This window comes from Mus caroli, unplaced genomic scaffold (genome assembly GCF_978045245.1).
Source record: "Mus caroli unplaced genomic scaffold, Mus_caroli_1 scaffold_16, whole genome shotgun sequence".
Lineage (NCBI taxonomy): Eukaryota > Metazoa > Chordata > Mammalia > Rodentia > Muridae > Mus > Mus caroli.
This window is the reverse complement of record NW_028227271.1, coordinates 25,248,530-25,315,213: the sequence shown is the minus strand read 5'-3', so window position 1 is coordinate 25,315,213 and position 66,684 is coordinate 25,248,530. Positions and strand designations below refer to the sequence as shown.

At 53.9% G+C, this 66,684-nt stretch overlaps 5 protein-coding genes and 2 long non-coding RNA genes across 11 annotated transcripts in view; 5 read left to right on the top strand and 2 right to left on the bottom strand.

The window, feature by feature from the left end:
- Window positions 1–3,044, bottom strand: part of LOC115029410 (uncharacterized) — a 15,884-nt gene extending 12,840 nt beyond the window's left edge. Inside the window, exon 1 of the long non-coding RNA XR_003834966.2 lies at window positions 2,951–3,044. This is a non-coding gene — a long non-coding RNA (uncharacterized LOC115029410). The remainder of the gene's footprint in view (window positions 1–2,950) is intronic.
- On the top strand, window positions 1,885–19,300 carry Gga1 (golgi associated, gamma adaptin ear containing, ARF binding protein 1). Its single transcript, XM_021183005.2, has 17 exons — window positions 1,885–2,319; window positions 5,729–5,813; window positions 6,808–6,883; window positions 7,979–8,077; window positions 8,863–8,986; window positions 9,805–9,905; window positions 10,413–10,493; window positions 12,906–13,043; window positions 13,234–13,315; window positions 13,814–13,921; window positions 14,457–14,609; window positions 16,140–16,204; window positions 16,616–16,788; window positions 17,163–17,350; window positions 17,880–18,049; window positions 18,252–18,362; window positions 18,456–19,300. Exons 1-17 carry the CDS (start codon window positions 2,277–2,279, stop codon window positions 18,564–18,566), a joined length of 1,908 nt encoding a protein of 635 aa, XP_021038664.1. The 5' UTR covers window positions 1,885–2,276; the 3' UTR covers window positions 18,567–19,300.
- A 4,821-nt stretch (window positions 19,301–24,121) lies between these two features.
- Window positions 24,122–36,677, top strand: Sh3bp1 (SH3 domain binding protein 1). Its single transcript, XM_021183317.2, has 18 exons — window positions 24,122–24,527; window positions 25,712–25,754; window positions 25,959–26,063; window positions 27,067–27,143; window positions 27,372–27,483; window positions 27,587–27,663; window positions 28,083–28,227; window positions 28,801–28,869; window positions 29,030–29,120; window positions 29,596–29,741; window positions 30,334–30,445; window positions 30,810–30,891; window positions 30,977–31,057; window positions 31,801–31,917; window positions 32,550–32,647; window positions 32,943–33,102; window positions 34,595–34,686; window positions 35,949–36,677. Exons 1-18 carry the CDS (start codon window positions 24,469–24,471, stop codon window positions 36,338–36,340), a joined length of 2,058 nt encoding a protein of 685 aa, XP_021038976.1. The 5' UTR covers window positions 24,122–24,468; the 3' UTR covers window positions 36,341–36,677.
- A 1,853-nt stretch (window positions 36,678–38,530) lies between these two features.
- On the top strand, window positions 38,531–44,088 carry Pdxp (pyridoxal phosphatase). Its single transcript, XM_021183612.2, has 2 exons — window positions 38,531–39,119; window positions 42,691–44,088. The coding sequence occupies exons 1-2, from the start codon at window positions 38,558–38,560 to the stop codon at window positions 43,005–43,007; spliced, it is 879 nt and encodes a 292-aa protein (XP_021039271.1). The 5' UTR covers window positions 38,531–38,557; the 3' UTR covers window positions 43,008–44,088.
- A 565-nt stretch (window positions 44,089–44,653) lies between these two features.
- LOC110310369 (uncharacterized) lies at window positions 44,654–52,404 on the bottom strand. Of its 2 annotated transcripts, none has more exons than XR_002379835.3 (4): window positions 51,491–52,404; window positions 51,134–51,393; window positions 46,117–46,223; window positions 44,654–45,043 (listed from the first exon to the last, which is right to left on the bottom strand). It is a non-coding gene; the product is annotated as an uncharacterized LOC110310369 (long non-coding RNA). The 2 variants fall into 2 exon arrangements; XR_002379834.3 differs by having other exon boundaries at window positions 44,654–45,039.
- On the top strand, window positions 51,077–54,569 carry Lgals1 (galectin 1). Its single transcript, XM_021183260.3, has 4 exons — window positions 51,077–51,249; window positions 52,419–52,498; window positions 54,006–54,177; window positions 54,371–54,569. The coding sequence occupies exons 1-4, from the start codon at window positions 51,241–51,243 to the stop codon at window positions 54,515–54,517; spliced, it is 408 nt and encodes a 135-aa protein (XP_021038919.1). The 5' UTR covers window positions 51,077–51,240; the 3' UTR covers window positions 54,518–54,569.
- A 4,853-nt stretch (window positions 54,570–59,422) lies between these two features.
- On the top strand, window positions 59,423–65,604 carry Nol12 (nucleolar protein 12). Of its 4 annotated transcripts, none has more exons than XM_085831592.1 (6): window positions 59,423–59,556; window positions 61,096–61,201; window positions 61,821–61,869; window positions 62,349–62,491; window positions 64,808–64,908; window positions 65,218–65,604. In XM_085831592.1, exons 1-6 carry the CDS (start codon window positions 59,471–59,473, stop codon window positions 65,447–65,449), a joined length of 717 nt encoding a protein of 238 aa, XP_085687718.1. In that variant the 5' UTR covers window positions 59,423–59,470; the 3' UTR covers window positions 65,450–65,604. The 4 variants fall into 4 exon arrangements, with proteins under 4 accessions (XP_085687718.1, XP_021039335.1, XP_085687719.1 ...); XM_021183676.2 differs by having other exon boundaries at window positions 65,201–65,604; XM_021183677.3 differs by lacking the exon at window positions 59,423–59,556 and adding an exon at window positions 59,621–60,029 and having other exon boundaries at window positions 65,201–65,604.
- Window positions 65,605–66,684: the final 1,080 nt, after the last annotated feature.

Genomic DNA, 66,684 nt, shown 5'->3' with positions numbered 1-66,684 from the left:
AAAGGGCGGGGAAGCAGTGTGCATTCCACACTCTCTCGCCCTGTTTCTCAGCTTCAGCTGTAATGGGCCCAGCTGCCACTGCCTTGATTTCTCCTCCCCTTGAATTGTGGGAAACCCTGTCTTCTTTAAGTTGCTTTTATCAGAGTAGTTTAAACACAGCAACAGGAAAAGAAACTCAGGGATTCACCAGATGCAATGCTTCAGGATGAGACTTCCCAGAGACAGGGAGGGACACACCACAAAGAAATACACTGTGGGGCAGCTGGAGGTTAGAGCTCAGGTGGTGATGTGTCTGCCTAACATGTTTGTATGAAATGCTAGGCTCCATCCCCCGTACCATAGTAATCGCCAGCTTGGGCTATAAAGACTCTAGATGGAGGCAGAAGTAGCTGGAGATGTCGCTCAGTTGGTAGCGTGTTGCTTAGCTTGCAAGAAGTCCTATTCTCTTGCAGGTGTGGTGATCCACGCAGAAGGTGGAGAAAGAAGGAGCAGAGATCAAGTCCATAGTGCGTTCAAGGCCTGCTTAGGCTTACAGGAGACCCTGCCTCTGTCGCTCCTCCAAAAGTGCCTGTGAGTAGCGATCTGACTTCAAATAAATCAATTTGGCAAATGCAGTTTGGGTTTTTGTTTTGAGTTTCTCTGTGTAGCCCTGGATCCTGGAACTCGCTCCATAGACCAGGTTGACTTTGAACTCGGAGATTCACCTGCCTCTTCCTCTCAAGTACCAGGTGGGGTGCGCCACTACTGCCCGGCCAGCAGTTGGGTTTTATTTTATTAACAATTTTAAAAATAAAGAAAAGAAAGCAGGCGGAGCCCCATCTTGTTACCCTCTCTCCCGTATCTTGTAGGTTGCAGGAGAGAATTAAACGTCTCACTGAGAGTTGGGTTCAGAAGAAAACCCGACTGAAATGAGGTAACTGGTTCGGCAAGGTGAATACTGATCCCTCCAAGGCCACAGGCACGCTGAACTGGATTCGCCGGTTCCTTGGTCTCAGATGCTCTTTAACTCTTCCTGGCACAGGCTCGCTGGAGAGGGCACAGTAGCCAGTTCCCCCGACGGCCGCCAGAGGCTACAGAGAGCGAACTGGCATTCCTGAGAATTAGCCAAGTCGACCGCAGAGGGTGGAAAAAGCGGGTGAAAGTACCTCGCATATTGCCTCCTCCTAAACCACCCCAAAACAAGAGCCTGACGTCACCATTCCAGTTTGGGGAAAGAGAACCTCTCATTTTGCCACCACCTCTCACACTTCCCCATCACCTTGTGAGTGTTACGTGCTTTGAGATACGATATTCCACACTGGCCTTGAACTGATAACCTCCTGCCTCTGTCTGATAAGTGCGGGCATTATCATCACCTTGTGGGATATATCTGGCCTGTCTTTCTCTCCAGGGCTGGCCACCGAATAACCCAAATGCAAGGAGTTTCTAAACTGAATGCAGAATTAAGTACCCGGTGCAAGCACTGACCCCTAAGTGACCTCAGGCAAACTCATTACCTGGCTCCCGGGTTTGAGTGTGGATTCATAGGTTAAAAAAAAAAAAAAAAAAAAAAAAAAAAAAGACTTAGCCCTTTGCTGGGAGTGGTGGCGCACTCCTTTAAGGTCTGCACATAGGGAGGCGGAAGCAGGCGGATCACAGGAATTCCATGCCCGCCTGCTCTACAGAGCGAGCTTCAGGACTGCCAGGGCAAGACAGTGAGCCCTTGTCTCAAAGGGGAAAAAAACTACTCAGAACAATGCCTGGGGCTTTAAGAGCTAAACAAACGTTAGCTTAACCTCATCACGTTGGCGGCAGCCTCCGTGCCCAGTTGCCCTTTTAAGGGACTTTGACATCTTCCCACGTAAGCGGAAGTACCCCTGAGGGCTCCGGAAGTGACTTCAGAACCCCTTCAGAAACATGGCTCCGGAGCGTTGTCCCGGAAGCGGTCACGGCTCTCTGCGTGACGCTAACTGAGTTAGAGCCGTCCCGCGGGGTTTCTATGGTGCCTCCCGCCACCCCCAGGCTCTCCTCTTCCTCTCCCGCCCGAGCGCCCAGAGCTGCGAGGCCGCCGACCGGCCCCACGGGCGACTCTGCCAGCCGCCAGGGGGAGGGGCGCCAGCGAGGCGACGCTCTGGGCGGCTCCACCCGCGACTCGATGGTGCCCAGCGTCCGGGCGCCGCGTTCCTACTCCGCGGGGTGGACGCGGCCCCTTTAACCGGCCGAGGGCGGAGCCGAGGAGTTCCCGCGAGAGCGTCCGGGGGGCGGGGGGCGGCGCCGAGGCCGGGGGCCCGTGGCGGATGGAGCCCGCGATGGAGCCGGAGACTCTGGAGGCACGAATCAGTGAGTGTCCGGGAGGGGCGCGAGCCGGACCGGAACCGGAACCGGGGGCGCAAGGCTGGCCCCTCTCTCTCTCTCTCTCCCGGTGGGGCGGGGTCCGCGCGCCCCCTCCTCACGCCCCGCCCCCCGACTCGGAGGGGCGGCGCCCCAGTCCGCCTCTCCGCTCGGACCCTGGCAGCTGCGCGCAGCCTGGCCAGGAGCGGGCGCCGCCCACCCACCCCGGTGACCCGGTGGCGCAGAGTTACCCCGGACCCCCGAAGGCCCTGCCTGTTGCACCAAAGCGCAGACCCTTGAGTCTTCCCCTAGAGGGATCCCCCCACTTCCTCAGGGCCTGAGTCTTTCAAACCCTGTGCCCGCAGCTCCTAGATCTGCTCGGTCCCCCAGCCCAGGAAAGGGGACCCCTGGCCCATCTGATCAAACTCTGTCCGCGCCTGGAGAAACTCCCAGTGCTTGAAAGGGTCCCGTCTAAGACTCCATAAGGAAATCAAGTTCTCTGTCGTTATACCCAGCCCAGCCTTGCTTTGCGTCCCAGATTGCTTTCCTAGCCCCTGCTGAGCCTCCTCCCCAGGCCTCTGGCCTTGTTTCCTGTCTCCTCCGAAACAGCTTCCTCCAACTCCGGCTTCCAAGCCCCTACCTCCATCCTCTGTTCTCCCTGTCCCACGCTGCTTGTTGAAGATCCTTGGCCTTGCCACTCCATTCCTGAACTCTGCCCCTGGGAGCTGCAGGTTGGCTCTTCTGGTCCATCTAGTGACAGGTCTGTCCCAAGGCCTTTCTGGGATGTGACCCAGAGAAGCCTCCGGGTCTATCCTCAAGCTCAACCTCCTAGCCTGAGATATAGCAAGGATCTGTGCAGGGTGGTGTGGGCCGACATGGTCAGCATCTTTGAAGCCAGCCTCGAATGAAGTTGAACTGGAAGATTGATTCCCAGAGCTCACCGATCTGGGTGTGTGTGTGGGGGGGAGAGTCAGCCTGGCAGTGGGGTTGATCGGTGGTTGGAAGGAGACTAACCATGGACCACATGAGCTACAGTACTGCACGGGTCTCAGGAGGTCGGAGGTAAAAGAGGACCATAGATATTTTTCCTATCTGTCTTAGTCAGGGTTTCTATTCCTGCACAAACATGACCAAGAAGCAAGTTGGGGAGGAAAGGATTTATTCAGCTTATATTTTCCACATTGCTATTAATCACCAAAGGATGTCAGGACTGGAACTCAAGCAGGTCAGGAGGCAGGAGCTGATGCAGAGGCCATGGAGGGATATTCTTTACTGGCTTGCTTTCCCTGGCTTACTCAGCCTGCTCTCTTAATGAACCAAGACTACCAGCCCAGAGATGGTCCCACCCACAGTGGGCCTTTCCCCCTTGATCACTAATTGAGAAAATGCCTTACAGTTGGATCTCATGGAGGCATTTCCTCAACTGAAGCTCCTTTCTCTGTGATAACTCCAGCTGTGTCAAGTTGACACAAAACTAGCCAGGACAGCATCTGAAGAGTCATGCCCAGTTGTGAAATACCTCTCTCCTTCAAGTACTTTCCTCTGCCACTTGCCAGGGGAGATGAGCCGCCCCCCCCCCCCGCGCCCCCCCCCCGTGGAGATTAGGGAAGGGTGGGGGCATGCGTGTCTCCTCCAGTTCTGAGATCTTCTTCCGTTTGCTCAGTGCTGGGGAGAGACTGACCCTGGCCAGTCAGAGTCTCCCCTTCCCTGGCTCCTGACTCGATTGCTTGGCTCCACCCTTGCTGGGGCTCACGTGCCTTTGACACTTCGAGGACTTCCTGTTCTAGCCCTTTTTCTCAGCTGTCACTGAGAGGCCAGTACCCGAACATTCTCCTTGGCTCCAGATTGCAGTCTCTCTTCCCAGTGTTCAGTCCCTTATCCATTGTGGGGGACTGGGAGGTCGGGAAAGACGCAGCCTGACCCAAGGAAGAAGAAGAGATGTTGCTGGTGTCCCTGGGGGCCTCACTGTTGACATGTGTTCCTCTCAAGGACTGGAGGGTCGCCCACAAGGTTCATGGGATAGATTGGTACCAGAAAGAATGCTGCTTCAGCCTCTTGCCATCCATCTTGCCTCTGAGCCCCCAGGAGAGAGCAGCCTGCCCCAGCTCCTTCCATCCTTCCCCGGCTCTGCCTGTCTTCATAGCGCTTCTGTGATCACTAACGAGTACTCAGAGATGCTTTGTTTGGGCCAGTGAGTTTCAGGAAAGAAGAGCTTTTGTCCACCACCGTATTTTTTATTTTTAAATGGATTTTATTTTTATGGATTGAGTGAATGGCCGCCGGACACTGAGGGTGTCTAGGCCCCCAGACATAGCATAGGTCCCCAACTGAGCAGGTGCCACATCCTGAGCCCTAGCCTCTTCCTGTCCACAGATCTCCCATAGCCCCACCTCTTGGGTTGTGGTCCTCTGCACCCGCAGCATGGGCAGAAGTGTCCCGGAACCATGAGGACACTTCTGCCTCATGGTGCACAGCCTGCGTGCTGTCCAGCTCTACAAGTAGGGAAATGGAGGTTCAAGAAGTTCTTCTTACCGCATGGCTCTTTACCCGGCCAGTGTCGGGAGCTCCACAAGGGGAGTGTCTCATATTGTTTGCTCTTCTTTGCTGTTGACCATCCCTGCATCCCAGCTTCTCCAGCCCCATCTTCCCTGCCACCAATCCCTCATGCATCCACGAGAGCGGAGAAAGGCGTGTTCTCTGCAGGAGTCACACAGCCTTGTGTAATAGTCCACTTAGGCCCTCCGTAAAGAATAGCTAGGAACATAGCCACGGCCGTGGTGGGCAGAAGTGAAGAAGCTACTGACAAAGCCCCCTTGGAAGAGGCGTTCCTGAGCCACTCCCCAGGGACAAGGTCTGGCAGAACTAGACGTGAGGCCTAGGGTACAGCCTTTCCCAGGGCCATGTCCTTACCTGAGCAGAGTGGCCCTCATCCTGGGCAGCTGCCCTGGCCCCAGGCAGATCCAAGTCTCCTGCGCTGGGTTCCTGTGCTTTCTTAGTCACTTACCTTTCCCTAAGAGCCTAGCTTCTCTTGGCCCACTGCCCAGGCCTACAGTTCCTCCGGGGCTGGACCCTGGCCTTTTTCTTACCCCTCAGTCTCCTGAGTACGGATACCAGGAGGATTGGGGCGCTGCTCTTGAGAACAGCGTGAGAGATGGTAAAGTCAGCCATAGGAGGCTGTCCCTGGGTGTAGTCTCTGAGGATGGGGACTTTGGGAGAAGGTGAGGTAAGCAGTAGCCACGTGTTCTTCTGCCCACTGATCCCACTGGAAGGTCAGTGCTCAGGCATGGGGGCTGTCCAACAGGAAGTGGAGGGAATTATGTCCCATGTGCTCGACCCCTCTTAACCGCGCCAGTTTCAGGACAGCGTTAGAGGAGGCAGGACCCCCATTCTCCCATACTGACTCCCTCTGCTCCTGCAGACAGAGCCACAAATCCCTTGAACAAGGAGCTGAACTGGGCCAGCATCAACGGTTTCTGCGAGCAGCTCAACGAAGACTTTGAGGGGTAGGTGGCTCTCTTTGGCTGACACACTCAACAAAACACACTGTGCCCCTACCATGCAGGCTGGAGACCCAGTTCCCATTCTAAGTGCAGTGACAGTTGACAAAAACAGTGGCGCTTCCTGCTGGGGACTCCAGGGGTGCCGCCCCTTGAGGGGAGCCCTTCCTGGATCTATTTTATAAATGAAAAAACTGAGGCTCAACTGTCTGCTCTTGAACCTTACCGGGACACGGGCAGTCCTACACCTGGTCAAATCTAACTGTGCCATGTGGCTGATGATGTACTGGGAGCCTTCCAGAGGGCAGACTGCACTCTCCCCAGCAGGCCCTTCCTGTAAGAAAGAACCAGATAGACCTGGAATGCTTATCCAAAATGCTTCCACAAGTGACTCCCCAGGGCTTGGTCTGGATGTCCCTAGGCTCCTTGGTGCTCCTGGGTGATAGAAAGCTCCGCACAGTGAGCCCCACCCCCACCCTCCTCTCTGGGGCAGGTCCTTCACTGAGCCTTAGTCCTCAGCTGTAATGTGGCACTGACCAAGGTACATATGGGAGGCTATGGGGGTTTTCCTGCCACAGAGGAAAGGAAGGAGCCCGGGTGCTCGTGAACCACCTCACGGCCTTAGCACTCGAGCTGTGACCTCCTGATCTTACTATGCCCTGTGCAGGCCAGGGACACAGCTGCTTTGGCTTTGGATGGTGATGAGCTTACACAGGGCCTCACTCACCCATGCTAGGCAAGTGGATCTACCAGTAAGCAGCTTCTGCAGACCCAGGTCTCGCTCTTAAAGCCAAAAGGGGCCAGGTGAACATCTCTAGGAGGCCCTTGCCTACATTGGCCACCTGGCACTGGCTGTCACCATCCCAGGCCCTGTTTGATCTGGAGACACATGGGCTTTGGCATGTGCTTCACAGGGCCAGTAGAGGGCTGATGTGTTACAGGCTAATGGAGTGACTGTCCCTCTGAGTGACTCATGTCGTGACTCTGTTCCTCTTACCAGGCCTCCACTTGCCACCCGCTTGCTGGCCCACAAGATCCAGTCTCCACAGGAATGGGAAGCCATCCAGGCCCTGACAGTAAGAAAAGATCCTGGGGTTTCATGAGTTCAAGGGAACTGTGACCAGATGATCCTGGATATAGGTCTGGGCCAACCCTCAAGGTACCTAACAGCAGTAGAGAGTTAGTTAGCCTTTTGTCACCTCTGAGGGTGATGGCAAGGATTCTTTAACTCAGATGCACAATGGACACCTTCGTAGGACACATGGGTTTATTTGTTTTTTGTTTTTGTTTTTTATTTTTTGTTTTTTTTCAAGACAGGGTTTCTCTGTGTAGTCCTGGCTGTCCTGGAACTCACTTTGTAGACCTGGCTGGCCCCGAACTCAGAAATCCGACTGCCTCTGCCTCCCAAGTGCTGGGATTAAAGGCGTGTGCCACCACCACCTGACCATAGGACACATGTTAAACACACTGAGTCAGAATGCATGTTGTGGAGTCTGTGTTTGTAAAGCTCCCAGGTTCTCTGCAGGGGCCATTCAGATCACATAGGATCTGTAGACCCTGAACTTTACAGTAAGAGAGGCTCAGGGTTGAAGTTATAGCTACACCAGGAGCAAAAGAGGTGGGACACTGTCTCTGAACCCCTGCATAGCCCATACCAGTTACCGTAGAACATGATTGTCTGAGGCTAAGTGGAAATTGCTCTAAGTAACTGTGCATGTTTCAACATGTTGATTTTTGTTTGGGGTTTCTTCCTTAAGTATGCAGGGATCTTGTGATTTCATGGGTTTAGGAAAAGCTAAAGTAGTGTCAAACTGCCAAGCAGTAATGGTGCACACCTTTAATGCCAGCATTCAGCAGGCGGAAGCAAGTGGATCTCTTGTGACTTTGAGGCCAGCCTGGTCTACAGAGTGAGTTCCAGGACAGCCAGGGCTACACAGAGAAACCCTGTCTCTAAAGACGAATCGTAAAATGACCATGTGCAAGTGATACTCGGGCCAAGCCATGGAGGCCCTGTGGTCGAGCAGCCTGAGCAGTACTGGTCACTAGACCACCTCTGACCCAGTGCCCTGGGCAGGTGACCTGGGAACCTCTGCATCTTGTGCCCTCGAGGGTCCTTCCCTCCCTCTGGGCCCTGGCAAGGATCGGAGCTACCTCAGTGCTTCCCCCCACAGGTTCTGGAGACGTGCATGAAGAGCTGCGGCAAGAGGTTCCATGACGAGGTGGGCAAGTTCCGCTTCCTCAACGAGCTCATCAAGGTTGTGTCTCCCAAGGTACGTCCTGGCCCAGGCTCCCAGTGCTGCCTTTGATGCAGGCTGCAGGAGCAAGGTCCCTAAGGGCCTCCCAGTTAGGAACCCAGCACAAATCCTTCTCAGGACTCGACTGTGTCAGGACAGCCTAGGCCTCTGAGCATGCAGGGAGAGCTGATCTCAGGGCACACACATACTGTCACTGGGCTGCTTAGGTGTTTGACATTTCTCCCTGTCTGAATCACCTAGATGTGGTTTCCTTGAACCTCAGTGTCCAAAGCCAGAAACCTTAGTCAGTTATGTTAGCAAATGGGCCACATCCTGGCTCCTGGACTTTGGTCACAGTTTGGGTACATATCTGATGCCCAGCCCCCTGTGACCTTCCTCTGAACAGAACTTGGAGTGGGCCGTGCAGCCCCGTGTCTCCCAGGAGAGAACTGTGTAGTGAGAGCCCCATTTCTCGGCCTAGTTTGCTGCTGGAGCTGATGTGTGGGGCCTCATGGCTGCACATGAGCTCTTCCCTCCTCCACCTGGAGCCCCAGGCTCCCTGCTGGGGTCTCAAGGTTCAGGTCTGCATGCTCTGAGCAGGTGCTCACATGGAGCAGCTCCACATGGCCACAATGAGGAAACTGAGTCACAGAGCCCTACACAGCCAGTAGGTGGTCAAGCTGAGACCGGAGCTCAGTTTACACCAGGCCCCTTGCAGGGCATATGAGGACTCTGGAGGCATCTGAGAGGCTGCAAGTTTAGGGCTCAAGTGAGGGGGGCCAAGCAGTGTCCGAGAAGTCCCCTTCTGTGTGTCTCTGAAGTACTTGGGCTCCCGGACATCTGAGAAGGTGAAGAATAAGATCTTGGAGCTGCTATACAGCTGGACGGTTGGCCTGCCTGAAGAGGTGAAGATTGCAGAAGCCTACCAGATGCTGAAGAAGCAGGGTAAGTGAGCCCCAGCGTGGGGGGACCAGTGACAGGCCCCACCTGCAGCTCGGACCTTCTGCCAGCAAGGTCTGCCTTTACTGTCTCAGGAACACAGAGCCAGTGGGGCCTCTCTGTGGCTGTGCCCATGGTTGAGTAGACGAAGGATGGTGATGGGTCAGGTTTACCTTCAGGGTAGCCCAGGAACAAGGGATGTAGCTCAGCTGGCAGAATGCTTGCCTAGCACGCACGGAGCTCTGCCTTCAATCCCCAGTACTCAGGCGTAGTGGGGCATACCTATAATGTACACTTAGGTACTGGGGCAGGAGGATCCAAAGTACAAGGGCCACCCTGAGCTACATAGTGAATTCAAAAGGATTACACGATACCCTTTCTCAAAAACTATGTATGGGGTTTGGAGAGAGAGCTCAGCAGTTAAGAGCACTTGCTGCTCTTCCGAAGACCCTGGGTTTGGTTTCCTACACTCAGGTGAGGAAGCCCACAACACCAGCTCTAGGGAGTGCCTGCGTTTTACCTCCACAGGCGCCTGCACTCTGATGCACAAGCCCCATGGAGACACAGACCCACAACTAAAAATAAGTCTTAAAAAAAGCAAAAGGGACTACTGTTTACAAGTTCTATATGTTGGGCTCAAACCATCTCTGTTGGAGTTCACTCACTGCAGGTCAGAAGTAGTCCCACCCATCAGTCCCAAGCCAGGGAGCTGATGAAAGTGTGAGCTCCATTAACCTGGGCACCCATTCCCAGATCCTCTCCTGCGACCTCTGGAGCTGACACTTACTGACAGCCTTCCAAACCCTGTCTTCTGTCTTCCCCAGGGATTGTGAAGTCTGACCCCAAGCTTCCAGAGGATGCCATCTTTCCCCTCCCCCCTCCACGGCCCAAGAATGTGATCTTTGAAGATGAGGAGAAGTCCAAGGTAAGGCTGAGGAGCTGCTTTCTGGCAGAGCTTTCCAGTCTCTGGAGCAGAGGCTCATGCCGAATGTGGTCTCTGTGGAGGTGGTGTGCTGTGTGGAGCCGGCCGAATGCACTGACCCATGCAGGCTTCTGCCTTCAGGAAGCACAGCTCAGAACCCAGGGCTTGGTTGAGGAGCCGGGTAGCTTTATCTTTCTGTACTAGTGGATCAGTTACAGATGCATTTGCTTGGAGAGGAGCTGTTGAAATAAGTCCCCAGCCAGCTCCCAAGGCTACTGCTGTGGTTTCTGGTGTGCCTTCCTAGAGGCTGGGGTGGGAGTGTATGCTGAGGCCACCCTTCCGCTGTGCTCCATGGGGAGTGTGTGCAGTGCCTTGGTTATCCGCATGGGCACCCATCAGGTGTCGATCAGTTCTGACCATTTCACAGAGAGGTCCCACACACAGTAACCGAGGATCTGGGTTGTACGTTCTGACCTGGTGCTGCCCACATCCATTTACTTGTCTCTGCAGATGCTGGCCCGCCTGCTGAAGAGCTCACACCCTGAGGACCTCCGGGCTGCCAATAAGCTCATCAAAGAGATGGTGCAGGAGGTGATGGCTGGCCTGGTGTACAGGGGTAGAAGGGATGGGGTGTGGAGCTAGGCCACCATGCAGGAGCTGTGCGTATGTGTACATATGATGTCCTATAGTGGCCCAGCAGGACAGCTGCCACAGTAAAGAATTGACAGGTGCTCAGAGGCTGATATTTAGAGGGAAGAGCTGCCCAGTAGCCTGTGAGAACCTGCTATCTATGCATGAGTTTCTGAGGGGCTGTTATTTGTTAGTAATGAGGCCCAAGAATTAGTGGCATGTATCTTGGAACTTCAGAGGCTGAGGCAGGAGGATCCTGAGGTTGAGACTAGTCTGGCCCATATAGCAAGACTCTGTCAGAAAAAAAAAAAAAAAAAAAAAAAAAAAAGGGAAGAAAAAAGAAATGTAAGAGCCAGCAAGATGGCTCTACAGGTATAGATATCCGCTACTAACCTGAGCTGGATCCTGGAGAACCCACATGGTGGAAGGGAAGAATCAGTTCCCACAAGTGCCCTTACTTCCAAGTGCACACCATGCACATGTACACACACACACACACACACACACAAATGTAAACATTTTAAAAAAGTACTTTGGGAACGTATTGGGGCTTGAGACCAAAACTTAGTGTAGAATGCTTGCCAGCATGCATGAGGTCCTGGTGTCTGTCCTCTGCATACCCCCAAACAAACTGAACCTTAAAATACTTTTAAATATATATGTAAGTATGTGTGTGTATGTTTAAATGTGCATACACAGAGAGCAAAACCCAGATGTTAATATGTTTGTTTGTTTATTTGGTTTTTTGAGACGGGGTTTCTCTGTGTAACCCTGGCTGTCCTGGAACTCACTCTGTGGACCAGGCTGGCCTCGAACTCAGAAATCTACCTGCCTCTACCTCCCAAGTGTTGGGATTAAAGGTGTACACCACCACTGCCCAGCTCTGTTAACATGTTTAATGTGTAAGCTAACATATGTTAGAAGTGTATACTGAAACTTAATAAGGCCAAGGCTGGCTCACCTTCAATCCCAGCACTTGGGAGGCCGAGGCAGAAGGAATTCCTGTGAGTCTAGGCTGGCCTGGTCTACAGTGAGTTCCAAGGCAGGGCTATGTAGAAAGAGACTGTCTCGGGGCTGGCGAGATGGCTCAGTGGGTAAGAGCACCCGACTGCTCTTCCGAAGGTCCAGAGTTCAAATCCCAGCAACCACATGGTGGCTCACAACCCTCCGTAACGAGATCTGACGCCCTCTTCTGGTGTGTCTGAAGACAGCTACAGTGTACTTACATATATTAAATCTTAAAAAAAAAAAAAAAATCTTTAAAAAAAAAAAAAGAAAGAGACTGTCTCAAGACAGAAAATTTAAAAAGGTGTTGAGGATGGGCAAGGTGGCTCACACCTCTAATCCCAACACTTGGGGGGCTAAGACAGGGGGATGGCCTTGACTTAAACTCCAGGCCAGCCTGAGCTACAGAATGAAACTTTGTCAGAAACCAAACCAAGATCTCTGGTTAGCACTCAAATGCACAGGCAGAGGAAGCCAAAGGTAACAACTCTCTAGGCTAAGGATTGACCGCAGGAAAAGGAAGGACCAAGGCCACATGGCCTCTGAGGCAGGAGACTGCCCACCTGTAACCCTGTGTAGCAGGATCATCAGGTGATGGGTTTTTCCTTGAAAATGATCCAGAAATGTGAATGTTTACATGAAACCTCCCAGCTCACTAATGACAGCAGCAAAGAAACTTTCCACGTTTTAATAGTGTGTGCCCCACAGAGACTGCTAGTTCATCTTCCTCGGAGGCAAGATCTAGTTGTGCTGGTTGGTGGGGCTCAGCCTGGTCCCAGCTTGACTGTCAGGGCCTTCTCTGCATCCTGTGCAGCAGGAGAGGGCGTGTCACAGCCTGGACTGTTCATTTCAGGGAGGTCTTAAAGGGCTAAGTGGTGTGAGACTGCCAAGAACAAGCCCACCTCCTGCAGCACAAGGACACTGGGGAGCAGAAAGAACGGGGTTGCCTCCTACAGATGCCTTTAAAGGCCCGGACCCACACACTGGCCAGGCAGGCACCTGCAGACAAGGAGGGACTCCATACTTGTTTCTGGGTTGTGAGTGCTGACCGAGGATGGGCAAGTCAGAAACTAGGAGGGGAGAAATGTGAGCCATGGTCACGAGTCTAGAGGCTGGTGATGTGACTGAGGGCCACCTCTAGAGACTTGAGCCTGTGCAGTGGCCTGGACTGAGGACCCTGGCAGAAGGGTAGGAAGTGGCACAGTAGCGAGACATTGCTTCCTGAAGAGTACTTGTCCTTCGTGGCAAGCTGTCAGCAGGGCTTGGCCACACAGAGCTGAACTCAAGCCCATCCAGCCCTCTTCCCATACTCGGGTGCCATCACCTCCAGAGGCCTGAGACGGCCTTTGGCCATCTGCTGCTCTATAGGACCAGAAGCGGATGGAAAAGATCTCCAAGCGGGTGAATGCCATCGAGGAGGTCAACAACAATGTGAAGTTGCTGACGGAGATGGTGATGAGCCACAGCCAGGGTGCTGCATCCAGCAGCAGTGAGGACCTCATGAAGGTGCACCTGCTCCCACCCACCCCAGCTCACGCCCAACCCACCCCATTTTACCCCCAGCCCACCCCAACTAACCCCCAGCCCACCCCCAGCCCACCCCCAACCCACCCCAGCTCACCCCGGCCCACCCCAGCTCACCCCAGCCCACTCCAGCCCACTCATAACCCTTGTCTACTCATCCTGTTCCACCCAGGAACTGTACCAGCGCTGTGAGCGCATGCGACCCACACTCTTCCGACTGGCCAGTGACACGGAAGACAATGATGAGGCCTTAGGTGAGCCCCAGGCAACTGCCAAGATGAGGCCCAGCCCTGTCCTACCTGCTCTCACTTCCAAGCCCCACTAGACACCCACATGGAAGGAACTGCCATGAGGTGCCCCCCTTTCTCCAGCTCTCATCTGAGAAGGCCACAGAGAGCAGACTGCTCTTGGAAACCCCCTGAACAGGTCCTGTGCAGGCATCTTATCTGCCCAGGAGGGAGAACTCTCCCCATCTCCTAAACAGAATGACAGCTCAGGTCACAGCCCCAGTGTGTCACATCACCCCTTCCCAGTCACTCAGGCCTCTCTGTCTCTACTCCCTGCCTGGCTCTCCCTGGACATTCTGGGTACATTTCCACCTCCAAGCCTTTACAGCAGCCTGCCTGTCTGGACCTACATTTGCAGTGGGATGCCTGACCCCTTTACATACTTTTGGGGTGGGTATGGAGGGCTCCTCTCCCCTATCCAGAGGCTCCACCACTTGTAACCCACCTCTCTCCTTCCTGTTCCAGCTGAGATCCTGCAAGCTAATGACAATCTCACCCAGGTGATCAACCTGTACAAGCAGCTGGTCCAGGGTGAGGAGGTCAACGGTGACGCCACAGCCAGCTCCATTCCTGGTAAGGAGAGAGCAGGAGTGCTCTGGGGGGCCCAGGTGCAGGGTGGAATGACCTTCAGTGTGACCACGGAGGTCAAGCCTGAAGCTGTGGGGAAGGGAGCCCAAGTTTGTCATGAAATGGAAGGAAGACACTCCTCTCATGAATCCGGACCCATATGTGTGGGGCTGGGTCACCCCCTAGGCCTAATTCCAGAAGGAAGGTCAGGGGACTGCGGCAGGGTGGTGTGGGGAGGAGGGCATCACAGAAAAGGCTAGCCGTGAGAGAGTCTTGGCAGGTCGGGAGGAGCCGAGCCTTTGGGTAGGAGAGCAGCAGCCATATCTTAAAGCTGTGTCCCAGAGTAACTCCTTAGGTCCTTGGTTGGTGTCGCCCTGTGTTGACACTAAGGTCACATTCCTGACCCTAAGCAAAGCTGGTTGATTGTGAACAAAGAAAGGGCTTGGCGGGCTGGAGTGGCTCTGAGGGGCTAGGAGGCCTGTAATGAGATGGGAGGAGGAGGAAGAGTGCCCCCAGGACCTGCCGACTCTCTTCCTCTCAGGAAGCACGTCAGCCCTGCTGGACCTCTCAGGCCTGGACCTCCCTCCCCCGGACACCACCCAGCCAGCCACGCCCACTCGCCCTGGCAACCAGAGCAGTCCTGAGCAGCTCAGTGCCTCGCTGTCCCTGCTTGATGACGAGCTCATGTCTCTGGGTAAGGAAGAGGGCAGTGCAGGGCAGCCTGCTGGCACCAGCGTTCTGCTGGCACACAGCAATGGCCCTGTGCCCCTTTGGGAAGCCAGTGGAGGCCATGGGTGAGCAGCATGGCTTCCCTATACTGGGTGAAGCCCTGGCTGGAAGAGACTGAGAACACGATCAGCGTGGCAGAAGGTAGGGCTGGCCAGCTCAGCCTGCCTGGGAGAGACGGGTGATTCCGGGGGTGGAGTTGCCCTGGTGAAGGATCAGTGGGCTCTCCCTCCCTAAGTTCTGCAGACAGGAAGGACAGGATTTACTTAGTAAGCCCCACTTCTAGTCAGCCCTGGTCCCTGCGAAGATTGAAAGTGAAGAAGGGAACCCTGATCTCTTTGGCCTTTTTTTTAAAAGATATTTTCTTTATTTAGATTTCAAACGATATTCCCTTTCCTAGTTTCCCCTCCAAAAACCCCCATTTCCTCCCCCATCCCCCTGCTCACTAACCCACCCACCCCCGCTTCCTGGCCCTGGCGTCCCCTACACTGGGGCATCGAGCCTTCCCAGGACCAAGGGCTTCCCATATATGCAGCTGGAGCCATGGGTCCCTCCATGTGTACTCTTTGGTTGGTGGTTTAGCTCCTGGGAGCTCTGGGGGTACTGGTTGGTTCATATTGTTGATCCTCCTATGGGGCTGCAGACCCCTTCAGCTCTTTGGGTCCCTTCTCTAGCTCCTCCATGTGGGGATCCTGTGCTCAGGCCAATGGTTGTCTGAGTCACTGCCTTTTTTATTTGGAGATTTTTGCTTGTTTGTTTTCTAAGACATAGTTTCTGTGTGGCCCTGGCTGTCTTGGAACTTACCTTGTAGACCAGGCTGGCCTTGAACTCAGAGATCCACCTGCCTCTGCCTCCCAAGTGCTGAGATTAAAGGTGTGTGCCACCCTGGGCCATAGGGGAGAGCTGGCAGTTGCTGCCCGCCCGCTGAAGAGCACTTGCTGAGAAACAGGGTCACTTGTCTTTTCTAAGACAAATACAGGGCGAGCTTGGCTGAGGTGTTCAGGATAGACGGGGGTCGTGCTGACTCTCCTGCCAGCCAGCAGGCCGTCCCCAGGGCCCTCAGCACCAGTTAGCTGGCCTTACTGACCTATGCCAGTGCCTTCAGAGTCTGCCTGTTCCACCTCCCCACTGTCCACCTGGGGACATGGAGGCTCACCCAGGATAACACCCTGCCCACAGATCCTCACCTGACACATGAGGTCAGACTCTCCTTCCCTCCTCACCACCTCGGCTCCTGCTCTTAGCTGCCAAGGGCCCGAGGTGAAAGTTCCAACTAGTGCCAAGCTGGCTTCTGTGGAGCCTTGCTGGAAGGAGAGGAGACTAGTGTGGGATGATGCTTTCTATTTCTGTGCTGCTGCTGCTGCTGCTCCCCTCCGAAACTGTGGATTTCATTCATGAGCCTCGAAAGGGAGGAATCCAGAGAGGCCCAGGCCGCACACTGGTGGCCATTCGCCTCATCTGCCCACCAGTCCAGCCACCTGTCCTGCTTTCTCTACAGGCCTAAGTGACCCGACACCACCTTCAGGCACCAGCTCAGATAGTGTGGGGTGGGACAACTTCCAGGTAAGAGGGCTAAAGCTGGCTCTGCCTGTGCAGCCCGGCCCCAGGGAAGGGAGGCTGGAGCCAGTAGCCTGAGAGGTGACAGGCAGGTGGGTCCTGGGACATGGCAGTACCATTCCAGTGACGAGCCCAACAGTCTTTTCTAACCTCCAGCGGAGGTGCCTGGGCCTCAGCTTAGGGTCCTGATAGGACCACAGTTCCGCCTTCAAGGTTAAGCTCTTCTTCCCTTAAATTTAAGGTCCCCGCAGTGTGGAGATCCATTTAGGCCCAGTGTTTTACCTCATGGACAGGGAGTCTATTATCCTTTCTGCTGTACCTCTCTCAGATGTCACCTGCAGGAAAGGGAGGGCCTCAGGACTCAGGTGGTGACCCTAACACTTTGGAGAGTCTCACACCCGTCTCCTTTGCCCACAGTCATCAGATGGCACTGAACCCTCAGTCCCTCCTCCAGCCCAGGCCCCCAGCATGGACTGCCGACCCCCAGCCCAGGTCCCCCCACCAACGAGCAGCGGCCTGGACGACCTGGACCTCTTGGGGAAAACCCTTATGCAGCAGGCTCTGCCTCCGGAAGCCCAGCAAGTGCGGTGGTGAGGGCTGCCACTGCCAGGGCCCTCCCTGTCCCCGCAAGCCAGCAGCTTCTGGGCCCAGCAGGGAATCACCCATCACTGTAACTCCTGGGAGTCCAGCATGTTTGATTGATCACCCACTGTGACAAGGGTGTGCTCAGGGATGGCCCCACACTACATGCATTGATAAGAATGGGCCACATCTTCTGACGTGCATGCCCCTCGAGTTCCCAGCGCCCTAGGAAAAGATAGAAGGGGGTTCAGCATGGGAGGATGCTGAGGCAAGGAGTGGGGGGGAGGCTCCCACTGCAGATGGGGGTTCTCAAAGCTACCCACAGGTATAGAGCTGGGTAGCCCACCACAAAATCACGTGCTAATACACTGTCCCCATTAAGGGAGAAGCAGCAGCCAGCCCCCCGGCTCACCCTCCGTGACCTGCAGAGTAAGAGCAGCTCGCCCAGCCCAGGAGCCGCCAGCCTCCTCCACACCACGTCCCCAGAGCCCCCTGGGCCTCCACCTCAGGCCACACCCACTGAGCTCTCCCTAACCAGCATCACTGTGCCCCTGGAGTCTATCAAACCCAGTGAGTGGGGAGGGGTGGGAAGGGCCAGGCCAGGCCAGCTCTTGTCCCCAGAGCCTGGTGACTCTGATGTTACCCTGCAGTAGGGCCTCCCCATCCTAGAGTGATGAAAGGCTGCTTTCTAATCTCTGGGTTGCACAGGAGAGGGCTTCTTAGTATTGAACCCTGACTCCTCGTTCCCAGGGAGGGCAGGGGCCAGAACTAGAAGGCTCCTTATGATTATAAAATAGAGCCTCAAAGAAAGATCCAGGAGGAAGCCCCAGGTATTACCCAGGAGCAGTAGGTAGCACTGGCTGACTGACTTAGAAACTGTGACCAAGAACCTCAAGTCTTCCCTGTCCTCCTTAGCAGTAGAATTGACTCTGACCCCAAAGAATGCATGGCCCAGACTTTGAACAGAGCCCTCAACAGAGCCTGGGAAGGGCCTGGCTGTGACTTGGCTCCAGGGTAGGCATCCTGCCTCTAAGAAGCCAGCCCCCTGGGTATGATCTGACTCTACCCATTGACCGTCCTCCTACCCTTCCTCCCACAGGCAGCATCTTGCCAGTGACCGTTTATGACCAGCATGGCTTCCGTGTCCTCTTCCATTTTGCTCGGGACCCACTGCCAGGGCGCTCTGATGTGCTGGTGGTGGTGGTCTCTATGCTGAGCACGGCGCCCCAGCCCATCCGGAACATCGTTTTCCAGTCAGCCGTCCCCAAGGTGAAGGGCAGACCGGGCAGGCCTTCCTCCCTCAAGGCAGGGGGACTTTAGACCTTGTGGGCAGCCTGCTGCCTGAGCATGGTATCTCCTTCCCTGGGAAGCTGGGCAAGGGGTGGGGAGCCAGAGAGACCCCTGAGACTCTGGGAAGGGAGCTGCTTCCGCTGTGGTGGCTGCCTGACCAGCAGTCACCTCCTGCCCCCAGGTCATGAAGGTGAGGCTGCAGCCACCTTCCGGCACAGAGCTGCCAGCGTTCAACCCCATCGTCCACCCCTCAGCCATCACCCAGGTCCTGCTCCTTGCTAACCCCCAGAAGGTGAGGGCCCAGCTCTGATGGGGCAGTGCCCCAGGGTGGCGCTAACCTCCCTTCCCCACTCTGACTGCTGTGCTTGTGCCGTTTGTGCCTCAGGAGAAGGTTCGCCTCCGCTACAAGCTCATCTTCACTATGGGCAACCAGACCTACAATGAGATGGGAGATGTGGATCAGTTCCCCCCACCAGAGACCTGGGGGAGCCTCTAGGACAGAGGGGCTGGAGAGAGGAGGGGCAGCAGGACCTGGACCTGTTCGTCCTGTGCTTCTCTCCCTCCTGTGGCCCCCAGTGACTCTTCCCCCTCCCTCTTCCCCTGCTGAGCCAAACCCAGCAGGAGGCTGCACTTGGGTCTGCCATAGCTGCTGGGATCTCCATCACCAGTGGGAGCCTGGAGCAGGGAGGGGCCGTATGCCCTGGAAGGACTCTGGGGTGAGGGAAGGAGGGGGGCTGTGAGGCCCAGCCCTGAACCCCAGCCTGAGGTGGGGTCATCCTCGCCTGTCTTTTATGCCTTATGGAAAGGCCCAGCCATAACTTGGAGGCCATGCTGGAAACTAGGACCAGCCCAGGCCTCCTCTGTGGGGACCCAGTGACGGGGTGATGCCCGCGCCCTAGCTGTGTGCACTTGGTGTGTGGTCTGGCTCGTGCTTTTCTTTTGGAATGGCCCTGTGGTCACAGAGCTGAAGGAGCTCTCTGCTCAGCCCCCGGGGCCTCCAGAGGCCTCCCTTTGCTCTCAGGCTCCCACGGGCCATGGAAACTTGAAAGCAAAGCCAGAGGACATGCCCCCTGGAGGGCCATGGAACTCCCAGAGTTCCATGCTCCATTATCACCTTCTGCTCGGGCCTCCCAGGAGCACCTCACATCTGCCCACCCTCCTGTGGTCAAGTAGGGTCAGGATGGGTGGCAGTGGGAGTATTTATGAAAATAAAGTGACTTTTTTCCTGGACTAGCTGCTCTTGTCACCCTTGTGATTAAGGGAGGTAAGGAAGGTTCGGGAGGTGGGGGCCTAGGGACTGCCCTATAGATCCATGCCCAGCTCCCACCCATCCCAGCCTCTCAACCCTGGGCCAGAAGAGGCCCTACTGGGGCCTGTGGCTGCTACTGAGTCACTCAGGAAACACTGGTCTGTGGTGCCCAGAGCTGTTGTCGCTGAGGATGAAGGGGCCACCAGGAGGTCTGGCTGCTGCAGAAGTCAAGGGGAAGGTCCCAGCTGCTTGCTTCCTCCTGTACTCTGCAGCTGGTCTTGTGCTTCTCCCTGCCCGACACGGCTCGCTCCAAAGCCCTGCGCTCTGCCTACTCTTCACCCTGCGTGGTAAAAGGCTGTTCCCAAGCAGGGTGCAGAAGCCACCCATCGAGGACAACCTGCCGGTGGGGTACGGTAAGGAGCTACCTTAGAGCCCCACACTGCAGGAAGACAGCCCCTGCAGTTAGAGGCACAGGCTGCCCACTCTCCCATGAGCCGCTGACCTGCTACAGGCTCCAGGAAGTCCCACATCTCAGGAACCACTTTCACTTTGTCTCATCTGGCAGTTCCTAAGCCGAGGTTGGCTACTAAAACCCTTTCCTTAAATCCTGTGGATAATGACCCAGCTCTCCCAGTCCCACAGGACTGACACTCTGTCAGGCCTACATTGGACAGTGACAGAATCTCAGCGTGGACTGTAAAGCAAAAAGACGGGAGGCAACGGCCCCACTCCTTCCAACCAGACCCTGCGCATGCCCCCCCTGACAGCTGATGGCCTGGCCTAGCACCCATCCTTCCTCAAAACGGCCTCTACTTCCCACCTGGGACCTCGGAAATGTGTCTCCAGTAGAATCTCGTTAGATGGCCACTGGATGGGGGAGGTCTGCCATGGGGTTGTGGGACTGTGAATTGGAGAAGTCCCATGAACTGGGTGTGCTGGTTCCAAAGTCAGTGGCTAGCCCTCCCTTTCTAGGAGCCTCCTTTGAGAAGGCCACAGGGTTGGGACCCAGGGAACCACCTCTCCTCTGGCTTTGTCCTTATCCATCTCTACATCTCCTGAGCCAGATATGGCCTGTCTCAGAACCTGGTAGGAACCTGGAAGACTCGAGCCCCAGTACGGTTCTCCGGGGAGCTGGGGGACAAGGGGGTGTCCCTGGAGTCTGCATCTGCCTTAGCATGGATACCCCGGGAAGTTCTGTCTCTGTCTTAAAAGATGTACTCCATGGCCACACCAGAGCAGTGGGACTTCCCAGACCTCAAAGCCACACTTCCACTTCTGGGACACTGACCAGGGCCAGCAGATCATTCTGCAGTAACCACAGGGCAGGCTGCTCATCTGCGATGAAACCAAGGGTGACAGAGGCCTCTGGTGCCCTGGCACACCTTCTGTGGCCTCTGCTACCCCAAAGGGCAGCTGAAGGGAGCCACCCACCCTGGCATGCTACCTGCAGTCTCCCCCTCTAGTCCTCAGAACTGCCCTGAGAGCAGGAGACTGGACCAGCTCCATCAAGATGGTAGACTGTTCTAGGCACCTGAGCCAGCTCTCCTCCAGTTTTAACACCAGTCCTGCCTTGCTCCCAGCTGGGATCAAGAGCACACATTTCCCCTGGGGCTAGCCGCAGAAGGAAAGAGTCCTGCCTCAGCCCCACCCCAGGGTTCCTGGAAAGGCCTTTTGAACTGTGGAAGTGGGGGTGGGCAAGGGAGATACCAAAGCCCAAGGAAAACACACCTTGCTGGCTGCTGTGGGCAGAAACCACTTGGAGGCTTTCTAGTATTGCCACAGTCAAGCCATGTGGCAGCGTCTCAACTGGTAGGATGAAGCCAACAGCCTCCACCCTAGCCTGCCTATGGCTGCCCTGACCACATCCGCTCAAGTCTCATTAGCAGATGCCACCCAGACTGTCATAGGGATTGCAGGCCAATCTGTGTGGAGACCAGTCAGTCCCTCAGCGGTCATCGTGAAGGCAGGAGCAAAGGCCAGCCTTGAAGGAGTTTCCAGGCAATGCCATGTACACAGCAGAAAGACAGCAGTAACGGCTCTTAGGAGTTAGGTCTGCTCTGACCTGGCCCCTACCACACAGTCAGCTGGCTGTGCACATCTGGGCCAAGAGCCTGGGTCTGTACATCTGCCAAATGGAGGCACAAATACCCACCTTAGGGAAGGATGACCTACGGGACACACCAGTAAATTCTACTGTCCTAAGGCAGCCATACATATTACAAGGGCACTAAGGTAGAGGTAGTCAAGGCTCTTCTCTCCCAGACTTTTGGTGTTTGAATAAGAACAGCAGACAACACCAGGCACTTTTCTAAGAAGTTTACATGCTAAATAATTCATGTAATCTAATTAAGTCTGTAGCTAGTGGCTGAGCAGTGAGCTATCTTATCTAAGGTCATTCAGTTTGTGTGCAGAGACATCCCCCCACCTTCCCTTCCCTTCCCTTCCCTTCCCACCCCCCAAGCCAAATGGCTGTTCTTTGGGGAATGCAGGTAATCACAGATCTGATATCATCTAAGTCAGTCTGAACAACTTAGCCCCAGAGGGCTGAGCCATGAGATAGATAAGGTGAACCTGGGTGATACTCCAGCCAGGGCAACCAACTATTAGTTTAGGGAAGGGCCCAGGGAGGGGTTGGCTCTGAGTGACCTCTGAGGTACTTCTGTGCAGTTCTAAAGTCCATGATCCTTTGAGCAAGCAGTTCTCCGTTGTATATGTCTGTAATATCTACTACTGGAGAGGCAAGAGTGTCACAAGTTCGAGACCAGTTGGGCACAATTATGGTGGAAGGAGAGAACGGACTCCCAGGTATTGTTCTCCAGCCGCCCGGAGAACAGGGGCTGGTGGCAGAGCGCTTGGCAAGCATGCACAAAGCCCTGGATTCATCTCTAGTACATGACCAAAAGACACAACCCCACCAAGACAGCCTGACCTGGACATGACCCCAGCATTTACTAATCAAAAATGTGGGATTACAACATCCTTTGAAGGAATAGCCTATGGTCCAAGCTTCAGGGCTTTCTACCTTCAATGATTCAACACCAAGGTCACTCAGCCTGGAAGTATAGCAGCTTTATCTGGTCAGATCCAGAAGGCCCCAGGTCTGGCTACAGGAACAGCAAGAGCCAAGACAGGAGGAAGGGACAGGGCAAGAGCTTGGATGGGTTGATAATACACTCTGGTCATTTCTTAGCAAAAAACCAAAAAAGAAACCTGCTATTTCAGCCAAGGGAGCTGCCCCCTCCCCAGGCTAGTTAGGGCTAGGCCGGGCTAAGCCAGGACTGCCTTGAGGTACCTTTCAGACCAGCCCTGGACTTGAAGGCAGAACCACCACAGAGATCAGACACTTCTCTGGAGGCATGAAGGTGCTAGCCTGGAGCCGGAATCGTCCTAAGGCTCACCCAGGAGAATGTACCCACTGCCAAATCAGGGAAAACTGAAACGCAACAATGTTTACACATTAGGAAGCCAGGTCTATACCACTTTAGTATCTCCCCAAGGCTGACACCTCTCTAGAATCTTTTTTTTTTTTTAAGATTTTTATTTATTTATTAAGTGTACAGTGTTCTGCCTGTATGCATGCTTGCAGGCCAGACGGGAACACCAGATCCCATGACAGATGGTTGGGAGCCACCATGTGGTTGCTGGGAGTTGAACTCAGGACCTCTGAAGAGCAGTCAGTGCTCGTAACTGCTGAGCCATCTCTCCAGCCCCTTCTCTAGCATCTTTTGCCATCTCTTCTCCAAACACTGGGCAGCAGCCTTCCTTCCCATCGGGGAAAGAAAGACAAGGAACCTTCTCTGCTTTCTCAACTCCCCATCAGAGAGCGAGGATCCCACCGATGAGAGGCTGTGGCTGTTCCTGGCCAGTGTGTTCTGGCTGCAGCAGCTGCTGGGACCCCACTGGGCTCCTCCCAACCTCGCTCGCTAGGACTTCTTAAATGGGGAAAGCGGCTGAGTGAACACCATGTGCCAGACCTGTGCTGGGTACACGGAGATGTCTGGAGCAAAGGGAATGCCTTTGAGGAGCACACCAACTCTCTACCCCCACACAGTAGGTGCTCAAGTGGTATGTCTCTGAACTGAAACTAACTGAGCAGAGAGCAAAGCTTGGTGTGGTGCACAGGGCTTCCTGTAGTCACCCTTCCCCCTCCCCAAGCCTGAAGGGTGCATACTGAAGTCAGCTTGCAGTTGCCCACGGGCTCTCTTGCCCTGTAGCTATGAACACCTACTGTATGCCCAGGCTGGTGTTCAGCGGAACATTTCAAAGAGAAAATCGGGTTTGGGGGTTCAGAGCAGCACCCATATCAAGGCCTGACAATAAGAAAGGGCAGGCGCCAGGGACATTTGCTAGAAGAAATAAGAAAGAGTTTTACAAATAGGGGAAGCGGTCGAAGCTTGGAACTCTTTAAAGTGTAGAGTGACAGGAACTCAAGGGCTGACCGGGGTATCTTGTTTACCCTGTGGCATAGACTGGTCCAGGACAGTTGTCCTACCAGGCTACTATACACAATGAATGCAGAATTTTGGGGACTGATCCAAGGACATTAGTATCTGGTAGTCCCAGGTACCCCAAGTTCTGAGCCAGTGGTCCAGCAGGCAAGGGGGATGGTCAGGGAATAGTATGGTGGAGAAGAAGTCCGCAGGCAGCATCCCCTAGTGACTGGCCTGCACAGGTCCCGAAGGCCTGTCCCTTCTAGGCAGCCTTCTTTTCCCTCTAAGAGAGCAAAGGTTGTTTATATCCAGGGCGGTGGTGGCAGGAGCAGCTTACCTGCTTCCCGCCACCCGCCGCGGTGGCGGGGCAAGCTGCGGGAAGGAAGAGCCCGCGCCAACTGCGGACCTCAGAGAGACAGACCAACGGACTCTCGGCAGGCGGGTCGGACAACCCGAGGGTCGTTGAGGCCCGGAAGCAGAGAGAGAGAGCGAGACTCCAAACTTGGAGAAAGGAGTGACCTGGGGGCCGGGGGCGGAGTCGTGAGCGGGGGAGGAGAGCGCCCGCGCCAGCGCCAGCACCAGCCAGAGGAGCGCGCCGGCCCAGGAAGCCAGAGCGCCGCCCACCCATCCGGGGCGAAGCGCGCGGGGAAGCAGGCTGGGCCGGGGGCTGCCAGCCTCAACCCCCAAGGTGACTCCTCGGCCCCCTGCCCGGACCCAAGATGATGAAGAGGCAGCTGCACCGCATGCGGCAGCTGGCCCACACGGGCAGCTCGGGACGGTGAGTGTCACCCGCTTCTAGCCGTGCTGTCGTTTCGCAGGACCTGAGCGAGCACAGGAGAGTGGGGAACTGGTCACAGAGGTCGAAGATATCTGGGCAGCGGCCCTCTGGCATGCCAGAGCCCTGACCTCGTTTCCTGGGGTCTGAAGTCACTGTGGTCGCACAGGCATAGCTGGCTTTTGCGGGCGGTGGAGGGGGAGCGGGGGAAGGCACCTCCATTCCCGGTTGGAGAGGCTGCTGCAGAGAGCAGAATGCGTCCTGAGCCAAGACGCTGCCTGGAACCTCATTTGTCCCCTCCGGACAATGGGAACAGTTAACCACCTCTAACTGGAGGGAAGGGGAGGAACGGAGCCGATCGGGGGCCCCAGACCCTGGGGGAAGGGACTGGCAGTGTTCTGGCCTGGGGAGGAGGGGCCTGCTTTGCTCTGGGTGTCCGTCCCCTCCCCCAACCCAGGGGCCTCCTGCCATTTGGTCCTGCTTCTGCTTTTCGTAGGCTCAGGTAGAGACACCCCTTGGTCTCCTCGGTTCCCAGCCCCAAAACTATGGGAGCGGAAGTTTGGGGAGTTTCTCGGAGCCTTTCTTTCTGTCCCTCTTCCCCAGCCTGAGAGTTCCCCATTCTTTGGGCCCAGAGAGGTGACCGTGTATCCAGAAACTTGATCCAGTCCTTGCAGTGACACAAACACTTATATGTACCTACGAAGCCAAGCCACTCTGCCCTGAACCCATGTCCCTATGTATCCTTGGGCAGAGTCCCCGGACCTGCCCACAGCTGCAGTCCAATGTCGTATGCCTGTGGGCCTGGCCACCCCGGAGACAAGCTTCCACACTTCCCGTTCTGGGGGCCAGCTTAGGCCTCCTCTTTCCGGGCCAGGCAAACTATTTAGGGGGATGGGGAGATGTGAAACTTTTCCTCTGTCCCGAAGTTGGGCCCTGGGTAGCTCCCTCCTGCTTTTTTCGGTATCATGGGTCCACCCTCTCCCAGGACACAGCCCTGGGTGGAGGAGGAAGCAGGCATGCATCCTCTTAACTACCATGGAATGTGCTCCAGCTATGATGTGGACCGGCCACCCAGGCTTGATGGGTCCTGGAAGCAACTTGGGTTCAGTTTCCATGTGCAGGGGTTAGAGGGAGGCAGTGGGTTTCCTAACCCAGACTGACTCATCCGAAGCCCCCTTCCCCCACAGCACCCCAGAGACTGCCGAGTTCTTGGGTGAGGACCTGCTGCAGGTACGTGCCTGGGCGGGCTGGGCTGGGAGGCAGGCCCATGCAGGCTGTCAGTATAGAGGCTGGCAGGCAGGGACAGCAGTCAGGGGCCTGGTTGTGTCATTCCCTGCTGGCCAGGGAAGGCCCAGGAGGGAAGAGAAAAGTGATTCTTGTTCTAGGGGAGACACAGTATACAGTCCCCACATGCCCCTCCCCTGTACCTCCCAGGTAGAGCAACGGCTGGAGCCAGCTAAACGAGCAGCCCACAATGTTCACAAACGGCTGCAGGCCTGTCTGCAGGGCCAGAGCGGGGCTGACATGGACAAGCGGGTGGTAAGTGGGGTCTCTGGGAGGAGAGACCTGTGTGGTGAAGGATGGGGTGGGAATGAGGCCCCCTAGGTGGGCTGCAGCTTCTGAGCTTTGCTCTGAGCTAGTAGGCCCCCAAACGGTCTAGGTGGGCGGAACACCTTGGGAGCTGGATGGAGGAGGATGCTCTGTTACTCAACGGGAGGCTATTGACTCCTGCTACTCTGTTGCTAAGATGGCTTGCTGATGCATTGTCTCCCCACTGCTGGCAACAGTGCTGGCAACAGCCCCTTGTACAGTCTACTGGTGTATAATGGGAAACGGGGACCTAAATTTACTAGCCCAAGATCACACAGGTAACGAGTGACAAAAGTGGACCCGGGGGTCCCTCTGTAAATGCAGGAAGTATGCGGATAGTTCAAACATTCACCTGGCTGGAGCTGGAGGGTTCGCTCAGCAAAGCACTTGCTCTTACACAGACCTGGCTTCAGTTCCCCACTGAACCCACACACTTCACTCTCAGTCCCAGGGCACCTTCTTCAGTCCGCTGAGGGCACCTAGCATATACCACATATACCCCTGTGAGGCAATGGGAAACCCTGGAGAACTTGAGCTAGAGATTGACCAGATTAACCACCTGTGCCATGAGATAGGGAAGGAGTTCGGGCCATCTCACCCCCTACCCCAGCCACAAGGCCAGCTAATGGCTCCCTCCCTCTGCACAGTAGTTTCCTAGGCTCCCTTGGGTTGATCATTCCTTCTTGTCTGGTCAAATAAGGGAGGGACGGAGGGAGGGAGGGATCCCAGGTCTGTGAGAGGTTGTACACATGTGCGCATGCATGGAGGGGGGATAGTGGCCACACACTGTCATCGTCATCCAGTTTCCACACTTACCTATGACTGTGGATCTATTGAGTTGACTCTTCCCTCTGCTGGGGTGTGGGTTTGGCTAGATGCTCTGGGCTCCAGTAAAGTGTAGGAAACTGGTAAACTCAGGCTCACTCAACCCCCCACCCCCCACCCCCCGTAGAAGAAGCTTCCTCTCATGGCTCTTTCTACCACGATGGCTGAGAGCTTCAAGGAACTGGATCCTGATTCCAGCATGGGGTGAGCATGGTTGGGACCTGGCTCTTCTCTAGAGGGAACAGTGAGGGGGGGGAGGGGTCAGATCAGCCAGGGTGTCTACCTCGAAAGGATGACCCAAGCTGGGAGAAATGTCCAGGTCACTAAGGCCCAAGAAAGCAGGAAACAGAGAGGCTGGGACCTTCCAAGTGTTTCTAGGTGGAGGTGAAGGGACCAAGGCAGCCTTGGCCCATTGGGAATCTCTGCCCACAGGAAGGCTTTGGAGATGACCTGCGCCATCCAGAACCAGCTGGCCCGAATCCTAGCCGAGTTTGAGATGACCCTAGAGAGGGATGTCCTGCAGCCGCTCAGCAGGCTGAGCGAGGTGACTGTGTACCCCAAACCCCAGCCCTAGCTTTCCCAAGCCTCCCCCCGCCCCCGTCCCTGCTCCCACCAGACCCCTGAACCCTCCCTGCGCCTGCCCTCAGGAGGAGCTGCCTGCCATCCTGAAGCACAAGAAAAGCCTTCAGAAGCTGGTGTCTGACTGGAACACCCTCAAAAGCAGGTGGGCACCTGAGCCTAGGTTAAGTCATAGTAGGGCTCTGCAGGCCCCACTGGGTACTTGTGGCCATGTTGGTCCTTGAGAACACTTGAGGTAAAGGCATATGTGTGTGACGGTGTGCATGTGTGCCCTTGTACCACAGGTGACCCCAAACTAGGAAAACCAGTAGTCTCCAAGATTCCTAGATGGTTCTAGGGCTCCTTCCTATTGGCTGCATTCTGGAGCTGAGTAGTTGTAATTACCAGGAACCACCACCAGAGGGAGGCCTAGAGCACTTTGGGCCTAGTCCCCGCAGAGGCCCAAGGAGTTTCTATTTTGCCTCTGTAAACCCTAGAGTCCTGTGTGATTACGTGTATGGAGGGGACACTTAGCTCTGGCCATGCAATGGGGCCAGTGACCACCCACCTTGGGACCCTCCCCAGGCTCAGCCAGGCAGCCAAGAACTCAGGAAGCAGCCAAGGCCTGGGTAGTGCCTCAGGCAGTCACACCCACACCACCACTGCCAACAAGGTAGAGATGCTGAAGGAGGAAGAGGAGGAGCTCAAGAAGAAGGTGGAACAGTGCAAGGTGAGGTGATTCGCGATGCCTGCGTAGACGATAGGCGTGGGCCCATTTCACAGATGGGAACGATTGAAGTGCCGGGCAGCACTGAGATCTAAACCCAGGCAGAATCTTCTTAGTGGGGCACCGCCCAGGACCTCTGCTGTACTTATGTGCATTAACAGCTGGGATGTGGTTGTTTACTGGATGCTCAATGTTTGATGAATGAATGAATGAATGAATGAATGAGTGATGTTTGCTGAGTGAATAGTATTTGTATGATGAATGATTTTGAGAGTTTTTGCTGGGTAAGAAGAATGAATGAGTGAATGAGTGGTGTTTGCTGAGTAATGAATGAATGATGTTCCCAGAGAGAGTAAAGCAAGAATGAGTGAAAGAATGACTGCATAGTGAGCAAGAACACACGGTACTAAGGATCCGAGGACCCAGCATAAAGAACTGGAAGCCTCAAATTTAAGAGGCCCCCTGTGGGAGGGCCCCAAGTATAGACCCTGGCCTGGGTGTGTTTCTATCCCTACCATCTGTTATCTTCTCTGGGGGATCCCCAGCCTCATGTGTCCCCTCCCTTCTGTCCCTAAGGACGAGTACCTGGCCGATCTCTACCACTTCTCCACCAAGGAGGACTCTTACGCCAACTACTTTATTCATGTGAGTCCACGGCCCAGCCTCAGCCACCTGAAACTCGGGTGGAAGCCACGGGGAAGCACCTCTGGGGACCTCCCCAAGAGATGGTGGGTGTCTGTTCTGGAGACGCTGGGGGAGTCTCCACTTCTCTCACTTCTCCTGGGGGATGGCTTTGTCCCCACAGCTCTTGGAGATTCAGGCTGACTACCACCGCAAGTCACTGACCTCACTCGACACGGCCCTAGCTGAGCTGAGGGACAACCACAGCCAAGCAGGTAAGGACATGAGTGAACCAGCCTCACACCACTGACCCTACTATGCTAAGGGCTCTGTAAAAGTTGGCTCCTTAGCTGGGCAGAGTGGCAAACATCTTTAATCTGGGCAACCGGGTGGCGGAGACAGATGGATTTCTGAGTTTGAAGACAGCCTAGTCTCCATAGAGAGTTCCTGGACTCTCTTAACCTGAGAGGCAGTAGGGAGCTGTGGTTGAATTGGGAGCCGGGAGAAGGCTGGATTAGGTCTCCGTGGGCTGGCTTTCTGCTGCTATGGAGGATGGAGTAGGAACAGAACAGGAACCTTCTAGAAGGTTGGGATCTGGACTAGGCAGAGCAGTGGAAGTGGCCTGATCCAAGATGGTTTGTATGGTACTGAATCAGGGCGGAAGGTGGGTTCCTGGAGGCGCCCTGTCTGCCCTAGCCTTACTGCCTGGAGCAGAAAGAACCAGGCTACTGATGTGTCTCATTCCCACAGACCACTCCCCCTTGACGACGGCTGCCCCCTTCTCCAGGGTATATGGGGTGTCTTTGAGAACCCACCTACAAGACCTAGGCCGTGACATTGCCCTGCCCATCGAGGCCTGCGTCCTGTTGCTGCTGTCAGAGGGCATGCAGGAGGAGGTGGGAGCTGAGGCGTGAGGGGTTCGGGGGAGAGACAGGGCCCCATGCCGTCCCCATGCTGGTACCCATAGTTCCCTTCTCTGAGAGGATTACCCTCGCATTGCTGAACCGGACTCTGCCTCACTGAATAGCATTTCAGGGACCTGGCACTGTCCCACAGATAATGAGCAGTCTTTGCTCCAAGATCCTCTTGGGCTCTGTTTGGCAAGGGGGAGAAAGTCAAAGATTAAATGAGTCCAGAATCACCCGAGGAATCCAGGGTCCTCGGACCAGTCTGTGGGCATTTCTGGAAAAAAACAATAAGCACCCTCAGGTGAAAATGACCCAGCCTTGAGTGGATTGCAGGCTCCTCACCAACGACGCTGAGCCGTCCCTCCCCTTCCACCCCTAACAAGACTACTGTCCCCACGGATCTCCCAGCCCCAACACTTCCCAGTCCTGCCCTGTGCTCAGAATTCCAGACCTTGGGAGTCGGGAGGGTCCATAGACACCATCCTGACGACTGACCACCACCGGTAGGGACACTAAGGCTCAGCAGCCTGCTCCTGCCCTGCCCTCTGTGACGCACAGCGTGTTTCTTCCTGCACCCTAGGGCCTCTTCCGTCTGGCTGCTGGGGCCTCTGTGCTGAAGCGCCTTAAGCAGACCATGGCCTCAGATCCCCACAGCCTAGAGGAATTCTGCTCAGACCCCCATGCCGTAGCAGGTACCTGATCCCCTGGGACCTCTAGGCAGACGGGGGAGGGGGGGTGGAGCCATCTAAGGTAATCTAAACGTAACTAAGGTATCTAAAGTTTGGCTTTAGGCCTGATAATGCTACCAAAGAAAGAAACACTATTGGGCACTCAGAAGTCCCTAATGGAGATCTGTGATGAACCCTCTGAAATGTATATGCATTGTCTTGAAAATAAGCTTGCTAAATATTACGGTGAAAGGGCCTATAGCCCAAAGAAACGGTCAGACTAAGACATGATGACTTAACCCTAACATGAATACGGACTAGAGGTTCCTTCTAAGTGGAGAGAGCTGGGTCCTTAGGCTGCCCAAGACCTTCCCCTGCCTTGTTTCAGGTGCCCTCAAGTCCTATCTCCGGGAGCTGCCGGAGCCCTTGATGACCTCTGACCTCTACGATGATTGGATGAGAGCAGCCAGGTGAGGAAGTGGTGGTGGTGGGGGGGGGGCGAAAGCTCTGGAAACATGGTCCTGGATTGGTGCATTGGTGACTGTCCCTCCTCAGCCTGAAGGAGCCAGGAGCCCGCCTGGAAGCCCTCCATGATGTTTGCAGCCGGCTACCCCAAGAGAACTTCAACAACCTCAGGTGAGCCCTGCCCCCACCCCCACCCCCACCAACACACAAACAAAGCTTAGGGTTTCACTTTATGCTGTGCCTGAGCACAGAACCTTAGCTGTGATGTCCTGTTCCTGTCTTTTACACTAGACCAGATACCAGAGCAGACAAACCCAATCAGGTGCAGTGGCTCATGCCTACCGTGCCAGCACTCCGGAGGCAGAGGCAGGTGGATCTCTGAGTTCAAGGCTAGCCAGATCTATAGAGCGAGTTCCAGGATAGCCAGGGCTATACAAACTCTGTCTTGAAAAAAAAAAAACAAAACAACAAAAAAGGAAGAAACCCTGGTTTTGGTCCTTAGCTGTGATCCTCAGCACGCCGTGAACTGGTGCATCCCTGCAGTCACACAGGCATGAGGATCAGAGCGAGCTTCAGGGTCATCCTTGGCTATATAGAGTTCAAGGCCAAGCTGGGCTGAGACTTTGTCTTAAAAAGCAAGCAGAAACCCCTACTGAGCCTGTGAAACCATATTACCTGGCTGCAGACCCCACCCCTGGGACCCTGGGCAGGCAGTTCTCTGGCTCAAAAAATAGATCGGGGAACTTCGCTAGTAAAAATGTAACCATGCGAGTAGTAAAAATGTAACCATGCGAGTGGTAAAAAAATGGAACAATGCCGAGTGGTATCCATCCCCCTCTGCAGCCCTAGGGTAGGGAGTTCGTGGGCCTTTAAGGACACCGTGAGCATTTGTGATGCCCCCCCCCCCCACCCAGGTACCTGATGAGGTTCCTGGCTCTGCTGGCAGAGGAGCAGGATGTAAACAAGATGACGCCCAGCAACATCGCCATTGTCCTGGGACCCAACCTGCTGTGGCCTCCTGAGAAAGAAGGGTGAGGGCCATGAGTCCAGGGAACCTGTCCCCAGCTAGTCCCCAGCTGCTGATTTGCCCAGACCTCCGTTCTCTGTCCTTGCAGTGGGCTGAGTAGGTCTTAAACCTGAAGCTCCCATGAGGAGCAGCCTGAGGGACCAGGGTAAAGTGAGGGGGCGGGGCACGTGCGTGGTGACCTGGTGCGGGTGCTCAAAACCACCACTGAAGAGCGATTGAAGCCTCACTCCCAACCTTCAGATGTGGGCCTTGGAGAGTCACTTCCTCATCTGTCAGTTAGAGAGATATAAATTCTAAGGTGGGGGGGGCGGAGGTGGTAAGGTGTTACTTTAGGAAATAGATGGGAAATGGTTTACAAACTGTGAAGTTCAATGATACACGAGAAGTCACCCCTACTTTTCAGGCCACACAGATGTACAATGATCCCATGTGCTGAATTGTAATTGTTTGGGGGCAGGGGGGAGGGGCAGTCAATCCAAGATCTGGGGAAAGAGCCCAGAATTGATTAGTGATGTCTGTCATAGGTGAAGGAATGGGAGATGGGGTATGTGAGCTACACGCGTGCCATCAACCATGCCCAGCAGGGTCACACAATGTTAGTGTGTCACTAAAACTCTTGCTTCTCTTTTGTGCCAGGGACCAGGCCCAACTGGACGCTGCCTCTGTGTCCTCCATTCAGGTGGTGGGTGTTGTCGAGGCGCTGATACAGAACGCAGACACCCTCTTCCCTGGAGGTGATGTCCTTTATTGTCATCTCAAGTCCCCACTTCCACCAGCTCCTGGACTACAGCCCAGCCTCAGTCCTTGATTGCCCCCAAAACTCTCCATGTGGCTTAGAGGAAACTGTTTTTTTCTATACTGAGCCTCAGTTTCTCATCTGTGAAATGGGAACGGTTCTGTCTTACCCATGGAAAAAGGAAGCAAAGAGAAGTCCCATCCTTTCAGGGAAAGAGAGTAGCCCTGACTCTGGCCAGGCCAGGCAGGCTTGGCCAAGGCTCTGAACTTGACCCCTGTTCATTCCACCTCTAGATATCAACTTCAATATATCAGGCATCTTCTCTGGCCTGGCCCCCCAGGAGAAGGTCAGTAACCAACAGGTCTCAGAGGAGTTGCCACCTGTTACTGTGCCTGCCCCAGCCACCACCCCAGCTCCCACCCCAGCTCCAGCCTCAATGGCTGTCAGAGAAAGGTAAGAGCTTAAACATCGTGAATAATCTACTCCTGGCCTGGGGCGTTCTCTCTGAGGATTTAGGAATGCAATCTGCGCTATTTGTCCTGTAGATCAGGTCCCACAGGTTGGAGTAGGCGGGAGGAGCCTGCTCTCAGACTTAAACTTGTTCCTTTCTGTATTGTACAGCTATTTCTACAGCACCTACTATGTGCCCCAGGCATTGTTCATTTCCTGGGAATTTAGGGAATTGGGAGGGGACAGTTGGGATTTACAACTATCCTGTCTCTAATCCTGTAAGTCTGAAAGGTTTTGTGGCAGACGGGTGTTTCTCAGTGGCCCACAGCCATGGCTGTCTGTGGACTTCCTCAGATGAGGTGGGTATATGCTACCCTCAACCCCTGCCTTGGGTGAGGCAGGGAGAATGGCCATGTCCCATCTACATTCCTGTGATGTCAGGATGCGCTGTGCTGGAGGGTTAAGCATTATATGGGCAGCGTAGAGGGCTCTACCAGTCGGGGAGGAAAAGAAGGCCTCTCTGGGGAAATGGCCAAATGGAAGTTTAGGAAGCCAGACTCTCTCAACGGCTGCTCACAAACTCTCTGACTTGTGTTGGCAGAACATCTACAGATCCTATGGGGGTGTAGGGTATAGCTCAACTGGTTGCCTAGCACACGGGAAGGCTGGGTTCTAGCCCCAGCATGACAGAAAATGGGCGTGATGGCACTTATCTGCCCTGGAGAGGTGGAGGCAGAAGGATCAGGAGTTCAGGATCGTTGTTCCCTACCTCGAAAGTTCAAGGCCAGCCTAGGCTTTGTGAGAATGAGACAGTCTCAAAAAAGGAAAAAAAGATCACCTGGAAAGGCCAGACAGAGGCTTGCTTCCCACCTCTGTGGGACCGCCCCACAGGTTATATCCCAAGCCTAGGCTTTCTACTAATTTACTCCCTGTTGCTCTGATAAACACTGTGACCAAAACAACTTGGGAGGGAAAGGGTTGGCTTATACTTCACGTAGCAGTCGATCAGGGAGGCAGGGTCGCAAGCAGAGGCAGAGGCCAGAGCCCTGGAGGTCATCTCCCCTGGCTGGTCCTCAGCCAGCTTTCTTATACAACTCAGGATGGTTGTCTGGAAACAGTGTGGCCCATGATGAGCTGGTTCCTCTCACATCAATCAGCAGGGCAGTCAAGACAGTCCCACATCGATAGTATACACACACACACACACACACACACACACCGACATAGCCTCAGGCCAGTCTGATGTGGGTGATCCCTCAGTCGAGACTTCCTCTTCCCATGTGACTCTGAGTTGTGTCAAGTTAACAATTAAAGTTAACACAAGCCCCACCTGAGTATCTAGTCCAGAGACTAAGACGGAGGACACGTTCTTGGTGCAGCCATCTGGTGGTGAGAAGCAAGTCTCCTCCCACTCGATGGTTTGGAGTCACATGGGATCCTAGGAGATATCCAGGAAATGGCCAAGCTTGATTCTCGCACTTCTTTCCCTTGACAGGACAGAGGCTGACTTGCCCAAACCAACTTCTCCCAAGGTCAGCAGGAGCCCCACCGAAACAGCTGCTTCGGCGGAGGACATGACCCGTAAGAGTAAGTTGGCTGCGGGAGAGAAGAGTCGGAGAGTGGGAACTCCCTCCCTTCCTGGCTCTTCGCACCACCAGAGAGGCCGACATGAGACATAGTGAGAAGCTCTGGGCTTGCTGCCGGGCACCCGGACCCAGCTTATTCCTTGGGCGGGTGGTGCAGCCGGTCTGAGCCTCAACACACCGCTCTGTGCGGCAGAACTATGATTGCTCTGACCTTGGAGAGCTGGGACGGACGTCAGGCAGTGTGGTGTGCAGGGCTCTGGCACACAGGAAGTGCTAGAGAAAGGAAGCCAGTGGGAGCGTGGTGGGTGTTCTAGCACCCCCCCCCTCAAGAAGCGCAAGCTCTATGAAGGACAGGACCAGAACTGTATTTAAGGTAGAGGGAAGAGAGCCGCTTGGGAGGAGTCGGAGGTTCCTGAGCCCATGGCACACTCCTGCCAATCTGGCCCGGGGTGGATAGGTAAGAGGCCAGGGATTCTGATGGGGACTAGGTCACTGGGTAGCCCGTCCCCCTCCCCCCCAGTTCTGACAAGAGGCTTTAGAGCTGGGTGCATCATGCCAAGCTAAGGGAACAGCCACACAGGGGTCTGGAAGCCAGGGTAGGTACTGCCATTGTCACCTGAACTAGCAGGTGACTTCTCAGTGAGGAAATAGGTCCCCAGAGAGCAAATGAGCCACTCCAGATGCCCGAGCCCCCAGAGCCATGGAGAGTTTTGATCTCAGCTCCACCTAGCCTCCCCCGAGCCCCACCCCCACCCCCACCAACTTGCCTGAGGACCTGGGGCTTCTGAGAGGCAAGCAGGACCCATGTGTCAACAGGGACAGGAGGCATTTATGTAACTAACACATGTGTAGCCTCTCGTGCTTGAAGCCTAGACTGAGCTAGCTAGTGGCCATGTTGGGCTTATGTTCTAGGGAGAGATGCAAGAAAGATGGACAAGATAGTTGAGAGGGCAGGTTCTCTGAGGAAGGTGACTGATGGCTTAACTATGGTGGGGTCTGGGGGATCGACTGAAGCTGAGAGGATCACAGAAGAGGACTGCTAGGGAGCACTTGAACCATAGAGGGGGACCACTAGGGAACACTTCAACTGCAGAGGAGGACCACTAGGGAGTACCTCAATGTTGAGGACCCACTGTGGAAAGTGAAACCCCATTCCACCAACTCCCAGAAGGAATATACAAAGGCCCAGATGCAGGAATCTGAACATGTGATGTGCACAGACACACGAACCCTTAACTTTCCTCTGTTTTGTTGCCTCCACAGCCAAGCGCCCGGCCCCAGCCCGGCCTACCATGCCACCTCCCCAGCCCTCCAGCTCCCGCTCATCCCCTCCAGCTCCATCCCTGCCCCCTGGCTCTGTCAGCCCTGGTACTCCCCAAGCTCTGCCTCGCCGTCTGGTGGGCACCAGCCTCCGGGCCCCCACCGTGCCTCCCCCGTTACCCCCTGTTCCTCCACAGCCTGCCCGGCGTCAGAGCCGGCGTTTACCAGGCTCCCTGTGCCCAGCCTCCCCTGTCATCTCAAATATGCCTGCTCAGGTGGACCAAGGAGCAGCTACAGAGGACAGAGGAGGCCCTGAGGCAGTGGGTGGGCATCCCCCTCCACCAGCTCTGCCACCCCAGCCCCGGCCCAGGGGCCTCATTTCAGAGACAGATTAAGCAGGCCCTCCTGCCTGGCAAGTCCTCATTGTCCCTTTCTCTCCCCCTCCCTCCTCCCTCCCTTGTCCTCCCAGGATGGCCCTTGTCCAGTGCCTGGGTGCCTGCTGGGCCGGCCCCTATGGCCAGGAGGGCTCAGGCCAGCCCTCTCATTTCTAACCCTTTCCTCTTCCACTTTGAGCTTGGGGTTCCCGCCTGACTCCCCACTCTCCGGCAGGGTCTCAAGGGAGCTTCCAGAAGGAAGAACAGACTTGCCTGTTCCTAGAGGACTTTTATTTTTTTTCTCTTGCCAATGTATTTTTGTAAGGCTCGTAAATAAATTATTTTGAACAAAACTGGAGTAACTGGCCAAATGAAAGCTTCCTCTCCTGGGGATAGAGAATCTGCCCCCCATAAGGAGGAAAGGGGACCAGTGGGGTATCTACTACCTTCCTGATTTGAAGAGCCCTGTGCTTGGCGGTTTCTCGGAGCTGCTTGTCTTGAGTATGGTTCCCATATGCTAGTTTCTCACCCAGATAAGAGTGCCACCTGCAGGTGAAGTTTCCAAAGCCATGAGAAGGGACTGCGCGGGCCATGGCCAGCGAAGCCTGGGCCTGAGATGAAGTGTTTGAGATTAGCATTCGCCTGGGTCTTCCTCCCACCCAGGGTCCCTTTTGCGCAGCCTCTCGGGATCATGGGTTTCTCTTCTGAGACAGTCTAGCAGTTCCACCCAGTCTGTGTTCTGAAGACCAACGTGCCCGTGTGCGCGCGCACACACACACAAAAACACACAGCTTTCCGGGGAGCAGGGATTGATCTATCCGTGGCCTTCCCTGAGTTGCTCTGTGTAGACCCAGGCTAACGCTCCTTTCAGCTCTACACCTGAGGGTCTTTTGGGAGTGGGCTGGCAGAAGTGGGTCAGTGCATCTGGAAGCCCAGTGTAGTAACCGAGTGGAGGCAGGGGCATGCTGTCTGTGGTCTTCTAGGCTAAGAAACCCATTACAAAAGGTACAGAGAATGGAAAATAGTTGGGCCTCAAAGGCATGGTTTTTCTTCGGTCTCTTCCCTTCAGTTGCTCTGGGCTAGACAGCTACAGTTCTGCTTAGAACCAAAATATTGTGACAGGACAGATCCCCGTTCATCCCTGGTCCCCATACTTTGAACTACTGGTTATTCAAAGACTTGACAGATTAAAAGGTTCCTATCTACAAAATGGAGATCTAGGCAGCTGGGATCACCCCATCAATAAAATGGGTTACCAATTGGCCCTGGCTATCAAAATAATGCCTAGTGCCCCCCCACACATAAAACATGAAATCAGATCTCTGGGTTCCTGTCTTATAGCCATGTGTTTGATTATTTATTTATTGGTTTTTTGAGACAGTTTCTCTGAATACCCTACAGAGCAAGTATGCTCTGTAGAAGAGGCTGGCCTGTAAATCAGAGCTCTTCCTACCTCTGATTCTGAGTGATGAGATTAAAGGTGTTTGCATCGCTCGGCTAGAACGTTTTAACATTCATTTGTGTGGATGTGTGTGTGGAGGTCAGAAAACAACTGGAAGGAGTATGTTCTCTCCGCCGTGAGGTTTCTGAAGAAGGAACTCGGATCCTCAGCCTTGACAGCAAACTGCCATCATCTGCTGAACCATTCCACTGACCCTGCATCTGTGTTTTAAAAATCATTTATATAAAGCCATAGAACTGTAAAGTACACATCTTACTAAACAGAAATTATACAACAACAAAAAACCGAGTTCCCTGGGGACTCCACAGCACAGCCAGATGACCAGAGGGATCACTGACCAGGTCCAAGAGCCCAGGCCAGCCTGCGAAGTCACGGGTGATGGAGCCCTGGCTCCATCACATCCACATGTTTTTAATGAGCCTCAATGGTTCCGAGGGCAATAAGATGTGGCCCAAAGACAACATCTCTCTCGGCCTCTGTTTTTCTCCTAGCAACCAGCTGGCCTACGTTTTTAATTGGCTGGGAAGCGCACAGCGATTCGCTGCAGACCAGGCTGTCTCTCCATTGGTCGCTTCCTTCTAGTGGCGTCCGTGGTCCCGCCCCTTTCTCCGAGCTCCTTCGGGATCGGCCAGCAACTTCGACTAAATTCTAGTCGCTATTGGCTGAAGCCTGTGTTCGTAGCCCCGCCTCCGCCCCGTTCTGCCCGCCAATTGGTGAAGCTGCCCCTTGTCCACGGAGGGAGCGCAGCGCGCGCGTGCGAGCGGCCAGCCGGCTGCATGGCGCGCTGCGAGCGGCTGTGCGGCGCGGCCCTGCGCGACGTGCTGGGCCAGGCGCAGGGAGTCCTGTTCGACTGCGACGGGGTGCTGTGGAACGGTGAACGCACCGTGCCGGGCGCCCCTGAGTTGCTGCAGCGGCTGGCGCGGGCCGGCAAGAACACGCTGTTCGTGAGCAACAACAGCCGGCGCGCGCGGCCCGAGCTGGCGCTGCGCTTCGCCCGCCTGGGCTTCGCAGGGCTGCGCGCCGAGCAGCTCTTCAGCTCCGCGCTGTGTGCCGCGCGCCTCCTGCGCCAGCGTCTGTCCGGGCCGCCCGACGCATCGGGCGCGGTGTTCGTGCTGGGAGGCGAGGGGCTTCGCGCCGAGCTGCGAGCCGCGGGGCTGCGCCTGGCGGGGGACCCCGGCGACAACCCGCGCGTGCGCGCCGTGCTCGTAGGCTACGACGAGCAGTTTTCCTTCGCCAGGTTGACCGAGGCGTGCGCGCACCTGCGCGACCCCGACTGCCTGCTCGTGGCCACCGATCGCGACCCTTGGCACCCGCTCAGCGACGGAAGCCGGACCCCCGGTGAGCGCGGGACTGGGCGCGGGGATGTGTGCTAGGACCTGACGCGCTTTTCGGAATTCCTGCAGCTGCCGCCTGTCGGATAGTGGCCGAGGACCAGTTTGACACACGAGCCACCTTAGGCTCACTGTAGCTCAGGAAATTGCAGGTGGGATCCAGATTTGGAACCGGCCTCTGGGGCTTTTGTCATTGGCCCCACCCACTTTGCAGGTGGGTTTGTCGAAGCGGTCTGGAAGGATGATGCCGGTGGAGAGCTGGATACGCGCATCCAGAATCAGGGTAGTGGGGAAACTGGGGGGTAGTGGAGCTTGACCTTAGGACAGTAGGGAGACAGGAAGGTAGTGGAGCTTGACCTCAGTTCCAGTTCTGGCCCTGTTTGGTTAACCCTGTGAGTTACATAACCTCGGAACCTGGTTTCCAGTGGGGCTCTTTACCATGTCGGTCATCCCCGGGCTCCTGAACCCAGCCCGCCAGTTTATTAATAGCTTCCTGAAGCCCCTTAATGGTGCCTTCATTTCCTTTCCAGATTAGTTCAAAAATAAGAGTTTTGGCCCATTTCTCAGTTAAAGAAATCGGTACTCAAGGGAGGTGAGCTGCCAGGGAACACACAGCAAAGAGCAGGGGAACCTGACTTGGCCTTTGGTCACCCCCCCCCCCATCCATCCACCCATCCAAGAGCAAGCAGTCCAGGCTGTTCAGGCCTGTACCTCTGGCATGAGCCCCAAGAGGTGGAAGCAGCAGAGACTTATCAAATAGTGATGAATGGCTATAGACAGGTTTGGTCCCTCCAGATGAGGCATGGACATAGCTCTGCCACTCTTCTGCTAGCCTTTGGTCCAGATAGTCCTTGATACCAAATTCAGGGGTTCGGCAGGGTGGTATTGCAGGAAGTGAGGTAGTCATGGGTTCGAGATGGGGCAGTGAAATGGATGCCTGTGGAGAGGATCTGGGAAGCCTTCCGGGAGGAGGCATACCGTCAGGATGGTGTAGCCGAAAAAGGAAGTTACTGTCTGGGCCTTTCCTGGCTCTGCCTGAGACCTACCCTCACCTCATACGTGAGCCTTCTCCCCACAAATCTAGAGGAGAGGTCACAGCTGTAGCAGCCTTTTTTCCCCCATTGTGTTACTATGGAGTCTGATTTCCCAAAAAGCTTGGGTTGAAGCTCTGGGGCAAGGGCTTCTCCAGGGTCCCTTGAAGGGTGGTCTGAGGAGCTTGGGAGAGACAGGACCTAGCCCCAGATCTCTGCAGGAACTGCAGGCTTCTCCTGTCTGCTTACCCATCTCTTCAACCTGCAGGTCCCTCCTACTGCCTAGAGAGGGAGACAGAGCTTTAACAGACACCAGGCTTGTAGCCACGTTTGCGAGGGATGAGGGATGTCGCTTCCTCGCATTGATTAACAAATGCCTGGTGGCTGTGTGCTGTAAGCCAGGAGCAGGGGAAGGTAGATAAACAATCATTAAAGAAGGACACCTTATGCATTGGAGCATAACGTGGAGCCTCCCTCCCCCCCACGCCCACCTCCTGGTCATCACAGGCCTGTGAAACTGTGTGCTTGTTTGTCACAGGGCTGCCACTTGAGCTGGCAGGTAGACGTGGCCACCCTGCAGGAATATGCCATGACACACAGCAGCCTTGAGTTAGGTGTTACATTCATGGGCTCCCCTACTGAGATCATGTTGACTGTTAGGCACATAGCTGGTCTGACAGGAGATGTGGGGCCAAGAGGAACCAGCTCTGCCCAGGGAGCTGGGAAATGAACAGAAGAGCTGGGGGACAATCCTTTTGTTTACTTTTGTGTTTTTGAGGCAGGGTCTCAGCCTCCCCCCACCCCCGGGGGGGGTATTAAAGGTTCACCGCCACCTCCCAGGATGAGGCCCGGATTCTCTGCCTGGGTCCTGGTAGATGGAGCAACTCCTCCCTGCCGTCCCTGCCTGCTCTCTCTCCGGCTGCTGTAGCCCAGTGATGTACCTATGAGAGTGGAAAGAGGAGGCCCTGAGCGTTTGGGTCAGGCTGGGTTATAGTAAGAAATGTTCATGGGGAGGGAAGGCCCTGTCTTGTACCCCCAGATGGTGTTTGGAGACTGGAAAACATTGTTATGGAATTGCCACAGCCACCTCAAGAACGCAGCAAACTTAGTGGACGTGGCGAGTTTTCAGAGCATGGTACTTTTCTTGTGAATAATTCATTGGTGATGGTGGTGGTGGTGGTGTTCATTTCGAGACAGGATCTCACTGTGTAGCCCGGGGAGGCCTCTTCACTGAGCCTCCTGGGTGTGGGTCTTTATGCCGCTCTCAAATGTTAGTTCCTTTTCTGCGATAAAGCACCATGACCAAGGCAGCTTACAGAAAGAAGGGCTTATTGGGAGCTTATGGTTCCAGAGGGAGAGGAGTCAGTGGTGGGGAACAGAAGTGGTGGCCTTGGTGGCTCGGACAGCAAGTTGGAAGCTCGAATTGTGAACGACCAGCAGGAAGCTGAGAGCAAACCCTGGGGATGGTGGGAAGCTTTGAAACTTCAAAGCTTGTCTCTAGTAGTGCACTTCCTCTGGCAGAGCAACGGCTCTTACACTGTCCAAACCACCACCACCTGAGGACCATACATTCAAGTGACCAAGACTATGTGGATAATCACATTCAAACCAACACACCGAGGAAGTTCAGCTCTGGGCAGAGTTCTGTTTTGTTTTGTTTTAGGTTTTTTGGTTTTTGGAGACAGGGTTTCTCTGTGCAACCCTGGCTGTCCTGGAACTCACTTTGTTGACCAGGCTGGCCTCGAACTCAGAAATCTACCTGCCTCTGCTTCCCAAGTGCTGGGATTAAAGGCATGCGCCACCACTGCCCGGCTCTGGGCAGATTTCTTAATGTCACAGGGCCTCCGCTTTCTCATCTGTGAAATGGGCTTCTTAGTACACTTGTGTAAATGGTGCCGCTTCTCTTCGTTTAGTTGTGGGTGTTGGTGTAAAGGCAGAATGCACTGGCACGCGGTCATGCCAGTGGGCAGGAATAGGAGACGCATTGTGCCAGGAGATCGGTGCTGGCTGGGAGACAGCACCTTAACAGGCCTCTTGTTGTTAGACTCCCTGGCTTCTTCCCCAGCTCTCCTTATGTCCTGTGCTTACTGTGGCCACTGACATCTTTGAGGGTGTAGCTTTTTGTCTCTGTCTGGAGTTTTCTCCGGGGGATCGTTTTCCCCTGCGAGGCTGACTGGGTCAGAAGTGTGGACATTTCTGTGCCCTGCTGCATTCCAGGCAGCGGGCTGTGCCAGTTTTCCATGCCACAAGCGTGGCTTCTTGGAGCACTGACCACCATTGCTAAGTGCCCTTCCCAGGGAGGCTCACAGTGTCCCTTCAGGGACGATCCTGTCTTACCACAGTTGAAAGTCAGAGAGGCTGGAGGGCTTATGTACGCACAGGAGGTGAGGGCCATTGCCAGCTTCATGTTAGATTGAGAAACGAAGGCAAAGAGTGTGCCCAGAGCACCAGTGATTCTGAATTCTGTTGTCTGGGACAGGCAGTGCCCAGCCTTTAGGTCTGGCCCAGCTGCCGCCCTCTTGCTGACCTAGTATCCCTTCTCCACAGGTACTGGAAGCCTGGCTGCTGCTGTGGAGACAGCCTCGGGACGCCAGGCCCTGGTGGTGGGCAAGCCCAGCCCTTACATGTTCCAGTGCATCACGGAAGACTTCAGCGTGGACCCTGCCCGCACGCTGATGGTGGGGGACCGCCTGGAGACCGACATACTCTTTGGCCACCGCTGCGGCATGACCACCGTGCTCACGCTCACGGGCGTCTCCAGCCTCCAAGAAGCCCAGGCTTACCTGGCGGCTGGCCAGCGTGACCTTGTGCCTCACTACTATGTGGAGAGCATTGCGGACTTGATGGAGGGGCTGGAGGACTGAGCCCACCTCCCCTGTTGTTCCCTGATCCCACAGATGGAGGCGACAGGCCATGAGTCACATTTGGGACCATGAGCTTTCTGGAGTGGGTGTCTGTACCCCAGTGAAGGGAGGCTGGGATCCAGGAAGGTTTGTGGGCTTTCACACCCCCTCCTAGCCGTGGCTGGACACTCTGCTCTTCAGAAGCTGTCCCCCCACATCTTGAAGGTTCACCCTGGCCTGACCCCACCAGGTGGCCTTATTTCCTGCCCTGTCACCTCCCCTCCTTGGGCCCCGAAGCCAAATGAAGATTTTTTTTTCCCAACCTTGTAAGTTCCTCCCACCCTCTGGGATCTCTAGTGCTCTGTCCCTAGAGATTGTTGGCCAATCAGAGATCTAGGGAACTCCAGCCTGTTCCTGGCCTGACCAGGCCTCTGGGAAGAGCTGCTGGAACTGCTGGCCTATTAGTGTCTCAGAGTGGGCCTTTAGCGGAGCAAGTAGGAGCTTAAAGAATGCCTTGCATATCCTGGAACCCCAGAGCACCAGTCAGAGGCTCTGCGTCCATCAGGACAATTAACGACCCCACTGGCCTCTTAGATCCCAACTAGAACAATCTCCAAGTCCAAGAGACTTGTGGCCTTTTGACAATCCTAGCCTAACTGGATCAGCCAAGGGACCAGATGCTGGCAGCACAGGGTGATGAATGCCGGTATGTATAGCATTCGGGAGGCTGAAGCAAGAGGATTGCTGAGTCTGGTGACCGGGGTGGCAGGGTCAGACCTCATCTCAGACAGAGGGTCATCCTCCAAGTCACCCCACTCCACAGACTGCTCAGTGGGGCCCCTCTGTGGCCCTGGGGTAGTGTGGAGAGGTTCCCACTCCCACCTTAGCACCGTCCAGTGTTGATGGCTTTTTCAGCTTGGAGGGGGCCCTCCTTTTGTCCCCACCTGCAGTCAGTGTTTGCAGTGCCACCCTCACCTGCCCATCCCCAGCTATTTATTTGTTTATTTATTGTGTGCCAGTGAAGGTGGGGGTAGGGACCTTCCCACCCCCTCCACCTGTTGTAACCGGTCCTTGAACTTAATAAAATGTGAATGGAAGTGTCTCTCTTTGTGTGTGTGTGTGTGTGTGTGTGTGTGTGTGTGTGTGTGTGTTGAGAGCCCTGCCTAAGCCTGTCTCCCTGAAGCACAACCTCCTACATCCATAGCCCACAAGAAAGGATGCCTCCCGTTTCTGTGTTCTCAGCCTCAGCGCAGATACATTCTGCCCATTGAGCTTTTAGCATCTCTGAGGCCTTTCCCTGTAGGTTGGTTTCAGTCCCTTAAAAACCCCAGGAGTGGTGGCCTTTGATTTCAGTAGTGAGGAGGTAGAGGCAGGTGGATCTCTGTGAGTTTGCAACCAGCCTGGTCTACAAAGTGAGTTCCAGGACAACCAGGGCTATACAGAGAAACCCTGTTTTGAAAAAAAGAAAGGGGGGTGTTGCTGGAGCAGGGACACTTGAGGTCCTCTGGCCTCCACAGAGACCTGCATCCACATAACCCAGGACTCGTATTACTCTTAGGAAGCAGTAGGTATGTGGTGCCCTGGACAGGTATGTAGTAGCTCAGTGGTAGATCAGATGCCGCCTGTGCCTCAGGTACCAGCACCGAACTGAAAGAAGAAATGTGATGTGACTCAGACCAGAACTGACAGCTTATATTTCCTTTGAACTGTAGATAGACATTTGCCCAGAATGCTGCAGCCCTCTGGAGAGCGTAGGATGGAGGACTCGCATGAGCTTCCTAACCTCAGGCCGTCTCGCCATCTCCCTCAAGTTTTAGATAACGTGCCATTATGCACTCCTTAAAAATCTCTCAGGCTGCAATTTCTGAAAAAGGGTGATTCATCCCCGACTCCCTCCCTCTCCCGCACCTCTATCGAGGCAATTTATCAGAATAGGCGCAATCCATTTACTTCTCTGCCGCGTAGGATACATTTCACACACATCACAGGACACAGCATTCCACAGGGCGGTGACCTACAGCAGTCTTCATCCTTCAATGTGAAGTGCAGGGCCCTGTCTCAACAAAGCCACGAGAGAGGCCCAGTTAAGAGCACAGCCTACTCTTGCCCTCAGATTGGCAGCTCAAAACCACCTGTAGCAGCCGGGCATGGTGGCGCATGCCTTTAATCCCAGCACTCGGGAGGCAGAGGCAGGTGGATTTCTCTGAGTTCCAGTACAGCCAGAACTACACAAAGAAACTGTCTCAAAAACAAACAAAAACCAGTCATCTATGAAGTCCCAAGCAGAGAGTGATGTAAAACCCAGGGAAGTCCAGCATGGGCATCTTTATAATCGTGTTTACTGGAAATTCAGAGGAAGAAAAGCCCAGGGCTGGAGAGGTGGTTCAGTGGTTAAGAGCACTGACTGCTCTTCCAGAGGTCCTGAGTTCAAATCCCAGCAACCACAGGGTGGCTCACAGCCATCTGTAATGGGATCCAATGCCCCCTTCCGGTGTGTCTGAAGAGAGCAACGATGTACTTACTCATATACATAAAATAAATAAATCTGAAAGAAAGAAAAGGAAGGAAAAGCCCAATCTTCAAAGTCATTCAAAAGTAACAGAAGGCTTGAGGCTAGTCCAGTTAATATTTCCTTTGAGCTTCAACACAGTAGACATTCATTTCAGCATTGCATTAATTTTGCTTTTTAAAAAAGAAACGACCAAAGTTTATAAGCATTTGCTTGCATGTATATATTTGCATGATGTGCATGCCTGATGCCCGTGGAAGTGAGAAAACGGTACTGGACCTCCCTGGAACTGGAGTTACAGGAGGTTGTGAGCCACCCTGAGTGGGTGCTGGGGAGGAGACAGGCCTTGAGCATGTCTATGCTGATGTTTTAACTAAAGGAAAGCCAGCCCTGAAAGTGGGCGGTGGCATCCCACAGGCTGGGGACCCAGGCTGGAACAGTGAAGAAAGAATATGGGCTGGGGCTGGCATTCATCTTCATCTCTGCTTGCTTGCTGGTGCCAAGCACAGTGTGACCACCTCTCCCACATTTCTGCCACCATGTCTTCCTCACCGCAACGGACTGTTTCCCTTAGAACTGTGAGCCGAAATACTCCCTTCCTTCCTTCCTTTGGTTACTTACCAAGTAGTCACAGCAACTGGAATCAGTAGAGAAAATTGCTGTCGGAAGAGAGGCCGCTGTTGTGAGGAGCCTGTGCGTGAAGTTCAATAGGCCTTCTGAGCTGGTTTCTAGGAGTAACAATGGAAGAGCCCAGAGCTGCTGGCTAGAGAGGCTCAGATACTATAAGCAGAGCACCATGGGCCATTCCGGTGAGAGTTTGGGAGGCCAAGATGCAGAGAAGGGTGAGCAGTGAGTACCGTGCTTATGAGGTTTTCAGAGGACTCTGTGGACTCCATCAGGACCTTGTGTCATACTCTAGCCAAGGACCTAGCTGCATTCTGCCAGATATCCAGAAAAGCTGATTGAGGCTGAATTCAAAAGCAACGGACTGAGCTGTTTAGAATTTTCAAGACAGCACAACAGCCAAGTGGGGGAGGTCAAAGCTGCCCTTCTACCCTTCCTAAAAGGCTCTCCTCAGCCCCAGCTCCCTAAGAGAGCACAGCCAAGTACCCTCCCTCTCTGGTTTCCACATCCTTAAAGTGCATCAGAAGATATGGGGGAGCAGGCCAGCCATGGCATCTCTGGGGTCCCTCCCTGCTCTGACTTCAAGGACTCTGTGTTGGAGGCAGCTTGGTGGGTGCTGTGCATGGCACCCATGAGCTCCGTGGCTCCCTCCCAGGGCTGGCTGCAAGCTGTACAGACTGTCAGGGAGGGGTAGGAGTTGGAGGGCCAGGAAGGACCTTGCTGGCTGGGACCTGTATGGAAAAGCTAAGGCCAGATCCAAGGGCTGGGCTTCTGAACAGAATTCCAGAGGACTCCGATGGCTACTGTGGGAGCCTGAGGGCGAATCCTCAGGGGCCCCACCTTTGGCCTTAGGAAACAAGGAAGGAAAGAGGCATACCTCAATACCTGTAATCCTCAATTCACCCTGAAATGATCGACATACTGCTACCTTCTAGAATGTGGACATTATTCAGAATAACCAACGCCCAGGGCTACACCCTGCCCCCCAAATCCATGCTCGTCTCTGTTCCCCATCCTGCCTCTGTTTGGGATCTGACCACAGTGGCTATTCACCAGCTGGGCAGAGACTGATATGCTCAAATGAGATAGGCTTTGAAAGCAAGGCGCCGGGCACTGGGCCTGATAGATAAGTGGGTGCCACCACCAGGAGGCCCTGAGCACTTTGTGGGTGTGGGGTAAGGAAAGGACCTTATTTCTGACAACCCTGCCTTAAAAACCATAGTGCCTGTTACACGGGCTATTGGCATCTGGCAAATCCATACCACAGCTCGGGTGGGAGAGGACCAGAAGAGGGTCTGCCAGACACCAGGGAAGGTAACCTTGGAAGAGGCGACAAGGAGACTGTAAAACCTGAGCTCAGCTAGGTATGGTGAACTCATACCTGTTATCCCAGGCAGGACTGCTTCGAACTCCAGACCAGCCTGGGCTACAGAGCAGGACTGTCTCAAGGCAAAGGACACCTATGAAGAGCCACACCCCTGAGTCCCACCTTACGTGATCCTCAGGAAGGAAAGCAGGACTTCACACATACAGTTGCAAATGGAGAAAATGAATAAACAAGTAAACAGGGTTGGAAGCATAAACCAGAATCTCCAGGCCATGGTCAGGAGACTGGTCCTTATACCATGCTCTTCCATGGCCAGCCTGCTCAGACAGCGCCTTCAGAGAAGTACACACACACACACACTTCCTGGTGTAGGTCTTCTATTCCAGTCATGACCTGGCAGGAACAGCTCCTGGAGCCCTGAGCTCCCAGCCCGTGGATTTGCCTGGCAATTGACTGCCTCATCTCTGGTCCTCTACCTGGAACTCTGCCTGATGTTTTTGCCCTGTACCTGATGTGGGAGAGGGGCGCACACAGTTGGAATAGTAGAGGAACTAACCGGCCAGGGCCCCAACAGTCCCGCCCTGTAACTGAAGTCTGGGGAGGCCTCAGAGGAAAGATTGAAGCTGCTGCTGCGGTTGGGTTCTCTGGTGGTGACTTGAGGGCGGGGCTGGAGATGATGGGGCAGGCCAACCTCACTCCAGATGTGATAGCATCTCCCCTGTGCCCTGCGGGTTTCCCTCTCCTCACATCCTGGGTGGGCTTTCCACATCTGGAGGGAGGAGCTAGAGATGAGCCTGGGAGGGAGAGGCTGGGTAGGGCAAGAGGATTGCTGGCCTGGCCTCCAGATGCAACTCACGACTCTTCTGAGATGGCAGCTTCGCTTCGGAAGGGGAACGGCTACATGGACCCCCTGTTGCCCCACACCTGATTCCCAGCGTGAGCCCAATACCCCTCTAACTAAGCAGAGATTTTAGGGTAGGAGAGGGGGCTCTGGCAGCCAACCAATGGAGCTGGGCCTCTGCCCAGCCAACCAATGGAGCTGGGCCTCTGCCCAGTCAACCAATGGAGCTGGGCCTCTACACCAATTAAAGAGATAACCAGTTGGCAGAATGCTCACTTAGTGTGAGTGAAGGTCTGGTTCAATCCCCAACAAGTCAGTTGTCACAGGCCTGAAATCCCAGAACTTGAGAGGCAGGAGCAGGAGGGTCAGAGGTTTAAGGTCATCCTTAGCCCAGCAAGCTTGAGGCCGGGCTGTACTGCGTAAGACTCCTGCCTAAAAAGAGGCTAAGGGGACAACAGGTAACAAACACAGAAGGATTTATTCAATGTGGCCACACTGGGAAAGGGAACAGATCAAGAGTCTCAGTAACCCCAAGTCTGTTTTGGGGTACTGATGTGTGTTGGCTTTTGGAGAGGCTGTTGTGGCTGTTTTAGCTGCTAATTTTTGTTTGGTTATTTGGTTGGTTTGGTTTGGTTTGGTTTGGTTTGGTTTGGCTTGGTTTTTTTTCCTGGAACTCACTTTGTAGACCAAGCTGGCCTCAAACTCAGAAATCCGCCTGCCTCTGCCTCCTGAGTGCTTGGTTTGGTTTTTAAGACAGGGTTTCTCTCTGTAGTCCTGACTATCCTGGAACTTCAATCTGTAAGCCAGGCTGCCTCTGTCTACATCCTGAATGCTGGGGTCAGAGGTGTGTACCACCACTGCCTGGCTAGCTGCTAATTTGTTTTTGTTTTTGTTTTTGTTTTGTTTTTGTTTTCCAAGACAGGGTTTCTCTGTGTAGCCCTGGCTGTCCTGGAACTCACTCTGTAGACTAGGCTGGCCTCGAACTCAGAAATCCACTTGCCTCTGCCTCCCAAGTGCTGGGATTAAAGGCGTGCGCCACCACTGCCCGTTTTGTTTTGTTTTGTTTTGTTTTGTTTTGTTTGGGGTTTTTTGTTTTTTGTTTTTCTTAGTTTTTTTTTTTTTTTTTTTTTTTAGCCAGGGTCTCATGTAGCAGATGAGAATTCCTAATCCTCCTGTCTCAGCTTCCCAAGTGCTGATGTTACAGGCATGAGCCACCATGTAGTTTAAGCTTAAATACTGGAAGAATCGGCACAGATAGCAAGAGGTATGCATACCTGGGCCAACTGACTGGCTCTGTACGATGGCTTAAAGAAGTCATATTGCTTAAGGGGATGTGTAAGTTCTAGGGAGAGGGTCACTCCTTCTCCCGGGTGTGCAGTTGCCTCGGGAACACTCCGGTGGGGGAGGGGTTGTCCTGCAAGGCTTGGCTCGGCATTTTTGAGACAGTGACTAGTCTTTGTGCCTTTGGCTTAGAAGGTCAGGTCAGGAAGGCGGAGGGAGAGCCTGGCCAAAGGAAAGGAGACAGAGATACAAAGACAAAGGCGGAGAGGGCAGACTCACCCTTTCAGTAACCTTCCAGGGCACGGGAGGAATCCAGGCTTTTTGGCAAGAGCAGCTTTGAAGTGCCTGTATTATCACACCCTCCGCTCTGCTCAGTGAACCTCCCTAAGTCTCTCATGTCATCCCATGACCCTCTGTAGCTCCCCAAGACCCTCAGGTAAAAGACACTGAAACCCTTTACCTGGCCCAGGAGACCCTTCATGATCCTTACCGCCCAGCTTTCTCCTACACGGTAAGCAGCTCGTTCCCCAGGCACGGGCTTCTCATCTCCAAGCCTTTGCCCAGTTGGAATGCTGGGTCCTTTCAAACCCTTGCTTCATATGTCAGTCTCTACCCCACCATGGTGAGTGTCTGCCCTGCCCAGTGCCAGTGCGGTGTTATTTCTTAATTCAGCGCACAGTCACATTCTATCCAAACCGTGAATTCTGTTAGCAGGGCCTGGGAGGGGCTCATCTTTGTGCCCTCTGAGGCCAGCACGGAGCTAGACACACAGTAGGGGCTCAGGAAAATAACTGCTAAATGAATGGGAAGGGATGGCCAAGTCTCTTCTCTAAAAGTGGAAATGAGACCAAGGGGGCAGATCTGGCACACCCTGGGCTGCCCCGAGGCCTGCCTCTCAGGCCCCAGGGATGTCACAGCCAAGGCACTCAGAACTCTCTGCAGGCCCTGCAGTGGGGTGAAGTCCAAGGTATGAGCCAAGGACACCAGCCTCAGGCCTGGCGCCCAGCCCAGGCTTTCTTTAGCCCTAGGAGCTGCACTGAGCCGTAGCCACAGTCCTCTGCTTCCGGGGAAAGCCCTGGTGGGGCCTGAACTTTGTGGTCCTCCTCAGTCCTCCCGCAGAAGCCCACAGTGGGAGTCACAGCGAGAGCCACACCCTGGCCTGCCAGGAGGCAGCCTCTTCAGAGAGCCTTGCTCTAATTCTCTGCAGGCGTCTATACACACATCCCCCTCCCCCACCAGCTGCTCTGGGACCTAGGGGCTTTCTCCCTGCTGGCCCCAGGCCCTATCCCGCCAACTCTTGGGTTTAACTCATCCTTAAACTATTTTCCACTGGCTCCCCCAATCTCTGCCACAGCACAAATCTTTTTTTTAGTGGGAAGAGGGATGGAGAAGAATAAGAGGCGGCGCCAGGACCCTGAGGGAGGGGCTACTGGGGGGGGTCTCCTCTCTGACTGGTCACCTCTGCTCCAAAATTGACTTTATAATCCATAGACTCCACTTCTGGTGGCCCCCATCCTTGTCCTGACATGCAATTGGCTGAACTCCCGGGGAGGGGCGGGACTCACCGGGTCTGATCCAGTTAAAAAGGTTGGAGCGGGCCTGGGGCCCGTCTCTCGGGTGGAGTCTTCTGGCTGCTGGTGGAGCAGGTCTCAGGAATCTCTTCGCTTCAATCATGGCCTGCGTGAGTGCGGGACCCTCTGTTCCAAGGTCTAGGGGATTGAGCAGAAGCAGATGGGCACAGGAAGAGTAGACAATTGGGGACTTGCTTCTGGTTCCAGCTGTGCTGCCTTGGACAGGTGTTTTCTCTGGTCCTCAGTGGCTACATCTGTAAAATGGGGGGTGGCTGTCACTGTTCCCCCCTGAAACCTTAAGCGTCTCTGGCTTAAGAATGTTCTGGACTTCTCGTAGTTCTGGCCGCATACCTGCCTTGCAAGGTCCAGTATTCTGCTGCTTTGCCGTTTTCTGAGAAGTGGGAGTGGGAAGGGTGTGGCCACCCGGGGAAAGGGGAGGCAGGGGACATTTTGGCCAAGGCCATTCCCTGTTCACTCTGCCTCTCCACTCTAGAGTCTCCTGACCCCTCCCCCGCTGCAGCTGTCCCCAGTCACAGGGCCAGGGCTCAGTTGGTCACCCTCTGCTCCTGAAAACTAAAAAAAAAAAAAAAAAAAAAAAAACTCCGGGGCCTGAGATAGGCTCCAGGCTGGTCAGTGGAGGCTGGTCAGGGCTGGGCGGAGGAAACTGCATGCATTTGCACAGACAGGCAAGCCCTCAGGTATAGGGTTCAAATGTCAAAGAAACCCCTTGCCCAAATGAACACCTGTCCACTCACCCAAGTAGGTGCCCAGCAGTGCCGAGATATGTGCTGGGCTCTCTAGCGTGCTAAGTCCACATTGCCACTCTCTGGCTGCCCAGTCCCACAACGCCATACCGCCCCTCAGCCTCTAAGCAGAGAGCCTTGAAGCCAATTGGGGAGGCAAAGGCTGTTTTCTCTATCTCAGAGAAGCAAGGCCTTAGGCTAGTGGTCGCCTAAACCTTCCATCAGCAAAATGAGGATTTAGGAAGTCACACTCCATCTCCCCTCCACTCTAAGTCCAGATCTCCAAGCTGATGTCTTTTAGGGCTTGTTCTGTAGGACAGTCACAAGTTTGACATCCTGCTGGGAATGAAGTCGTTCCCCATCAACTTACACCCTATCCTGACCATCCCATCCCACCTCGGGCTTCCCCTAGGGCTGGTCAGGGTACTCCAGGGTGGGAATGACCCCATCCCTAACACCCCAGCCCAATGCAGGTAGCTCAAGCCGTGTCCTCCTAACTCCAACCTAAACACAGCTCGGTGCTCTTGTCTACACAGGGTCTGGTCGCCAGCAACCTGAATCTCAAACCTGGGGAATGTCTCAAAGTTCGGGGAGAGGTGGCCTCGGACGCCAAGAGGTGAGATTGGAGAAAGGAATAGAGCGGGCAGGGGCTGAGGTTCGCAGATTTAGGTTGCGATGGGCGTGGCCGGCCGGAACCGCTCCTTCTCCAGCCCGCAGCGGGTTAACCGGCAGCTGTAGATGCTGCGTTTTCTGGGTGAGTCACTTCCTCGCTGGGTCTAGTCGACATCGCCGTGGTCTCCCCCTCCCTCCCGCCTCCTTTCTCCGGGCTGAAGTTTCTTAAACTAAAGCAGCTGCTGCTTCAACGACTCCGGCTTGCCCCCTCCCCTTCCGCGGGGGTCGGGGGTGGCGCGAGGGAGCGGGGAGAGGCGTTGAGGGCGTGGTCACCCACGTGCCTGCGCCTGAGGGTGCCCTGCAGGGGCTCAATCTTTTTTCCAGAGCTTCCTCCTCATTCATACCGCCCCACCGCCTTTTTTTTTTTTTTTTTTTTTTTTTCACCCAGCAGCCATGTGAGTTTGGACCAGTCACCCAAGCTCACGAGGCCTCGACTTTTTTTTTTTTTTTTCTTTTCTTTTCTTTTCTTCTCCGAAGACAGGGTCTCCTTCTATAGCCCTGGCTAGCATGGAATCTGTGTTGACCAGGCTGGCCTCCATGAAGACCCACATGCCTCCGTCTCCCCAGAGCTGGCATTGAAAGTGTGTACTTTCAGATTCCACACCCCTAAGAGCCTGGGTTTCCTAATAAAGCCAGAGGGAAAGTGGTGGAGGGGAGAGAGCCAGAGGTCAGTTCCATCAAGGAGGCAGCTCCTGCTGTCTGTTGTCTGTTGTTAGTAAGTTCCTGAGCCCTTTCGCCTCTTCCATGGTGAACACCACTACCAGGCTCCGTGCAACAAACTCCGTTTTTTTTTTTTTTTAAAAGATTTATTTATTACTATAAATAAGTACACTGTAGCTGTCTTCAGACACACCAGAAGAGGGCGTCAGATCTCACTACGGGTGGTTGTGAGCCACCATGTGGTTGCTGGGATTTGAACTCAGGACCTTTGAAAGAGCAGTCAGTGTTCTTACCCTCTGAGCCATCTCGCCAGCCCCAAACTCCGTATTCTTATTTACTCTTCTTCTCCACAGTGAGGGAAAATCTATGGTGTGCCCTGCGCTGTACTCGGCACCAGGGACTCAGAAACACAAGACAGATAGGACACCATCTGGAGAATCGCCCCTCTTGACCAAAGGGGTTGACCACTATCAATGTCTGGGAGAGAGCTCCCCTAGTGCGCACACACCACCACCACCACCACCACCACCACCACCACCACCGTACAGTCAAGAAAGAAACTGGCTCAGAGAGAATCTGCAGGGTCTAGCTCAGTTCACATGGTGAGGCCAGAAGTAGAATCGAAGTTCCTGGCCTTCCTGTTGCCTGAGTTTCAACATGGCATGTCAATCCTGTTGCCTGAGTTTCAACATGGCATGTCCATAGCCATCAGCTGCTGATGTTGCATTTTCTCAGTGAGCTGGGGTCTAGAGCCATCCAACATGGCTGAAAGCCCACCTGTCACCCCCTAGCTTTGTGCTGAACCTGGGAAAAGACAGCAACAACCTGTGCCTGCACTTCAATCCTCGCTTCAATGCCCATGGAGATGCCAACACCATTGTGTGTAACAGCAAGGAAGATGGGACCTGGGGAACCGAACACCGGGAACCTGCCTTCCCCTTCCAGCCCGGGAGCATCACAGAGGTGGGTGGCGCTGGGCAGGGTCCTGGGTGGGCTGGGCAATATGGTCAGAGACAGAGGCTGACCATTCCCGGCTGTGTGATTACCCTTGAATGGCATCCCTCTCTGAACATAATGGACCTCACCTATACAGAAGCTGTCCCCGGGGCTCTGAGCTGGTCCAGGGCCCAGCTCACTGCCCTTCTCCATCCACCAGGTGTGCATCACCTTTGACCAGGCTGACCTGACCATCAAGCTGCCAGACGGACATGAGTTCAAGTTCCCTAATCGCCTCAACATGGAGGCCATCAACTACATGGCGGCGGATGGAGACTTCAAGATTAAGTGCGTGGCCTTTGAGTGAAGCCAGCCAGCCTGTAGCCCTCAATAAAGGCAGCTGCCTCTGCTCCCCATAATCCAGCCCTTCATGGGAGAGTGTTTGTGTGTGTCTATGTGAGGGGCCCCGCCCAACCTGGTCCATCTTCACTTCCATTCATGCCTCCATGTGTTCTTGGTCTCAGTGACCTCTCTTCTTGTGCTTTCCAGGCCAAAGAGAGCCCAGCACATAGAGGGCTTAAGTGACCACAGAGGGTGGACCAGTGTCCCACTGTGACAGGGACAAAACAGTGGGAGGTGGATGGATGAACAACAGCAGGACCTCATTTGTCTTAATAAAAGCCAGAAACTACTGGGCATGATGACACATACTTGAAATTAAGGAGGCTAGACCAGGCACATCGGCATGTGTTCCAGAACAGTCTGGATAGCCTGGGCTACATAGTGGAGACAGCCTGGGCTAGCTTTATAGTCCTATACCACTAACTTCTTAGGAGACTGAAGCAAAAGGACCACTTAGGACTAGCTCGGCAATATAGTATGACCTCCTATAGGCAAGGACTAAAAGCTGTTGTGTAGCCTTGTGCTTGTTAGCTGATCTCTCTGAGCCTTAGTTTATCGTTTTATGCATGAGGGGTAATACTCAGTTCTCATGAGGGTTGTTGTGGAGTTAAATGAGATTTTGGTGGAGGACTCCAAGTTCTGCTCTGGGTACGTCATGACCAGTGCCATTTGGGTAGCTTCTGGTCGTCCTTAACACTACTAACTTCTTATGCCTGCAAATGCAAATGCGTAGGGAGGAAACAGTCTCTAAGGGACAAAATGACCCCTCAGCAGCTGAGCCCAGAGGAAGCAGGCTTACCCTTCTGGAATCAGTGGGCAGCTAGAGGACGAGGCTAGAAGGCGCTAACTCTGTGGCACTCGACAGGTCCCCTCCCTAACAATGGGAATCTGGCATGAGGTCACAGCCCTGTAATGTGGTTGGGGGTTCTGAGTGGGCCCCTTCAGAGACATAAGATGAGGAGTGGGGTGGAAAGGCTGATGGGAGAGCCCAGACGCAGGTCTTCCAGAGGGCAGGTGGCTCACTGGGCTGGCAGAGATAGATGTGCCTGCCTACCACTGCGGGCTTACTCCTGGCTTCCAGGAGGAGGTGTCTTCCGGATCTCAGCTCAGGATCTGCTGCCTTGGGATGCTATTCTCAGCTGAAGCCTGTCCCACCCAGTGCAAGCAACTCATGGGCCACCATTGTTCATCTGCACCAGTGTCCCCACTTCCCATAAAACAGCTGCAGGAACTGAGCCAAGGTTCTGGAAGGCTTCAGCTATAAACCTCACTAGGCTCTCCCTCCAACTCTCAAATCTGGGGCATAATATCCTGAGGCTGGGAGGTGGGTGCCTGTGAGATCTCATTTTCTAGGATAAACTGGCACCCTCCTGGTAAGGTCTCTTGCACCCCCAGCCCCCAGCCTCAGTTTTCCCATCCATAGCAGGGTGAAGACTTTTCATGCTGGTGGGTCCAGGAAGCAGGGTTACCCGTAGGAAAAGGCCAAAGAGAATGGAATACACAAGCCTTGGGCTCCCACAGAAACACCCCCCATCAGTGCACTTTTCTGAGGCTCCCAAGGGTGGCTATGGAGGAGACGCCCTCTGCTGGCCTCAAAGAAAATGTCCCTCAGACTGTCTTCCTGTGTTACCCTACGAGCTAAGCACTTGATCTTGAACAAGAAAGGGATGACCTCACAGAGAGGTTGTAAGGCTCACCACAGGGTGGGGCTGGGAGATGGCTCAGTGGTTAGAGCACTGACTGCCCTTCCAGAGGACCAGAGTTCAATTCCCAGCACCCACATGGCAGCTTACAGCCATCTCCAACTGTCTCTAACTCCAGTTTCAGATGATGAAACGCTTTCTTCCAACCTGAGGCAAAACACCTATATACATAAAATAAATTACAAATAATAATAGTTAAAAAAAAAAAAGCTGGGCAGTGGTGGCACGCGCCTTTAATCCCAGCACTTTGGAGGCAGAGGCAGATGGATTTCTGAGTTCGAGGCTAGCCTGGTCTACAGAGTGAGTTCCAGGACAGCCAGAGCTATACAGAGAAACCCTGTCTCGAAAAACAAAACAACAACAACAAAAAAAAACCCCAAACAAACAAAAAAAGAATTGTACTGGTTGCCAGCTTGATCGTGCACTCTTTTAATCCCTCACTCAGCAGGCAGGGCTCTGTGAGTTCAAGGCCAGTCTGGTCTACATAGTGAGTTCCAGGACACCCAGGGATATGTAGGGAGACTCTGTTGCAAAACAAAAACAAAAACAAAAACGGGAAACTGGAGAGATGGCTCAGCGGTTTAGAGCACTGACTGCTCTTCCAGAGGTCCTGAGTTCAATTCCCACATGGTGGCTCACAACCATCTGTAATGGGATCCAATGCTCTCTTCTGGTGTGTGTGAAGACAGCTGCAATGTACTCATATACATTAAATAAATAAATAAATAAATCTTAAAAGAAAAGGAAAAGAAAAAAATGGGTCGTGGGGTGGGGGTGGGGGATGCACAGGCCACAGCGTTGGCTAAGAAGGCATCCAGTGACCCACAAAGAGGAAGGAGTCTGGGAAGGGGCTGAAGACCAAAGGCGGGCTCTGACTTACTAAGTCAGACCACAGAACTTCTGTTTAGTCCACAGAGAGGAGGGGATAGCATAGCAGGCGACAGCCCAGTAGCAGAAGGGAAGGCAGCTCTCAGCTCTCTAGGCTTCTTCAGGGGGCACAGTGTGGCCAGGACAGTGCCTCTACCCAGAAGGGAGATGACAAAGGATGTAGGAGGGCTTGGTTCTAGGGGAACAGAAGTGACCACTCGGAGACGCATGTGTCTAGTAACCCTTTTCTTTAGATAGGGTCTCTAGCCCAGGCTGGACTCCAATTTTCTGTGTATCAGGATGATTTCAAACTCCTGGCCCTCCTGTCGTCTCTACTTGTTAGGATAACAGGCTGTGTCACCATGCCCAGTTTGGAGACCCACACTTTAAAGATAACTTCTTCTCAGTATCCAGCATAGAATCTCCGAGTGGGAGACCCGTGTGGGAGGAATCAGACATTCATGGGGTGCAACACCTATGTGGAAGTGAGGCTCATTATCACAGCCTGCTTCCCACCTCTCTGAGCAGACAAATTAGCTTCTGAGGGAATGGCCAGGAAGCTGGGAAGGGAGACCAAACACCAAAGCTCAGACAATCTAGCTCACATTTGATCACTGGCACAATCCCTATCCCCCCTCCCGTTTGGTTTTGGTTTTTTGAGACAGGATTTCTCTGTGTAGCCCTGGCTGTCGTGGAACTTACTCTGTAGTCCAGCCTGGCCTCGAACTCAGAGATTTCCCTGCCTCTGCCTCGAGAGTGCTGGGGTTAAAGGTGTGCACCATTATGCGTGGCAAGCACAAGACAGCTTGCCTCTCTGTGTGCCGGTACCCATTAGGCATCCAATATGTGTAACTTCCTGGCTCTCCGAGCTCATATCTGGAAGAGGATGGGATCCTAAGAGTCTGTTTTATGTCTGATAACCCCGTGCATCATCATTGGCTCCAGGACCCCTCCCTCTCCTCCACATTGTTGGAGACATCCTGATCTGCAACCTCCTGGGCTTCCTGCTTCAGAGACCTCATCCTTAGGACTATTGTGATAACTGACTCAGAGCCAAAGGCATCGGTCCTGCTGCAGCACCCAGCACAGGACTGAGTGACCAAATGCACATAGCCTCAAGAATGGGGGAAGTCGGTCATACAACAAGGTCACTAAAGTCCCTGCCCAATGTTATTTTACCCAGGGCTTTGCATTCGAACTTTTGTGGTTAGTAGGAGGTGTGTCTTTAAACTTCCTTTCCATGATTGGGGAAACTGAGGCAAAAAGCTGGATATGGCCTGTGCACCAACTGAATCTGGGAGAATATTGTGTTATGCACTTCTGACCCGACACACACAGTCACGGCTCTCAGTTTGCTGCACGCAGGAGCAATATTCAGGGTCACCAGAGAATGTTCTAGAAATGGGCATTCTGGGGCCCTGCCAAGTGTGCTGAACCCTGGATTTGGATTTCAGCAAGCCTTCAAGTGCATGCCAGAGTTCCAGGGCCACCTCTTTACAGCCTTACAAAGTCACTACAGTGATCTCTATTTTATAAATAGGAAAGTGAGACACAAAGAAAAAGGCAATTTGGGGGCTGGAGAGATGACTCAATGGTTAACAGTGCCTACTTGTCTTATAGAGGACCAGGGTTTGGTTCTCAGTACCCACATGACTCACACACCATCTGTAACTCTAGTTGCAGGGGATTTCATACCGTCTTCTGGCCTTGTAGGTCCTCGTACAGTAGACATAAACTCACTTAGGCATAGTATTTTTTTAATCTTACTTATTTATTTATAGACAGGGTCTCTTTATTGTCTAGCTCTGCTCTGGTTGTCCTGGAACTCACTATGTAGCCTAGGCTGACTTTGATCCACCTGCCTCTGCCTCTCAAGTACTGGAATAAAGATGTATGCCACCTCCCCTAGCCCATAATTTATGATTTAATCTTTTTTTAAAAAATGGGGGGCAATTGCTTTTGAGTCACATACTTTGTAAAGGAATACCAGTGTTTGAATCTAGGCAGTTTCTCTTGCTCAAGGCAATCATGAAAGAGTTGACATCTGAATTCAATTAAGTTCAGTAATTCTTAGCGATTTATAAATAACTCCAGATTGAGCGCTTGTTCGAGGCAGGACAGATGATGGAATCCGGGAGCCTAGTTCTCACTGAAGCAATTCTGGGAGGATTGTTCCGAAGACCTGAACCAAAGCTGAGACAGGATGGGAGGCTCCTTTAAAAGGTGGAGCCAAATCAGCGGAACTGTGGAACAAGGCCACGAAGCGCGCCCTACCGGAAATCTGAAACTGCTACACCCGGAAGTGTTTTAAAGTTAGAAGCGGCCACGCTGCCGGAAGCCTCACAGCAATGGGCCGCAACAAGAAGAAGAAGAAAAGAGATGGAGACGACCGGCGGCCCCGACTCGTTCTCAACTTTGATGAAGAGAAACGGCGGTGAGTGGCAGGGTGGAAAGAGACTCCCATCGGGCTGCCGGGGGAAGCGCGCCAGACACAGGGCGCGCACGCCCACGCGGAGGGCTCTTCCGGCCCCGCCCCTAGATGTGGCTGGAGTTCGCCTTCCTTTTTCCCCCACCTCGCGGGATGGAGTCGTCCGCTCCTCCCTCGGTGTTTACGGCTCTCAGCGCTGCGCCTTGGACCACCGGAGTGCAGCGTCGTCCATTGTCACGGCCCGTAGCTGGCTCCCAGTCGTTGTTGACGAAGGACGAGCCGATGGGATGAGAGAGGTTTATGTCCATTGATTCACGCACCAGACTGCGTGCCAGCCAAGCCTGAGACCAGAGGCTGAACTGCGTTTTAGTGTCACCGTAGATAGCACCGTAGATGGCCCAGGTGACAAGTGGAAGACCAGCTGTAGAGAAGGCTAAGGTGGAAATAGCTACCCCTTGGAGGGAAGAGACCCAAACCAGGTATTAAAAAAATAGTAACTTCTAAAAGCATCCCTGACAAAGGCTTGCTAGTCTGGTGCCTCTCAACCTGTGGGTCGCGACCCCCTTAAGCCCATCGGAAAAGAGATATTTACATTACGATCCATAACAGTAGCAAAATTACAGTTAAAAACCCTGGTGCAGTGTACCAACGGAAACCGTAATTGCAAAGCCTGGTAGTGCAGATTTATAATCCTAGCCATCTGGAGTGCTGAGACAGGAGGATTGCAAAGTCAAACCCTGTGCGGGAAAGTTCAAGAACGGTATGGGCATTTGGACAATTTGTCCCTGTCTCCAAGTCAATATAAACGAATTAATCTATTAGACCATTTGCCTAGCTCGAATAAGGTACTAAGCTTAATTAACTTCCAGTACAGCAAACTCAGGAACAGCAGAGATCAGACAGGAAGAAGGAAGCACCAGGAAGGTGGGGGCACTCCTAGGTCCTGCCACACAGGACCCGGGTGGGTTCAGGAGTCAGGTGGCCTTGAGGACTGGGTGTTGGTTGGTTCAGTGAAAGAGTTTTGAGGTCTGGGTGAAGGCATTATTAGAAAGCCTTACTAGAAGTGACTCCTATGAAACAAAGTTTGCCAGTGTGGGAACAGTGACCACCTGCTCTGTGTATCGACCAGACCACCTGGCCTTTTGTGTACTTAGCAAGGGGCAGGAAGGCCAGGTGAACTAGGTGACCTTTGGTTAGTGATGGAGAGTGTACTGAGACTATAGCTTACAGCATAGGTGTGTGGTAGGTTATACCACCCAAGATTATTATGTAAGTACACTCTGATGGTCCAGCAAGGACTCACAACTCATTTCTCATAAGGTACCTTTGTCATTGAATGACTCGTGACTGCATTGTCTGTGACCTTGGATAAGTATCCTAGTCTCTTCCTCAGAGTCCCTATCTATAAATTAAGGTTGGCTGTGAGAGGGTAAAATGGGTTGGTGGGTAGGAGAGAGTCAGGCCGCTTATGGAGCTCTGTAGAGCCCTGCTTTCCTCCTGGCTTCTCCTGACTCCCCTGGCTTCTCCCCTGCTTCCTTCTTGCAGGGAGTACCTGACAGGCTTCCACAAGCGGAAGGTAGAGCGCAAGAAGGCAGCCATTGAAGAGATAAAGCAGCGGCTTAAGCAAGAGCAGAAGAAGCTTCGGGAAGAGGTGTGGTTGAGGGTGGGGTAGAGTTTCACCTCCCAGGGGAGGGCCAGCCTTGGCTAGGTCTGCTGGAGGCAGCTATGGGACCGCAGTGTGAGTGTGACGGGAGCAGCATATACGAGTAGAGACGCTGGGGATCCGTGTGTGAGGGATGAGTCTCCTCTAGAATTTGCTCCGTGAACCATGCTCTCATACGATGGGAGTACACAGGGCTGTCGCATGTGTGGACCGAAAGGCCATTCTCACTGTGTTTATTTCTGTTTTAGTGGCTTTTTCTGTGACTGTGATAAAATACTCTTGAAAAAAGGCAGCAAAAGGGCGAAAAGGTTTACTCTGACCCTGAGTTCAAGCACCCAGTTCATCCTGGCAGGAGAGTCAGGGTGGCAGGAGCTTGAAGCAACTGGTCCCTCACACCCACAGTCAGAAAGCAGAGTAATGAATGCACGCTGTCCCTTGGCTGCCTTTCTTCACTGAATGGCACCACCCATAGTGAGCAGGTCTTCCCATCTCAGTGAACAAAATCACGATAATAGCACATAGTATGCTCAGAGGCCCATCTCCCAGGCCATCTTAGATTTGGTCAGGTTAACAGTTAACACCTTCACCTCTTCCCTTTGGGCTTCAGCGCCACCAGGAGTACCTGAAGATGCTGGCAGAAAGAGAGGAAGCACTGGGTAAGTCTCTATCTAGGCCTCACGTGGAGAGCATCCAGTGAGCCTGGGCTTCTGTGTCCCCTAAGTGGGAATAAGTGAGGGTGGGAGGGTGAGTTCCTTAGCTGTGGAGATCTTGGTGGTGGTGTGGGGGCAAGGGTGGTTTAAGTACAAGCGGATCAGAGAGCAGGACATCCAATCCATACGGTAAACTGAGACTGAGCAGAGAGCCAAGGATGGGACACCTTGTGTCTCCACGAAGTTCCTCCAAAGCAGGGACAAGCAGGAGCACAAAGGGATGAGAGGTTCATCTCCTGTGGTTACCCATGGGCGGGGCTCTGGGCCACTCTGTAGATGCTGGAAGAAAGGGAGAGGCGGGGAGATACAAGGAGAGCAGGACTGGCTCTGGAGAAGCTCGCTGTGTGCCAGTCCCCGACCCTCCAGGGCCAGGAAAGAGGCTGGACTGAGCCAGGCCTGACGACTGCTTTGTGCCCACCTTGCAGAGGAGGCAGATGAGCTGGAGCGGCTAGTGACAGCGAAGACAGAGTCGGTGCAGTATGACCACCCCAATCACACAGTCACTGTGACCACCATCAGTGACCTGGACCTCTCAGGGGCCCGGCTGCTAGGTCTGCCCCTGCCTGAGGTAGGTCCCAGGACAGACCTGGGGAAGCAAGGTTTGGGGGTAGGTGGGTTTGTGAGGGCTGCTCAGTGCTGGTTCATCTCAGGGTCTCATATAGGAAGTGTGCTCCAGGCAGCTCTTATACCTGGCTCAGCTCATCTGTCAGTTGAGGGTTGCCATGGTAGCCTTGACTGGGCATGGAGGTGGGTAACCATGAGGATGCAGGGATGAGGCCCTTGGCACTGAGCCCAGTGCTGAGCACTGAGTAAGCTCAGCAGGCTTAGAGGGACTGTAACTCTTGTGTGACAAGCAGTACCCAGTGGCATGCGTGTGCAGGGGCAGTGGGTTTGTAGCATGGATTGTACACTCTCAATAACAAAACATCTGTGCCACTTAAAGCTGTACCTGTGGCTTGTGCAGGAATTTCTATGTCAGGGTCCCTTCAGGTCTACAAATGCTCAATTCTTTTGAATATGATGGTATTATATTTACATAGAACTTACGAATGTCTTCCCTTATCCTTTAAATCATCTCTCAGTTACTTAGAAAACTGCATGCTAAGCTAGGCAGTGGTGGTACCCACCTTTAATCCCAGCACTCAGGAGGCAGAAGCAGGCGGGTCTCTGAATTCAAGGCCAGCCTGGTCTACAGAGTGAGTTCCAGGACAGCCAAGGCTACACAGAGAAACCCTGTTTGAAAAAACAAAAACAGGGGCTGGAGAGATGGCTCAGTGGGTAAGAGCACCCGACTGCTCTTCCGAAGGTCCAGAGTTCAAATCCCAGCAACCACATGGTGGCTCACAACCATCTGTAACGAGATCTGGCGCCCTCTTCTGGAGTGTCTGAAGACAGCTACAGTGTACTTACATATAATTAATAAATAAATCTTTAAAAAAACAAAAACAAAAACAAACAAACAAAAAAGAAAGAAAAAGCAAGCAAGCTGAATGCCAGGCCAGCAAGATAGCTTAGGGGTAAAGCACTCTGGAACACCATGTGTTGGAGGGTTATTTTCTGACCTCCTGCACCCACAGTTTGGTATGCATGTCACACACACACACAAATATAAAACAAAATCTGAATATCCTGTGTTCCTTAAATTGTTACACTGCAGTATTCAAACAATAGCATAAGTCTGGAGCCTGGAGAGACGGCTCAGAGGATAAGAATGCTTTCTGCTCTTCAGAAGATCCAGGGTCAGTTGCTGTGTAGTCTCACAAACACCTATAACTCCAGTTCTGAGCATCTGACGCCTCTTCTGGCCTCTGCAAGCACCAAACATGCATGTTGTACACAGGCATGCAAGCCATATAAAACAGTTTTTAATAAGACAAGATGTCTGTTCTCAGCATAGCCACTGTATTTCCTTCCAGATGTTACATTTCTCTTCATCCAGCTGCCCAGGCAGTTAACAGTATAAAGGACATTTTTGGGCTGAGGTTGCAACCTGCCTAGCATATGAGACCCCAGGTCCAATCTCCATCACCACAAAACCAACAAAGCAAAATCCCTCACATTTCCAAGGGCCAGGCCGGGAAGCACACGAGGGAGGTGAAGGCAGGGGTTCATTAGTTCAAGACCAACCTGGGCTACATACTGAGCCCCTGTCTTGAAAAAAGTTCCTGCCCTGAGTTGTGTGTGTACATCTGAAGAGGCACGCCTGACTGACGGTTTGCCCTTCTCTGCTTTATGCGTGTCTTCCTGTAGGGCCTGGCAGTGTGTGTGTCTTGCTGCCATTTTGCTGATGTTGCTATTGGCGAATTTTGGAAACAGGCTGTCCTTTGTCATTCTGGTTCTCACACAGTGTCCTAGGTTCTTTTTCTGCCAGTATGACAAATACTATAACCAAAAACAACTTATGGAGGAAAAGGTTTAATTCCTCTTACACTTCCAGGTCACAGTTCATCATAGAAGGGAGTCAGGGCAGAAGCTCAGCCCAGGAACCTGAGGCCAGGAACCTGAGGCAGAAACCATAGAGAAGTCCTGCTTGTTCACTCTCACTTGTGCACTCGCCTATGCTCAGCTATCTTTGTTATCCAGCCCAGGCCCACCTTCCCGAGGAAGGGTGACACTCAGCACGGGCTAGGCCTTGCCCATAGACCAACTTGATCTAGGCAGTTTCTCAGTTGAGACTTCTCTCAGATGATCTGGGAAGCGTCAAATTGACAATTAAGGCTAAGCAACCCAGATACAGACAGTGCGCTTCTGCCCAGAGCCTTCTCTGAGCCCTACTCAGGCCTTTAAGATAACTGGTCGGACGGACTTCTTTCTGTGTGAAAACCAGAACTGCTCAGGGTGCCTGTCCATGCCCGGTAATGGTCCCTGTCCTTTGTTTCTCTAGCAAGGGGACCAGGATGGGTCCCAGGAAGAGGAGATGTCATCCCTGGAAAAGCCAACAAAAGCCTTGCCCAGGAAGTCCAAAGATCCCCTGCTCTCTCAGCGGTGAGTTTTGGCTTGTAGTTCTTGGGTCCACGCCTCCCTGGCACTAGTGGCTGGGCATGTGGAACCACCCTAGCCTGAGGGGAGAGGGCAGGAGGGGATGCTGCCAGGCTTGTGGGGCCAGCCAGGCCGAGTGTGACATGTGTTTGGAGCTTGTTGCAGCTTCCAATCCACAAGTCAAATGATTACACTCGTCCATGACTAAAGATCACTACCCAGCCTCCCACCCCACCATTGCCTGAGTCCCGAGGGGAAGCCATGCTCCTGGCCTCACCAGCCTCCACTCTCCCCACAGCATCTCCTCCCTCACAGCTACACTGCACGCACACAGTCGGAAGAAGGTCAAGAGGAAACACCCTCGGCGGGCACAGGACTCCACCAAGAAACCTCCAAGTGCCACACGTACCAGCAAGACCCAGCGCCGCCGTCGGATGACTGGAAAAGCCAGGCACAACGGGGAGTGAGCCCTCAAGCCTGGGGGTCCCAGCTTGAGTCCTTGGCTGTCCCTGTAACCCAGCTACACCGAGGGTTACCTGCAGCCTAAGCCTGAAAATCAGGACTTTGCCAGCCAGGGTCATCCTTGCTTTGAGCCCAGAAGGAACGGACTTCTGAGAGCCCGGGTTCCCGGAGCCTGCAGAACCGTGCTGGGCTCGTTCCCAAGTGTACATCCACCTGGGACTGAAGAGAAGTGTGAAACTCCTCCTGTCTGTGCTGGTGCTTTGTCCTGGCTTGGATTCCATGCACCAAAGGCTGACCTCTGGGGTGGTGGGAATGGGCAGGGGTCCATCTACCTCCAGGTTTCCTGAAGATATTACAAGGTCATATCATATCTGGGCCCCCTCATCCTAGCTGAAGACCAGAATGTAGAATCCAGAGCTGTGGCCAGCTTTGGTGGTATATGGTAAAACCACACCAAAGAGGCTGAGACAGGAGACTCAATTCAAGGTCATCCGTCTTCAGCTTCATAGGGAGTTTCAGGCTGGTGGGCTATCAGGAGGTAGCTGAAGACTTGAGTGCCAGCATCAGAAGGCCACACTCAGGGACGGAAAGCTTATCTCGGGGCCTTTCCTGGGAGCTGGCTTAGCCTGACCTCAGCCCTTCTCCCCATTCCCTGCCCTCTGCTCCAAGAGCAGTGACTACCTGGTGCCTGTCTGAGATGGGCCTGCCTCTCCTGGAGGTTCTAGTGCTCAACCCAGTGAAGGGGACCTGGGCCTCACTGTCTAGACCACTGATCAGGACAGTAAGCCAGGAAATAGAGGGATTTGGTCCCCATGTGAGGCTCAAGCAGTGCTGTTCTACTGGGTGTTCCCTGTATGAATCTCCAGGGCTACCCTGAGGCTGGAGTGGGTATTACAGGATGCTCTGCACCACACTGGGCTCACATACCTCACCACTCACAGCATGTCCCTGTCCCTTCGGTGGAGATGTCTGCCTCTGGAAACATGAAGTCATTTCCAGTGTACACAAGAGGACACAGGAGACCCTCCATACACACATACATAGGAGACCCCCCTCTGCACATTCACCCATACATAGGAGACCACAAACACACCCTACACACTGTTTCTCTAATCACGAACTCCTTCCCTGTCTCCCCAGCTGCCCAGAGTCACATCTGTTTGGACTTCAGGAGCAGCAGCGAGGGGAGCTGCCATGGTGGCACACACTCTAGTCCTAGCACTTAGAAGCCTAGGAAGAAGGATGGCTGAACTTGAGGCATCTAGACAGGGCTACAAAGAGCCAGCCTCACACCAGCAAGCACAAGAGGGCATGATGGGG

What these genes read in the sequence shown, in the direction of transcription:
- Gga1 (XM_021183005.2), top strand. Translation starts at nt 2,277, where the DNA reads ATGGAGCCCGCGATGGAGCCGGAGACTCTGGAGGCACGAATCA. An exon ending in CCAGATGCTGAAGAAGCAGG is followed by an intron (nt 8,987 to 9,804) that starts GTAAGTGAGCCC and finishes TGTCTTCCCCAG; the next exon opens with GGATTGTGAAGTCTGACCCC. An exon ending in GCAGTGAGGACCTCATGAAG is followed by an intron (nt 13,044 to 13,233) that starts GTGCACCTGCTC and finishes TGTTCCACCCAG; the next exon opens with GAACTGTACCAGCGCTGTGA.
- Pdxp (XM_021183612.2), top strand. Translation starts at nt 38,558, where the DNA reads ATGGCGCGCTGCGAGCGGCTGTGCGGCGCGGCCCTGCGCGACGTGCTG. An exon ending in CGACGGAAGCCGGACCCCCG is followed by an intron (nt 39,120 to 42,690) that starts GTGAGCGCGGGA and finishes CCTTCTCCACAG; the next exon opens with GTACTGGAAGCCTGGCTGCT.
- Lgals1 (XM_021183260.3), top strand. An exon ending in GTGGCCTCGGACGCCAAGAG is followed by an intron (nt 52,499 to 54,005) that starts GTGAGATTGGAG and finishes GTCACCCCCTAG; the next exon opens with CTTTGTGCTGAACCTGGGAA. An exon ending in AGCCCGGGAGCATCACAGAG is followed by an intron (nt 54,178 to 54,370) that starts GTGGGTGGCGCT and finishes TCCATCCACCAG; the next exon opens with GTGTGCATCACCTTTGACCA.
- Sh3bp1 (XM_021183317.2), top strand. Translation starts at nt 24,469, where the DNA reads ATGATGAAGAGGCAGCTGCACCGCATGCGGCAGCTGGCCCACACGGGC. An exon ending in AGACCCCCATGCCGTAGCAG is followed by an intron (nt 30,446 to 30,809) that starts GTACCTGATCCC and finishes GCCTTGTTTCAG; the next exon opens with GTGCCCTCAAGTCCTATCTC. An exon ending in TGGCCTCCTGAGAAAGAAGG is followed by an intron (nt 31,918 to 32,549) that starts GTGAGGGCCATG and finishes CTTTTGTGCCAG; the next exon opens with GGACCAGGCCCAACTGGACG.
- Nol12 (XM_085831592.1), top strand. Translation starts at nt 59,471, where the DNA reads ATGGGCCGCAACAAGAAGAAGAAGAAAAGAGATGGAGACGACCGGCGG. An exon ending in AGAAGAAGCTTCGGGAAGAG is followed by an intron (nt 61,202 to 61,820) that starts GTGTGGTTGAGG and finishes TTTGGGCTTCAG; the next exon opens with CGCCACCAGGAGTACCTGAA. An exon ending in AGAAAGAGAGGAAGCACTGG is followed by an intron (nt 61,870 to 62,348) that starts GTAAGTCTCTAT and finishes CCCACCTTGCAG; the next exon opens with AGGAGGCAGATGAGCTGGAG.